Consider the following 72,089-nt stretch of genomic DNA (forward strand, 5'->3'; position numbering starts at 1 on the left):
ACTCCTCGTAATTCTCAATCCTGGCTTTGCTTTAGAGCAACTAGGGGCATTTGAAAAGGCAAGGCTCAGGTGCCTTCCCAGGGTCTTGGTGTTGAACCCACCTATTAGTATTTTTTATGGCTTCCCTGGTGATTCTAATGGGCAGCCGTGGTTCAGAAGCACTAAAGTTTATGTCATCAGGAATGAGGGAGGGAAATTGATGCAGGAGAGGGAGATGCTAATCTCAGAAGTAAAACCCTGAGAAAGTGCAAGGGGCAGGAAGAACCCAGAGCCCCAGTGGCTTCTCATGGGTGCAACAAGCATGACCAGAGAAGGTTCAAGCAACAAAAAATTCCAACTTGAACAGACGTTAGCAATACACTTGGCTACTGTAACTGAAGTATCCAGAGGTAGGGTGTGTGACAGACACAATGAGTTACTCATCCAATATCCATTCTCTCTTCCTTATAAAACCCAAATTTGTTTCAGGGCAGGAAGGTAGGCAGCCTGGATACTGACCTGTATTTGCTGGGGCTAAGCCAGCTGTGACTATTTTATTCTCTGCCTTCTCAGCCTGGAGGTTGCACAGTATGGCTGCTCTGGAATTGACTAAGACTTCAGTCTTTCCAACTCTTTGGTCTGCCTTCCGCACTTTGGCTTCATCCCCAGGCTCCACATAGTGCTGCTGTTAAGGAGGCACTTCCAGAGCTCACACCCTCATAGCACACCAACCAGGAGAAGAGAGGGTTTTTGGGGAAGAGGGCTGATGCTTCTCTTCCTCAAATCTCTGCAAATATCTTCTCACCTTCTCTTATTTCATTGCTCTAAATGGCTTACACTAGGATCCCTGAGCCAACCAATAGGGGCAGGAGGAAGGAACATACTGGATGACCTAGGCCAATCAAGGTATATCCCTGGAACTGGGGTTGGGATCCCCCACTCACACTACAGGGCTGAGAATGGGAACAGGTGGTTTCCTAAGGGAAAAGTGAGGGGCTGGTATCAGGAGGAAGGGAAATAAAGGCCAGGCAACACAGCACACTCACGCAGGGACACACCATTCTGGAGGGGCTGGGCCAGTGCGTGCAGCTGCAGAAAGGTGTGTTGTCTGGGTAGAGGATGAGATAGGAGCTCGTTCCTGTTATTTCACTTTGTCACTGAGACATGGACAAAGTCTTCAGCTGAGAGAGGTCTGCAAACTTTTCTGTGTTAGGTCCCGTGCTGGGTGCTGAGGTATAGGGGATACATAGGACAAGTCCTTGTTCTCCAGCAGCTCCTGATTTGATGGGAAAACCCCAGGGCTCAAGAGAGCATAAAGGACAGTGTGTGGACAGCAGCACCTGGGCCCCTTATTCTGTGATGACACCTTCATTTTCCTGTAGAGAAAAATCCCTGCCTGTTCTCAGCCCACCTGGATACAGTGGAGCTTGGGCTCCAGGGGTGGGCAGGTGACCCAGACTTGGGCAGAGTTTGGGAATTGATTCAGGGAGGACTAAGTAGCCTTGTCCAGGCCAGTAAGAATCAGCCCTGGGATTTTTTTTTTTATGTTTAAATTGTTTGTTTTAAGGCAGTTTCATTTCCTAGGAGTTGGTAAGATGATAGAATTTAAGTAAGTCTTGAAGACGCTGCTGGCCATTTCTGTAGTCATTTTGGGAGAGCCCACCTGGGAAGGAAGACAACAGTGGAAAGCACAGCTGAGTGACCTACGGAGACCTTGTGTGGGCACCTGCATACAGGCATGCCTGTAGTGAGATGTAATTTTCCTGGCCTTTCTGGTTACAGGAACCAAAAGTTTCCTTTAAGAGAAAACTGAACTCTTTCAACTAGAAAAACCGTGATTAGTGCAGAGGTCCATCTCAGACATGGGAGTGGGCGTATGTCAGAGCAAGCTTCCTTCTGGTAAGAAGCTTCACATTGAGTTTTGTAGGATGAACGAGATTTAGTCAGATGCTCAGTAAATCCCACCTGCCACCACACTTGTGTATTTGATTCCTAAACTGAGAGCATCAGATGCCTTTGTCTCTTCTGTCCCATACATCTTCCACTTCTTGGACTCATCCAACTGAATGGGTCTCTTAGACAATCATTCTTGTCATGTATCCATTCTCCAGTATATCCTATGAGTCTACTCCGGGTGAGACACTAAACTGGGTGTTATACGGGAGGGGATGGGTGTGTGACAAGATTAGAAAACAGATATGGTGAGCTTTTGGACCCTTCCCATTTCATGGCAGACATTGTAATTTTCTTTTTGAGTCTAGAAGCAACCTCAGAATCTTTGTCATCACAGCATTTCAGACGGGCACCAATTGGTTGGAGTTGGCATTTAAGATGAAACCTACTGTCGTTCTCAAGGTAAGGTATGGCCCAGGGCCATGTAGATCCAGAATGGAAGAGAAAGAGGACTGAACTAACTAGAGGCTGGAGAGACTGGGTTAACTAGGATTCTCATTTGTAAGTAGCAGACACCTGTGAGAGAGAACTTGCATTAAAAGGAGAATTTATTTTAAGGACAAAAGGCTGGGGAGAGATCAGGGCCTCAGGCACAGCCTAGAGGCAGATACCGGAGCTTTGTAAGAACTCAGGAAATTTTCTCCATCTTTCTTCTCCGCACGTTTGTATTGTCTCATTTTTCTCTCTTCCCCTTGACCAGTTCTGCTCCCCAGTCCACAGGGCAGAAATGGCTGCCACACAGTTCATGTTTACATATTCCCTGTCAGGGAGTAGATAGACAGGTTTAGAGTGTCTTGGTTCATATTCCAAGTTCCCAAGCAAAGGATCCTCATTGACCCAGTGTGGGACAGGGATCCACCCCTGGTCCAGTTACCGGTTCAGGAGGAAGGAGTCACACAGGATGCCAGGCTGGCCATGTCCACCATAGCCATGTTGGTGACGCTGGTGAGCTGTGAGGGTAGTGCAGATAAAAATGACATTATTTGTTACTCCTCTCACTGCAGAGTGGGGTCTAATTCTCCTCCCTTGCATCTATGCTGGCCTAAGTGATTTGCTTGATCAACAGAACATCAGAAGGGACATCTGGGGACTTCTGAAGCTAGAATATCATAAGAAGCTCTCAGCTTCTGTCAGATCCTTTTGGATGGACACTCCGGCACCCTGAGCCTCTGTATTAAGAAGTCTGCTTACCCTGGCTCATGTCAACTCGCCTTTGTAAACTGTGGAGCGGTGCCATTCACTCAGCATTTCCCTGTTCAGATTTCCAAGAGAGAGCGTCCAAGTGACCCAACTCATCTTTTTTGCACCAGAACACATCATTGGTCATGCAGCAACCAATGGCTTGGCTGGGCTTGAGTCAGGTGGCAACCCCTGACCCAATTAGCTGGGGTTGGATGAGGGCCGGGCTGTGCCCCACAGAATGTCTCCCTAAAGGGCTGCTTTCCTGCAGGGGCTGTGGAGGAAGAATTTTTCGTTTGGGAGTGGCCTGGGTGTAGGCTTGGCAGGCACCAGGATTGACGTGTCTGCTACAAAGGCAATGACAGAGAATCTGGAGAAAATATTTCCTTCCCTCGGGTTCCACGTACCAACCCTCACTAACGTTTGAGGAGGCTGACACTGTCACTGCTGGCGTGTAGGAGGTGAAACTGGAGGTTGAGAGTAGAGTGAAGGAGACCTGGCAAGGTCAGCCTCACTGGACACACCTCATCAGCCTCCAAGACCTCCTGTCCTCCTGGTGGCTAAGGCACCTCACCACTTTTTCCGCAACACCCTGAATCCTCCCACCAGCCTGTCCTGTATCACACATCCTGGTTGAGCTCCGTTCCCCTTCCTGGCTGTGGTGGGCCTGCTGAGCCTCACTACAGCAGATAACAACCATGCACCATAGGGTCTCTGCAAATGCAATGACTCTCACCCCCAGGTGAGGGTGAATTGTTGGTTCCTCTAAGCTGTCTGGTGATTCCTTGACACATTTTCCAAACAGACAAATCCAAGACATCCAACATCACAGTCAGCTTTGGCTAGTGTAGGGTCTGCCCTGGTGGGAAGGAAGTGACCCTTGAACCCGGCAAAGGCTAACTGGCCCCAGCTCCGCTTGTAGGTTCCAGGCCCACTCCCTTTCCTGAGCACCCATCTCCCTTCCCTGAGCCCTGTGATGAATCCACATGTCCATGTTCTATTTGGTTTCTTAGTCCCTTATTTTGCTGCATACCTGGTCCTTGAGGTCTGAGAATGCCTAAAACCAGAGAGAGGCTCTTTGCTTACAGTCTTCACACTTAGGGATTCTGGGCCCTGGGAGCCTGGAGACCTAGAGGACCCGGGATTCCATAGAGACCCCTTTCTTCCTAAGCTCTCTTTCCAACCCACACTCACCAAGGTTGTCCCGAATCCCCCCTGATTCCCACCGCACTCTTCTTGCTATTAACAGACGCATAGCCATCCTCCTCCCTGCCAAGAATGGGAGCACAGGAAGGGAAGATTCTTTGACAACTCTTTCTTCCCACTAAACACTGTGGACTTCACCTCTCCTATTCCTGTGAAGAAGAGGCTTGCCTACTGCTCTCTGAGGTTATCTCCATTTCCTGGGGTCCAATCCTGTCTTATTCCAATCCTTTTACAAGGGCTGGCCTCCTCCTGTGCCTGACTCTACCCCACCAGACACAGGCACCCAGGTCCCTCATTACCCACTCCAGTGTTTCCCTCTCTACTTGAGCAAAGAAAAAGAAGCACAGTACCAAGAAAAAAAGAGAATGTACACAAATAAAAGGAATCAGAAATGAAGAAGGAATAATCACAGTGGGTACCACAGAAATACAAAGACTTATTAGAGAATACTATGAAAAATCATATGCCAATAAATTGGACAATTTAGAAGAAATGGAAAACTTACTAGAAAAATACAACCTTCCAAGATCGATCCAGGAAGAAACAGGGACTCTGAACAGACTAACTGCCAGCAATGAAATCAAATTGTTAATCAAAAAACTCCCCCAAAACAAAATTCTAGGTCTAGATGGTTTCACAGTCGAATTCTACCAGTTAGAGAAGAGCTAATACTCATACTTCTTGAAGTATTCCAAAAAATTAAAGAGGAGGGAATACTTCCAAACTCATTCTATGAGGCCAGCATCATTCTAATACCAAAACCAGACAAAGACACCACACAAAAAAAGAAAATTACAGACCAATATCACTGGTGAAATAGATGCAAAAATCCTCAACAAAATATTAGTGAACCAAATTCGAAAATACATAGAAAATATCCACGTCCACTCTCCCCACTGTTATTTAACATAGTACTGGAGGTCCTAGCCACGGCAATCAGACAAAACAAAAAAATACAAGGAGTCCAGATTGGTAAAGAAGTTAAACTGTCACTATTTGCAGATGACATGATACTGTACATAAAAAACCCTAAAGACTCCACCCCAAAACTACTAGAACTGATATCGGAATACAGCAAAGTTGCAGGATACAAAATTAACACACAGAAATCTGTGGCTTTCCTATATACTAACAATGAACCAACAGAAAGAGAAATCAGGAAAACAACTCCATTCACAATTGCATCAAAAAAAAATACCTAGGAATAAACCTAACCAAAGAAGTGAAAGACTTATACTCTGAAAACTACAAGTCACTCTTAAGAGAAATTAAAGGGGACACTAACAGATGGAAACTCATCCCATGCTTGTGGCTAGGAAGAATTAATATCGTCAAAATGGCCATCCTGCCCAAAGCAATATACAGATTTGATGCAATCCCTATGAAACTACCAGCAACATTCTTCAATGAACTGGAACAAATAATTCAAAAATTCATATGGAAACACCAAAGACCCCGAATAGCCAAAGCAATCCTGAGAAAGAAGAATAAAGTAGAGGGGATCTCACTCCCCAACTTCAAGCTCTACTATAAAGCCATAGTAATCAAGACAATTTGGTACTGGCACAAGAGCAGAGCCACAGACCAATGGAACAGACTAGAGAATCCAGACATTAACCCAGACATATATGGTCAATTAATATTTGATAAAGGAGCCATGGACATACAATGGCTAAATGACAGTCTCTTCAACAGATGGTGCTGGCAAAACTGGACAGCTACATGTAGGAGAATGAAACTGGACCATTGTCTAACCCCATATACAAAAGTAAACTCAAAATGGATCAAAGACCTGAATGTAAGTCATGAAACCATTAAACTCTTGGAAAAAAACATAGGCAAAAATCTCTTAGACATAAACATGAGTGACCTCTTCTTGAACATATCTCCCCGGGCAAGGAAAACAACAGCAAAAATGAACAAGTGGGACTATATTAAGCTGAAAAGCTTCTGTACAGCAAAAGACACCATCAATAGAACAAAAAGGATCCCTACAGTATGGGAGAATATATTTGAAAATGACAGGTCCGATAAAGGCTTGACGTCCAGAATATATAAAGAGCTCACATGCCTCAACAAACAAAAAACAAATAACCCAATTAAAAAATGGGCAGAGGAACTGAACAGACAGTTCTCCAAAAAAGAAATACAGATGGCCAACAGACACATGAAAAGATGCTCCACATCACTAATTATCAGAGAAATGCAAATTAAAACTACAATGAGGTATCACCTCACACCAGTAAGGATGGCTGCTGCCATCCAAAAGACAAACAACAACAAATGTTGGCGAGGCTGTGGAGAAAGGGGAACCCTCCTACACTGCTGGTGGGAATGTAAATTAGTTCAACCATTGTGGAAAGCAGTATGGAGGTACATCAAAATGCTCAAAACAGACTTACCATTTGACCCAGGAATTCCACTCCTAGGAATTTACCCTAAGAACGCAGCAATCAAGTTTGAGAAAGACAGATGCACCCCTATGTTTATCGCAGCACTATTTACAATAGCCAAGAATTGGAAGCAACCTAAATGTCCATCGATAGATGAATGGATAAAGAAGATGTGGTACATATACACAATGGAATACTACTCAGCCATAAGAAAAGGGCAAATCCTACCATTTGCAGCAACATGGATGGAGCTGGAGGGTATTATGCTCAGTGAAATAAGCCAAGCAGAGAGAAATACCAAATGATTTCACTCATCTGTGGAGTATAACAAGGGAAAAACTGAAGGAACAAAACAGCAGCAGAATCACAGAACTCAAGAATGGACTAACAGTTACCAAAGGGAAAGGGACTGGGGAGGATGGGTGGGTAGGGAGGGATAAGGGGGGGGAAGAAGAAGGGGGGTATTATGATTAGCATACATGGGGGGGTGGGAGAAAGGGGAGGGCTGTACAACACAGAGAAGACAAGTAGTGATTCTACAACATTTTGCTATGCTGATGGACAGTGACTGTAAAGGGGTTTATAGGGGGGACCTGGTATAGGGGAGAGCCTAGTAAACATAATATTCGTCATGTAAGTGTAGATTAATGATAACCAAAAAAAAAGCAGTTTCTGTGTGGTGACCTCCAATGAGTTCTACACAAGGGTATAAAGGGCATATAAAAGTGTAGGCAAAGGGTCTGTTTGTGTTTATACAGAGGATCAAAGCCTAATTTGGCTACCTCGAAAATGAACTAAGATACGATATGAAAAAGAACTTCCAACATCAGCACTCTCGGGAAGACTCATGCCAGAAGATGATCATCAAAAAAACCCAACAAAGATCCACGCACTGCCACAGGTGTAGATGCACTCATCCCACCAGCTCCTGGACTTGCCATGGGAATGAAGAAGGAGATATCTAAGCTGGCCTGTGCATACAGTAAAACAACAAATTTGACTGGATCTATACTGTTGGAACTTAACCAAGAATTAGGAGAAGTGCAAATTGTAGCGCTCCAAAATATTACAACTACAGACTATCTACTGTTAAAAGAACATATGGGATGTGAACAGTCCCCAGGAATGGGTTGTTTTAATTTGTCTGAATTCTCTCAGACTGTTCAAGTTCAGTTGGACAATATCCACCATATTATAGATAAGTTTTCACAAATGCCTAAGGTGCCTAACTGGTTTTCTTGGTTTCACTGGAGATGGCTGGTAATTACAGGTATGCTTTGGTTATGTAACTATACTCCTATTATGTTAATGTGTGTGCGCAATTTGATTAGTAGCTTAAAACCTATACATGCTGAAGTTACTCTACAAGAAGATATGTCAAAGAAATAATCAATCTTCCCAGGTTTTCTTCCGCTTGCTACTTCTAGAGCTTTTCTTCTTCCTTCCTAATTACAACCCTTAAATAGAATTCGTGCCTCATATCGAATTTACCGAGTATCATAACTCCTCCAAGTGGTAAAGACACCTCAAGACAAATGCTGGGCATAGAAGCCACAGGGCATAAATATGCAAAGAAGTAAAAAGCTAACCTTTTCAAACAAGAAGGCTTCTCTCTCACTCACCAACTTAACATTTCCCTGTATGGCCCTGGAAGATGACTGGTTAGCCAGAGACGGGTAAGATTCCTCAAGGGACGAACAACCTAAGACAGGCACAGTCACAGGGGGGCCATCAGGTGAGAAAATGGGGATCAACAGAGGTGAGGCTTAGAACCTCACCCCCCCTGTTTTGAGAGAAATCTTCTGCATCCGTGGATGTTTTATTGCCCTTGTCTAGCTTGGATTAACACATAGTCTACAGGCACACACCTGATCATCTACATTTGCTCTCTTACAACATTAAACTATGTTTTCTACCTTTATCTTGCATCTACCTACCACTTCAGCATTTTATTAAAAATAATAATAATAAAGAGAGAAACGTGGTATCCACCTATAAATCAAGTATAAAAATCAAATGAATATTCATATTTTAACCGATTGTTTATAGTGCATAATGCATGAGCAAAACCGAAAGTTTCTGTGATGACTGCCCTTGTACTGTTCACCATGTAACTTATTCACTATGTAAGAATTTGTTCTCCATGTGAGAACTTGTTCGTTATGCTTCAGAAGATTGGAGACTGACGAAAATTAGGCTTGGGGTGGATTAATGATTGTGCATTGAGCATTGACTCCCCTATACAGAATTTTATTGTCATTAACAACCATTTGATCAATAAATATGAGAGATGCCCTCTCAAAAAAAAAAATGTCATCCACCATGGCCAGGTGAGATACATTCCAGGGATGCAAGGATGGTACAATATTCATCAATCAATCAATATCATACACCACATTAACAAAAAGAAGGATAAAAACCACATGATCATCTCATTAGATGCTGAAAAAGCATTTGACAAAATTCAACATCCACTCATGATAAAACTCAACAAAATGGGTATAGACGGTATGTACCTCAACATGACAAAGGCCACATATGACAAACCCACAGTCAACATCATACTTAACTGAAAAGCTGAAAAGCTGAAAGCTTTTCTTCTAAGGTTGGGAACAAGGCAAGGATGCTATTGTCTCACCACTTTTATTCAACGTAATACTGGAAGTCCTAGCCATGGCAATCAGACAACACAAAGAGATAAAAGACATCCAAATTGGTAACAAAGAAGTTAAACTGTCTCTATCTACAAATGACATAATATTATACATAGAAAACCCTAAATAATCCAGCAAAGAACTACTAGAACTAATGACTGAATTCAGCAAAGTTGCAGGATACAAAATTAATACACAGAATTCTATTGCATTCCTATATACTAATAATGAACTAGCAGAAAGAAATCAGGAAAACAACTCCATTTACAATTGGATAAAAAGAATAAAATACCTAGGAATAAACCTAACCAAGGAGGTGAAAGACCTATACCCTGAAACTATAAGACACTCATGAGAGAAATTAAAGAAGTCACCAATAAATGGAAATCTATCCAATGCTCATGGATAGGAAGAATTAATATTGTCAAAATGGCCATCCTGCCTAAAGCAATCTACAGATTCATTGCAATCCCTATCAAAATATCAACATGATTCTTCAATGAACTAGAGCAAATAGTTCTAAAAGAGGAACCACAAAAGACCCTGAATAGCCAAAGCAATCCTGAGAAGGAAGAACAAAACTGGGGGGATTAGGCTCCCTAACTTCAAGCTCTACTATAAAGCTACAGTAATCAAAACAATTTGGTACTGGCACAAGAACACACTCATTGATCAATGGAACAGAATAGAGAGCTCAGATATAAACCCATGCATATATGGTTAATTAGTATATGATAAAGGAGCCATGAATATACAATGGAGAAAAGACAGACTCTTCAACAACTGGTGCTGGGAAAACTGGACAACTACATGTAAGAAAATGAAACTGGATTATTGTCTAACTCCATACACTCAAAATGGATCAAAGACCTGAACGTAAGTCTTGAAACCATAAAACTCTTAGAAGATAACATAGGCAAAAATATATTGAATATAAATATGAGCAACTTTTTCCTGAACACATCTCAGGTAATGGAAAGAAAATAAAAAATGAACAAGTGGGACTATGTCAAACTAAAAAGCTTCTGTACAACAAAGGACACCATCAGCAGAACAAAAAGGCATCCTACAGTATGGAGAATATATTCATAAATGACTCATCTGACAAGGGGTTAACATCCAAAATATACAAAGAACTCACACTCCTCAACACCCAAAAAACAAATAACCTGATTAAAAAATGGGTGGAGGATCTGAACAGACACTTCTCCAAAGAAGAAATAAGGATGGTCAACAGGCAGATGGAAAGATGCTCCACGTTACCAATCATCAGGAAAATGCAAATTAAAACCACAATGAGATATTACCTCACACCAGTTAGAATGGCCAGTATCCAAAATACAAGAAACAAATTCTAGTGAGGATGCAGAAAAATAGGAACCCTCCTACACTGTTGGTGAGACTGTAAATTGGTGCAACCGTGGTGGAAAACAGTATGGCATTCCTCAACAAACTAAAACTAGAAATACCATTTGACCCAGTAATTCCACTCCTAAGAATTTACCCCTCAAAAAATCCCTGATTCAAAAAGACATTTGCACCCCTATTTTTATCATTGCACTATTTGCAATAACCAAGATACGGAAGACCATAAGTGTCCATCAATAGACGAGTGGCTAAAAGAAGAGGTGGTACATACACACAATGGAATATTATTCAGCCATGAAAAGAAAAGAAATCCTGCCATTTGCAACAGCATGGATGGAGCTAGAGGGTATTATGCTCAGTGAAATAAGCCAGGCGGAGAAAGATAAATACCATTATTTCACTTATTTGTGGAATATAAAAACAAAGGGAAACAGAAGGAACAAAACAACAGTAAACTCATAGACACTGAGAAGGGACTAAGGGGGTCAGGTTGGGCCGGTCTAGTGGGTGGAAGGGGGATAAAGGGGCACAAAATTTCGCAATCGCGATGTAGGTCAATCACAGGGACTGTTGAACCACTGTGATGTACATTTGAAACCAACATAAGATTGTATATTAATGATAGTTCAATTAGAAAAAAAATTGCCTGCAAAAGGTAAAAAAGAAAAGAAACACAGCACCTCTACCTACCCTGCCTCCTTTCTGCTTCTTGAAGGAACATCTTGAACAGCTGTGTCATCACACTGTGTCCTCTGGCCTAACCCCAGAGGCACCGGGTCCTGGAAGGACCAGCTCTGATTTGAGATTATCCATCATTGTCCAGTCCAGCCACCTCAGTGCATATGGCCATTGCTCTGTGCTAGGGCACCAGGGCCTAGGGCATCTCCCAAGATGGGGACCAGGTGGGGGAGTCTATTCCCCAAGGTCCAGGAAGCACTCCATTACTTGGGGGTGGTTTTGAGGGCGAAGTGCTCAGTACCCACCCCTACTCTTCCCATTTCAGGGCCTTCTGAAGCTGGCATGGAGCCTTCAGCTGTAGGCCATCAAAGCCGCTATGCAATCCCTCAGGCCTTGTTTCAGCAGGGCCCCTGCATGCCCTGGAAAAGTGTGACGAGAGCTCTGGGCGTCCAGCTACCTTGGGATAAAGGTTAAGCCCTGGGGGAGGTGACTGCAGGGGCTAAGGCGGAGGACCTGTCAACAGCACGCATGAGAGGCCCACGTGTTCCCAGATCAGACAGCCTGCTGGTGGCAGTGACCAGGAAGTTCTGAGGGAGGCACGTGGCTGGGGCATTGGTGCTCAGGACTGAGAGAAGCCTTGAAGAGATATTGTGCTGGCTGGACCAGCCAGTGACAAAGAGAAAGAAGGTGAGGCAAGGCCATAAATTGTTGGTTATGGATATTTATTTGCTTGGCTTGGTGGTTTGGATGATGAGGCAGAGTAGAAGGAGAGCCCTTTGTTGAACCTACAGTCAGGAGCACATTTTAATCAAATGGACCAACATTTTGTTGCAGCAACAAGATTATGAGAGTTCTGTGGTATATAATTGATGTTAATTTCATTTTGCATTAAAAAATGGTGTGTGGTAATAACCTATGTTCCTGATTTTGTAACCAATTCACAAAATGCATGTTTATTCAACTGTAATAAGTATTGAGTAAAACTTAAAACTTTTCCTATGGCTGTGGAATTAAAACTATGGTCCACAGCTGAAACTATTAAGTACTAAGTACACCACATTATAAAGAGGGAAGAAAATAAATGGTTCAACTAATCCCACCTACATCTCTACCCCTGAGGGCTTTCTGGGGAGTTTGTGTTCCTGGCTCTGTGGTATATATACTCCCACTTTCCAGGCCACCCAAGAGGACTGGTGGGGGATGGAGAGAGTAGGAGTTGGTGGGAGACAGCATCTGGGCTGAGGGCTGCCCTTCCATGCAACAAATACCAAGTGGCAGCTCTCTGGAAGAATTGTTTATGGAGACAGGAGGTGGGAGATAGGCATCTTATTGCTGGCTACGTGGAGCCGGGCTGCAGATCACAGAAAGGAGTCACAGGGCAGGGGCCTGGGAGGAAGGCAGTGGCAACCCCCTGGTCTAGCTCCCCGTGGCCTGAGAGGGTGAGGAAGGGACAGTTCCAGCAGTTCTTCATGGAGAAGGACAGAGATCAAGGAGGAGCTAAAGCTGGGGCCTGCCTGGGCTTCCCAGGCAGCCACAGGACCCACAGGGGCTGAGGGACCCAGAGAAGGCCATGGGTATGCCAACCATTGTTGGGCTAAAGAAAGACACGGCTGCTGCATTCTGAGGGGTCTTCAGTGCTGAAGAAGGGTCAAGGGAAGCTGATCCCCAGCTCCCACGGATCCACACCCAGGATGGCTCCAAACCTTGTGGGGGCCTGAAACTTATCCCAGTTTGAAGGCTCTCTTCAAGAAAAGAACACAAAGTTGGGTAAGGGGGCTTGGAAGGGGCTTGTACAGGTGAGGAACTGTGAAGTCTCAACTTTAGTTCTGTAGTGAACCGACCTCTGCACAGGCCTAGGTGGGCAGGGACCTCACCTCCAGCCCCCAGAGCAGCTGCTGAGCCATATTGAGGCTGGAGGAGCTTCCCTGACAGGCGGTTTGGCTTCCACTGTATTCTTCACTTAAAAAGCCAGGAGTCAGGAGTCCCAGGATCAAATTATGCCCCATATCTCTACTCTCCAGAGCCAGAGTTGGGCGAGGAGGTGATGCCGGGGTTCTTGTTCAGGGGGTCAAAGAATAAACTTCGCAAACACTCAAAGCAGGAGAGCAAGTGAAAGGTTTTTATTTTAGAGATAAATTAAGAGGAAAGAGCTCCTGGCTCACGCCGGGAGGAGACAGGAGAGTCCAGGGTGGTGCATTGTCTAGGGGATTTATAGGCGGTTGAGAGACAAAGGGCTAGGGATGCAGACCTGCCAGATGGTTCCAAAATGTTTATTTTTGAAGAGATACTAAGTTTCTTATCAGTGGGTTACTCTTCATAGCTAGCTGAACACAAGAAATTTAGTGCTCTGATTTTTTTCCCTAGGATAACTGCTTTTTGATCTGGGAGCATATCAATTAAGACTACCTGCCTTATTTCCAAGATGAGCTGAGTTATTGTTTGTTTGATTAAAATGCAATCTTAGCTCTAAAATAGAATTTTTCCTTAATAAGCTGGGCCTTTAAGCAGGCTAACGTAAGTCTTACAATGGTATGTTCTGGATGTGGGGAGGGGCCATGTGGACAAGACTGACATTTTTGCTATTGGCTCCCTGATGGACGATTACTTGGGGCTCGTGAGCTGAGCATGGGGCCTCCTACCTTGTTTGGTCCTTCTAGGAGATGTGACCGTCACGCTTCCCATGTTATCCAGAGGCACAGTCTGGCTGCTGTGGTGGAGGCAAGGAACGTTCCTGTACCCAGAAGACATCAGGCTCTTGTGGCTTCGGAGCCACTCCCAAATTTTTACTGTGTGTCCTAACTATAAAACGTCCTTGGTTCTCAAAAAAAAAACACACACAGAAAAACAGTGAAACATAGGCTATGCTGAGATGCTTTGTGTGTCTGGGGAGTATTCAAACTTCTAGGCCAAGTTGCTCCTGGCTTTTTAGTTTTAACTATCTCACTGAAGAATGTTTATATTCCTAGCTTGATATTTTACTTTAGAGAATTAATGTGACTGGCTTTGCTAAACTGTTTCACATGGAGTTTTGGTAGGGGTCTTTGTCCAGAGCCCTCACCCTACTCTGTCTAAGTCCATGGTCCTGTCTCAGAGGGATGAAGCAGACATGCACTCACCACCTCACCCCACCCCACCCAGGTCCCTGACAGGTGTAGTGAGAAAACATGTAGAGCACATAGGAGATTAGAGTTTATAACCAGACTGGACTTTTGAAGGCACTGATGGGAGAAATGCAAAGTGTGTTTATGTTCATATCCCACTAAGGCAAAACTCTTTAAATATCTGATTTAATAATCTGATTAAACTCCATTGATTTGGAGTTTAAATTGTGCTCTTACAGAAAAGAATCAAGAGGGCATCAGTCAAGTTTGCATATCTGCCTGTAAGATAAACATCTGTAGCCAGAGCACCCTTGAGGCATCCCCAGGCTCAGAGTCTGAACGCCTGTGTTTGCTTCCTGGTCCCAAGTTTTGCAGGATATGTCTCCTTTGAAAAGTCATTTCACCCTTGGGAGCCTCTGTTGTTATGGGTATAAAGGATTAGGGACAGTGAATGGGGATGTGCTTTTCAAATGGCAGGATCAATGTGAGCAGAATGGCTAAATGCTTGGACAGTATCCCTTTCTCTGGTCTGGGGCCAAAGACCCAGGCTCAGGTGTGGTGGTGAGGTGAAATGTCCCTGGTGGAGGTGACAAAATGGCTTTAGTTTGGATGGGTGAGTCTCTAGACTGTAACAAACAAGACCTGCCCTGCTAGAACCTCAGCTTCCCAGGCACCACCGTGGTCCTGCTCCATTTCTCCACTCCCCTCCTGGAGAGGGAGTTGGGAGAGCCATCTGCCCCACCTCAACCTTCCTGTCGCGTCTAGTCACTCAGCTCATAAAGATGTGGGCACCTTGCTGTGCTGACTGGGGAGAGCACACCAAAGCACCACTTCCCGTTTGCATGGCCCCCCTGAGGCAGGACCCACAGGTCCACCACCCTCTAAATGCTGAGTCAGCACACCGTCCCTCTAGGCTATTTCTGGCCCCAGGCTCTAATCTTTCCCTTGCTTAGGGCCCCTTAAACGGAAATTGCCGGAACAGTCACAGTGCCTGGGAAAGGCCCAGGCTTACTCCGAGTGAAGTCAGGACTTGGAGAAAGTTTCCTTTGGGCCACTCATCCTTCGCTGTTCTCCTTCCTCCCAAGTCAGCAGTTTCGTCCTTCCTTTCCTGTTAAACCAGTCTAACCCCCACTGCATTCCATAATCATTTGGAGGAGTGTGTCAGGACACTTTTGACTACAAACAATGGAAAACCCAGTTCAATCTGGCTCAAGCAAAGAAAACATCTTGGTAGCCCATGGTACTCGAACAGCTGGGTCTGGCTTTAGGCCCAGCGTGGTGTGGAGGCTCAAACAGCAGCAACAAGACTTGGTCTCTGTCCATCTGTCAGTTCTGCTCCTTGTCTTTGTAGTGACGAGACAGCTCAGCATCCTCTCAGCAACTTCTCCATTTGGGCTCCAGCAATGTCTGGGCACCGAACCTCTTTTGCCCGGCCCAGGAAAGGCAGAACTGATGTCCACTATGAGTCATCATGTCAGAAACATTGGGCATGGGGCAAGCAGAGCTAGGCTTAAAGGAAATGGATGACCAAAGGGCTTGTCACCCATCAGTGGCTTTGGGATGATCTGTCCTGTTCTAACGTCCAGTGCCAGACTCGAGGGCTTGGAGGTAAAGTGTGTATTGTTGATAAGATCCTGCCTGGAGACCAATGAACCACAGCTTCTCCATTTGGGAGCCTTGTTCCATCAGTCTTGGACTCTGGCTTCCATGGGTCATGGGTCATGGCCATAGACAAGCTATGCCCTTCTATTTCTTCCTCTATCCTGCCAAGAGATGGGGCCACATCACCTGTTTCCAGAGCCTCAGAGACCCTGGTCTTTTTGAGAAGCCTGAAAGGCCTGAGATTTCCTGGCTGGGTTCCCTCAGAGTAGACCCCTTGAGCAGGGGAGTTCCATGGTGGGGGGAGAGGGAGCTTGTTGGCACCAGTTCACCTCCCCCTGCCTAGGTCACCTCTAAGTTCACTGCTCTCTGAAGCCCTCCCCATCAATGCCAGGCTTGAAGATTCCAGGGATGGGGTGTTTGGACCTCCCAGGCCGGAAGGACCACGTGCCATGAAATGGAGGAAAGCATGTCTTTGTTGCAGCCCCGCCCTCCCAGGACCCAACACCACGCGTGGCCCTGTGTACGCAGTGCACAGTCCAGAAGATCCCAGTGAACACAGCTCCACAATGCAGCATCACAGGTCCCCCAGAGGAAGGTGCCTGGGGTCCACTGCAGGAGGGATGGAGAGCAGGGCTCAGACCGGAAGGAACAGCAAAGAGAAAAGGTGCCAGCTGGGCACCAGGTGAGCCCAGGTACAGGATGCCCAGCAGCAGCTGTGGGATGTCTGTACTTAGGTCATCACTAGGCCCAGCCACAGAGCTACCCTGAAGGCCGGGACAGTCCCAAATGTGGGTTTCTGGAAGAGGCCAGCTGACAGAGGTAGCATGAACACCTCTGAAGGTGGGGCGTGCCTAATGACCAAGCCAGGTGCTCTCTGAGCTGGGAGTTGCCTGAGTCCCAGGAACAACAGGGGTGAGTAAGTGGAGAGGACTTGAGTCAGAGGGCAGCAGGGCTCTAGGATATTGACTGGCCCAGGAAAACAGGTTTCCCAGAAATGGGGGGACTGCCGAGAAACCAGGGAGAAACTTCTGGGCAGAGAGCAGACATTGGGGACAGAGGGAGGAGACAAGGACATAGAGGGGTGAGGGTGTGAGGCAGAGAGGAGACTGAGGCCTCTTCTCCCACCTGCTCTGTGAGCTCTGGGGTGAGGGTCCTAGCTGGAGGAAGGACAGGACTTTATCTTTACCAGGCTCCTCTGAGATTGAGGCCTGGGAACAGGTGAGGTAAAGGTGGGAGGGAACCTGCTCAGCCCTGCCAGCTCTGCCTCTAACTCAAACTGGGTTTGGGCCCCAGCTGCTCCACGTCTCCTTTGGGAGGTGCCCTGCCCAAGCCTGCCCCCACATAATCCTTTTGCACTTAACCTCAGGTTGACCCTTCCCTGAGGCTGAATCACAGCTGATTAACTACCCCAGGCCCCTCTCAGGCAGAGAGGGGAGGAGTGGGAGGGTCAGGGTCGGGGGAGAGAAGAGGCACATCCACAATGTCAGGCCAGAACCAGCAATGTGGAGTCTGCCCTCAGTCCCTGGGGCCTAAGTACAAAGAAAATCTGAAGAGAGATGTTGAAGAATGTATATAATTTTAAAAATAGTGTGTGTGTGTGTGTGTGTGTGTGTGTGTGTGTGTGTGTGTGTGTGTGTGTGTGTGTGTGTGTGTGTGTGTGTGTGTGTGTGTGTGTGTGTGTGTGTGTGTGTGTGTGTGTGTGTGTGTGTGTGTGTGCGCGCGCGCGTGCGCCTTAGGGTTTTTAAAAATCTTTAATTCATCACCTCCTAACTCGATTTAAAATCACACTAAATACCTATACCAGTACCATCTTAAGTGACTAGAACCTATAGGTGCTGAATTTTAGATTTCTTACATTTTCTTTCTTCACCTTTTGGAAGGCAGGGAACAGCGCTAAACCTGCAGATTTCCTGAGTCATACAGGGAACTCCAGGAGCACCTGTAACCCTAATACCAGCTACTCCAGGCGTCCTGAGTGCAAACGCCTGCAGGCACCAAACAGGTACAAAAGGGATGTTGTAAAGTCTTGGTGTCTTGGAGTCTGCAGGGTGTGGTGGGGGCCTTGGGAACTGAAGAGGAAGCCTGGGAAAGAACTCCAGCACAAATTCAGCAGTTGTGCCTGTGTGGAGCTTTTGATTCAGAGAAGAGGGAAATCTGGTATATGTCTTTAAAAGGTGGTATCTCTTGATTTTTAAGTGTTAGCTCAAAACAAAAACAAAACCACCCCACAGGTCAAAACAAACCAAGTCTCAGTTTCTAGCCTGGTTTTTAATGAAATCTTAGAGATTCTGAACCTCTAGGGACCCTAGGATCATTTAGTTCCACAATTAGGAAACTTTAACGTGCACATAAGTACTCTGAGGGAACTTGTTAAAATTCAGGTCTTGATTCAGCAGGCCTGGGCCTGAGGTTCTAAATTTCAGACATGCTCCCAGGCGATATCACTGCTACTGGCTCACCGACCACCCTTTGTGTAGTGAAGACTTAGTATATCCTCTGATTGTTATATCCTTGGTCAATGATGTCTCCAGTTCTGCTTGCATACCTCCAGGGACTGGACACCCACTACCAATAGTGGCAGCCTGGGTGGCTGCAGCAGCTGCCAGTTCCTGCCAGGTCTACAGCAATGGTGAAGGAGACTGGGAGTCAAACATGCCAAGGCGCAGGCTCTGGGACGTCAGAGCTCCACAGAGGAAACTTCAGCTGGGGACTTACCAAGATGGGGTGGGGGTGGGGGTGGGGGTGGGGGTGGGCGGCTGACACTCGTTGCAAAGATCTAAGCAGAGATAATTTTCTGTTCAGTTGTCTGCTCAGCAGCACCCAGTTACACAGATAATATTACTAATCTTTGGGTGTTCTGGTTAGTAAAGGTTTGGTACAGTTTATAACGTTCCTTTCTCCAAACCTCGCAGCAAGTTTTTCTCTGTCCGTAGACAATTAGGTGATTATGCGCACAGGAGAAGGAGCCAGTTTCTGATTAGTGGGGGATGAGGAAGGGAAGGACGCTTAAAGCCAAACGGAAGCCCCTGCATCCTCAGGCCACAGGACAATCCCTGCTCTGGTGGAGCAGGTCTCCTCCTCCTCTGGGCTTGGGCATTCAATCGCAGATCCTCCTTCCTGGGGCTTTGAGAGGCTCTGGGAAGTGGAGAAGCCCCCACCCCAACATCCCCTGATAGGCTCAGGGCACATGCCCACATCATTTTGAAGCCCAGCTGTCAGAGCTGGGGGGACAGGGTGCGTGTGGAAACCACCTAGGCCACTTCTTATTTCACCATGGAGGGGAACCCAAGCACATGAGACTTTCTGAAGGTCGCAGGGCTGGTTTGAAACTGCTCTTGTAAAGGCCCAGAATCCTTTGTAGAAGAGCTGGACAGAAGTCACTGGTATTAGCCAGACTTTAGATCACCTGTAGCAGCAACTTCCAGGAAAAGAAACTTCTGGAATAATCCTGAGGGAAAAAGGAGTGTTTCAGGGGGAAATTGTGGAAAGGGATACTGGGGGCTCATCTAGGAAGGGGAGGGTCATGGATGAGAGTTCCTTTTTCTTGAAGGTGGATGAGGGCAGGGCATCTGCTCCAACAGGACTAGAGGGGCAGCAGTCAACTGGGCCTCTGGTGAGTGTTGCTCCCTAGGGTTCTGTCTCTTGTGTAGCACACAGTTTTGGGGTCTGAGGCACTGGCAGGAAAGTTCTGGTTAATGCAGTGGGGGGTAGGTCAGAGAAAAGGTCTTGTTTACAAAGAGACCAAGAGTCAATGTAGGACCACTCCAGACCTACAGAACCAGAATCCCTGCAGCTGGCTCTTCCCTCCCAGGAGAAATCTCTGGCTTTAGGAACTAGCCTGGACTCACTAAGTCAGAGAGGGACCAGGACACCTGGCTTGGGTGGAAAGTTCTGCAGGCAGGGATAGTCCTCAGGCTGGGAAAGAGGCTCTGGTCCTCCAGGAAGTATCTCCCAAAGACCTGTAGCCCCTGGCGACTGAGGGGGAGATTGACTGCTGAGTGTGGGAGCTGAGGGGGCAGCACCTGTCCCAGGAGGGCTTCACTTCCCTGAGAAGTGGCTCAGCCTTGCCTTCTCCAGCTTCTGGCGCCTCTCGGGTGGGATCTCCTGCAGGCTGATGCCATGACTGCTGCTCCTGCAGAGAGTGGGAATGGGACGTGGGAGGGCAGGGTCAGGAACAGGGAGAAGGGGTGAAGAGGCCACCAGTCTGTGCCAGACCCACCCTCCTAACTCGTCCACCCTTGGAAGCCAGCTCCTCACCCCTGTTGCAGGTCAAGTGGTTTGGGGATGGGCTTGTTGAAGCCTTGTCTGCCCACCAGCCAGTATGTGTTCTCAGAGCCCTTGCCCTGGGGAGACACGGCGGGAGGAGGGCTTAGGCGACCCGGGTCTAGGACTAAGTGAAACTGAGATAGCTGGGGTCGGTGGTGAGGAACTGTCTGCCTGGGGTGGGAGGCAGTGTGGGTTGCAGGGACGACCCTCACCTTCAGCTCTGTAAGGCCTCGCACCTCAGTCTGGAAGCCCTGGTCTAGGGCGCAGAGAATCCGCACAGTACTCATGTTCACGTGGATGCGGTACGCTGCAATGACAGTGAGCTCCGACTCCCGCGTGCCCCTCCCAGGCCATGCCCCGCGACTTTGCTGGATCTCCCCAGCCCCTCGCCCCAGTCACACTCACGCAGCCCAGTGGACTCCATGCGCGAGGCGGTGTTGACCGTGTCCCCAAAGAGGCAGTACCGTGGCATGGTGAGGCCCACCACGCCCGCCACGCACGGGCCTGCAGAGATACGTAGGGCCTGGGCTGAAGATGGCGATGCTGGCAGCTGGGTGGCACCTAGGGCCTTGGGGGACTTTAGCAACCCATAATCTCCACCTGCTCCCTGAGGAAACACTCTAAAGGGTACCTTCTCTCAGTTACAATAGAGCGCCTGGCATGCAGAGGTGGCTTCCGCCAAATCTTCCCACCCATCCACTCCACGAGTTCACCTCCTGTCTAGGAAATCTGGAGCTGGGCCCTAAAGAGGAAGACAGGCTCGGGAGCCCAGGGGGTGGGCCGGGGGTTACCTGAGTGCAGGCCGATGCGGATGCGCACGGGCACCTCGGGCATGTGGCGCATGCGGAAGGAGCCCACGGCACTGAGGATGTCCAGCGACATGTTGGCGATCTCTGCTGCATGCCGCTGTCCATTCCGCTGGGGCAGCCCCGAGGCCACCATATAGGCGTCCCCAATTGTCTCCACCTAAGAGAAGGGGTTGTTCAAATTCAGTACCCCTCTCCCCCACAGGCATTGTCCCTTGTCAGGAGGCCTAAACTGGACTTAGTACAGAGCTCCTGGGAAACCTTCCAGCTGGGGGACTGAGCCAGGGACTCCAGAAGAGATAAGGGACAGGAGGATGGGGAAAGAGCATTGGGCCGGTGGCCTGGGGCAGGTGTGCTGGGGCTGAGCAGGAAGCGCTGGGCTGGAGGCTGGTGAAACTGAAGGAGGGCTTGCCCCCTACACACCTCACCTTGTAGACATCATGGGCCCCGATGATGGCATCAAAGAGTGTGTAGAGGTCATTAAGCAGGTCCACCACTTCAATGGGCTCACTCATGGCTGAGATGGTGGTGAAGCCCACAATGTCGCTGAAGTACAGTGTCACCTCCTCAAAATACTCAGGCTCCACAGTTGTCCCCATCTTCAGAGCTTCAGCCACAGACCTAGGGATGGGAGGTGGTGAGGTTGCCTGGAGGCCACCTCATCCGGCTGGATTCCAGCCTACCCCCCTGCCTCCGCTCCCCATTGGCACCCACGGAGGCAGCATCTGCGTGAGCAGATGGTCTGTCTTCTGCTTTTCCAGCTCCAGCTCTTCCGTGCGCTCCCGGATCAGGTCCTCCAGGTTACTGGAGTACTGCTCCAGCATCCGCAGCATTGAGTCAATGATGTTTGTCTTCCGGCCCTTGTTGATGTTCTTAAACTAGTATGAGGAGGAAACTGGTGGGGCTACCAAGAACCTGGGCTGCCATGACCCTCTCATGGGGCTGTATCATGCCTGATTCTCTGCCCTCCATTCATCTTCTGCTCATCAAGCTGTCCTCCCAACCCCTGCCCTGGGTGCTGCATGCTGTGTTTTCACACATTAGTAAGAGGCATATAGGAAATGGGAGTTCCAAGAGCTTAGCAGTTCTCAGCTGGTAATTGGCAGGGTGCTGGAACAGCCCATCTTGGGACTCCCAGGCCAGGGGTTTTTCTGCCACACTAGGTCAAGCACATACTTGGAGCTCAATAAATGTTATTTGAATTAACTTAAATGTTTCTCCCATTCAGAGCTCTGTCTCTGGATCCAAAGGCCTCCACAACCTGTTCTAACTCTGACCCCACCAAACCCTCAGTCCACAAGCTACGCCTTAGGAAGTAGCCTGAAAGGTCACAGATCCTGCCAGCCTGCCTCCTGCAGTCTCTCCAGGTTGCTGACAGTGGCCAGCCCAGCCCTTGCCCAATCCCAGCCCCTGACCAGCTCAAAGGTGCGATCCAAGGAGGGCCGAAGGTCCGGCTGCTCTGCCCAGCACTGTTTCATCAGCTGGATGCACTCCAAGGGTGCTTGGTCCATGGACACTGAGGGCCGACACAGCGGCGGGGGGCTCTGCACCCTCTGCACCACTTCTGGAGGTGTGAGGGGACCATGAGAAGGGATGTGCCAGAACAGAAGCCACCTCTAACTCTGGCCTGATTGTTGAAGCCCAAGATGGAGGGAATGGAAGCGGGTCACTTAAATCAGAGCTTCAGTAGATGGGGAAGTGCAGTGTGGGAGGGGGTTACTGGGAGCAACAAGAGGAAACTAAACCCTGGAGGGCAGTAAGAGGTGACAAAGAGACTGACATTTATTGCACATAAGAAAAGTGAGGCTTAGGGTGGTGATCCAGTTGCTAGCTAAGTCTCCTAGATGACAAGTAGCTAGAAGCAGGTCAGACTCCTTCTTCCCCATTTTCCCCAAAGCTGCTGCCTTGGTGGGGCCATTGTGGTCTGGGTTGGGAAGAGTTGACGCCTCCCATCCTGATGCTCTGTGCTGCACTGCCCTGACCCTTTAAACCCCAGCTTTAAGGGAAGCTGTGTAATTAAATCTCAGTACCGGGGCTCTGCCTAATAGCAGGGTGCCTTTCTAGCCCAAACACCACGCAAGGGGCGGCTGTACCCTCGGGAGTCAGCTCCAGCATGGCGTAGGGGGGGCTGCGGCACACGACCTCCTGCATGATGATGCCCAGGCTGAAGACGTCGCCGGGCAGCGTTCCCCGGCGCTCCAGCGCTGGGTCGCGAAGCAGCTCCGGGGCTGTCCATAGCTGTTCTGGGGTCGGGGAAGGGAGCACGGGCATGCGGAAAGCCCTGAGGGCGCTGGGACCGAGCCCCACCCTCACCAGAAAGACCCGGCTCCCATTTGCTCAGCCCCAGCTTGAGTCTGGCTCTGAGGCCGACACCTCACTCCAGGACAAACCACCAGAAACCCAAAGCGGATCTCAGCGAAAGTAGGTCCTGCCTCTTAAACCAAGCCCCTTCCAGAGAGGACTCCGCCCTTGAAGCACAAGCCCCGCCCTTTATCAAAGCCCCGCCCCCAACCCAGAGCCGCGCCCGCGGCTGGCGCAGCAGCTCCGCCTCTCAGGCCCTAGCTCCCACGGCTAAAGGGCCACACCTTCCCAGCCTCAGCGCCCACCTGAGGTCACAAGACCTTTTCAGTAGCACTAGTCTCGTCCAGTGGATGTGGGATGGAGAGTGCGAGGGCGGAAGGAGGGAAGGAGGGGCTCTTGAAATAATGGGGATCCCAGGGGATGCTCGTTGGAGCGGGAGGCAGCCCGGGAATCCTACCCTCCGCTCTGGGAGGCTCCGGTAGCACCTTCTGGGCTTCCAGCAGTCGCCCGTGGCCGTGGTCGGTGACTTTAAGCACGAACCTCCCGTCCACCACGCAGTTCCGTGACTTAAGTCGCCCGTGGGCGACACCTCGGTGGTGCAGATACCTCATTCCCTGGAAGGGGTGGGGTAAGAGGCCGATCAACCCGCGCAGCTCTCCAACCCCTCCTTCCTGCACATCCCCACCCTGTACCCTAAACACACACCTTGATGAGGTCCAGTAGGAGGGAGGACTTGAACATCCAGTCCAGCTTTATGTCTCTCTGGTAGAGGAGGTCGTGGAGGGAGCCCCGGGCACAGTGCTCTGAGACCACAGCCAGCATGCCTTTCCCAGCGGGCGCGGCACCGTCTGGTCCCCCAGCCAGGAAGAGCCCTAGGTAGAGGGCCACGTTCTCATGCCGGAGCTCCTGGAGCTGAGAGTGAGAAAGTTAACAGGCATTTTCTGCCCTGGAGGCAACGTGGGGAGAAGGCTATTATTCAGGTCTGTGTCTGACTATCCAAACTTGGAAGATGGGATAAAAATGGTGAGTGGAAAGATCTATAGGGCATGTGGGGGGCTTTCTTCTGCATATAACTTCTCAATCTGGAAAAAACAACATAATCAAAGGCCACTGTTGGGATAGAGTGTGGTTTAGTTTACAGTAACAAATGAAAAGACAACGTGGCACTGGTAATCAGAGCCCCTGCAGATTCTGATTTAGTAACTCTAAGACTTTGAATTGCCTCATGAAGGAGAAGTTCTGGCACCACCACAATCTCCTTCTGATGTGACAGCCTTTGTGGGAAGAACCAGGGAGAAGCTGGTGTTCAAAAAACAACAGAAACGGGTGTGCCCCAAACTCGGCCCACAGACACTTTGCTTGTGTCAGATATGTCTGAGGCTGCCACCCTCCCCAAGTTAGGGAAGAAGGGACTGAGCAGTCAAGCTGTGGTCCCAGAGGAGCCATTGACAAGGACACACCCACTCAGCAGGCCAGCCACCCTCACAGTCAGGACATACTGGGAAAATGGGGGCTAGCAGTTGACGGTAACCTTTCAACTTTCTTTGGTCCAACAAGGAGCTTCTTTTCATCTTAAATGCCTGCTGTTAAATGGAGATTTAGCCCATTGACCCATCAGGTAGTCCACTTAAGAGATTCTGCTGCTGTGACCAAGAGCTTCTGTGAAGGCATCAGGGGAGGAGGGCAGGCCAAGACTGCATGGTGTCAGGGGTAAGAGGGGCATTAATGTTGGAAGGACCAGAATAAGCCAGTCTGTAGCCTCCTGGCAACTTCCCACTTCACTCAATATGCATCAACTGGGCCATTCTACACAGAGGCCAGACAGAACTGGAAACCCATTTTTTATTTTCTGTCATTCATTCAACAAACATTCATCAGGGTCTCTCAAATGTTCCAGACACTGTGCCAGATGCTGGAAATACAGCACAGGGGGTAGGGGGAAGCCCTCACTCAGTTTACAGTTCAGTGATGGAGGCAGATAAGAAGTGAGCAAGCACACAGGTGAAGGAACACATTATGATAAGCACATCAAAGGAAAGAACAACGTTATGAAAGAACATAATGGAAAGCCTGCTTTCCAGAGGAGGGGACACTGCGCTGAGACCTTTGGTCTCCCTCACACTGGGGCCTAGCTCTGTACCCAGCTGCAAAGAGAACAAGGAAGGAGGAAGTGATGGCCATGCCACCCCATCACGGACCCAACTCTAACCTTGGAGAAGGCTGTCTTGGTTGCTGGACGAATAGCTATGTGCTGATCCCCCGGGAATTTCTTCAGCCAAACCCAGTCTCCCTGGAACAGAGATGAGAGTAGTGAGCTCAGTTTCTTAAAACCCTATAACACGAGGAGCCCCAGAGCCCCATGTTTCCATTGGCCCACTTCCCCAGAACATACCTTCCCTGTGACACAGAGCATCAGTAGCAAGGGGTTTGGTGTCTGTGAGTCTACTTCACAGCTAGCTGGGTAAGAGTCCACCCCTGAGCAGGAGGGACGCAGAAGTCCCGTATGGTGGTCCTCATCACCCCAGATGTACTCACCAACAGCCCCGTTAAGCGAGCCATTACCACTACAAATGTCACGGAAGTCACAGCCCTCATCACTACCTGTTGCCATGAGAGAGCCCTGTGCTGAGAGTCCAGAGTTTGAGTAGATTAGACTTCATTCTAGACCAACTGCGGAGTATAGGCAGCTCCCCTCTAGGCTCAGGGCCTCACTGTCCTCAGCTGTTGGCAGGGGCCAGTTCATGGGCCTGCCACCTGTGCAGTCACACATGCTCGAAGGGCCTGAGCTTGGCTCAGTGATCTGCTGTTGTCATCCCAAATGAACAAGCAGCTCTTCATTTTTATTTTGCCCCAGACCTTGCAATTTATAGAGCTTGACTTGTCTGTTTTAAGGGATTTGGACTAGAAGGGAATTCTAGGGGTTTGGTACTGACACCTAAAGAGCATTTGGAAATAAATGTGGAGGCGTTTTTAATTGTTACAAAAATTGGGGGCTGTTAAGTGAACGGACACTTAGCATTCTTCAAGGCACAGGGTATTCCCATGTGATGAATACCTGTCCAAAATGACAACAGTGCTCCTCTGAGAACTGTCCCTGATGGCTTCTAGGTGACACACTGGGAGTCCCTGCATGGTCTCTGTGGCCGGATACATAAGAGCTCTAAATCCTCACTACCCTCTGGATTAGCTGAGTCCTCTCTCAGCTCTCTCTGAATCTGTTCTCATTATCTCCCCCTCCTGACCGCACCACATTTGCCAACCTTATAGTTAATGTCCTAAAGTCCTTTTTGTACCTTTATTTTTCCTTCTGAAGTTTGCTGTTACTGAGTCTGATCTGCGTCATATGGAAATACGAGTTTGTTTGGGATGCCCCATCTGGCAACTCCCCGTCCTGAACAATACATGTCCTGAAAAATGCCCTTTTTGTGACCATGAGACCACATCCCAGAAGCCCCTCTGCCCCTTTCCAGGGAAGCCTGTGCCCTCAGTAACCTGAAGTTTTGGATCACTAAGGAGGCAGAGTCAGGGGCTCCCAACAGAGCAGGGGATGGCCGCAGTGACTGCACCTGGCTTCATGCTGGTCCCAGCACATTCTCTGCCAGTCAGGCCTCCAGCCTCTGCACCACTGTGATTGGCCTTTGAGAAACCCTTCCCTGGATAATGGCTAAGGGAAAATCCTGGGGCAGGAATGATTCCCAGATACTGCCCTCTGAGGAATCCATGACCTCTCCCTAGTTTCTGTTCTGGGCTCCTGTCCCTGTTCCCTGGAGCCTGCAGGACATGACATGGAATAGAGCTTGTCCTGGCTGGAGATCAAGCTCACCTCATAGAGGCCAATGTTGGAGCTACCCTGGGGCTGGCTGGGGATGCTGCAAATGTCTGACACGCTGTGGGTAGCCAAACTCGGTCGACTCCCCTGGACCACCTGGAGGGTAGAGGTCAATGCAAGGGGTCAAAATACACTGTGGGGTCAGGATCTCGGATTGAGGTCAGGCTGAGTTCTAGGGATTAAAGAGGAGAGGATAACACATTTAATTAAGGAAGGTGTTAATGACATTACTTCCTAAGTGCACCGCACTTTATAGTTCATAAAACGAACATATTCATTTTCTTGTTGGAGCTTCACACCGCTCCAGGAAAGCAGTCAGGATGGGGCTGTTACATTCATTCCATACATGAGGGCGCTGATCCCCCACAATCAGGCTGTTACATTCATTCCATACATAAGAGCACTGGTCCCCCACAATCAGACTTGGGACAGAGCTAGGGCAGAAACCAGGCCTTTCTAGGCAGGGGTTGAGGTGAGGACTGGCCCAGGCAGGCAAGGACAGCTGGATCCTGGCTCCCTGACTCCCCAACCTTTCGAGAGCTGCCTCCTTGTGGGTGGAGAAAGGTGATATCGTCCAGAGTCAGGATGATCTTATTGGGGCCGGAAACCATTCGGATGTGAAGTAGCCGGTGCCTGGTAGGGGAAGGAGGTCATCTCCTCAAAGGGGACAAATGGCCATGACAAAAGGCCAGCAGTGGATAATTTTGGTTAAGAGGAGGGCAGTCATCCCCAAACCAGATATCCGCTGGGATTCTGCCAGCCCTCCAGGGCCTCTTTCCCCTCCAAAAAAAGTCCTCTCTGTCCCCGGGAGTGAGCCCAGACTATCTTTGGTGGCATTTCTGGCAGGTGAAGAGCCAAGCTCTTGTACTTACCTCACTCTCCCACTCACCTCACGTAATGGGCCAGGAGGGCCCCTGTCAACCCCATCCCAACCACCAGGAGGAAGCCGATAAAGACGATGCCAGGCTCCACTCCTGGAGGGGCAGAGAGGGGAGGGACGCTGGGGACTGTGGCATCTGAGGGGAGGCACCTCCTCTGGGAAGGTGTGCAGAGATGCCAAATCCTGAAGGCTCCAGGAAAGGAGATGAGATCCATGAATGGGATCTAGGGAAAGCTCACGGGTTCTGCAAAGGGGAGTGGCTGGGAATGCTAAAAAGCTTCCAGGAGGACTTTGGGGGCTCAGCAAAAGAGGGGTCCTGCACAAGCCAGGGATCTGAGGAAGACCTGGAAGGGCCTTGAAGAGGAGTTACAGGACGAGAGTTCACTCTCTTTCACCACTTTGTGGAGGGTCCATGGTGCCGGTCCCATTGGAGGCTGTGGTGCTTGCCCTCACCTCCATTGCAGATGATGTCTGGGTCGAACCAGCACGAAGGGTCGGGCCCTGGCCCCCGTCCCCCTCTAGGGAAATGCACCGGGGTCCCAGCGGAGTGGAGAGAGCCCCGGGTGGGGTCCAGCACATAAGTGGCGAACAGCTGGTCTCCTGCCTCATCTGTGTCCAGGAGTACAAACGAGGGCTCCTCAGCTTCCCCTAGGACCCCGCAGAAGCCAGAGACCTGGGCATCCCGGATGTGATGGGCCACAGCAGCTCCAGATACCCAGCCACCCCCTGCGGCCTCCCATGCTCGGCCCACGCCTCCCGCCAACAAGAAGACCGCGTCATAGATGGTGCCGAAGAGTGGGGACACCTGGAAGAGAGTAGGGAGTTCAGGGTTAAGGGTCATGGCCCATAAACAAAAGAGGACTGACCAACCGGCCCTGCCTATCCTTTCACTGGGCTTTTCAAGCCCTTCAAACAGTACAGTGTATTGACTGTTCACACCTCCTAGTTAGCTTTTCACCATATCCTTCCCTAGCAGCTCTCTCTTCCTGTCTCCCCAGGAGCTCTCTCTTCCCCTCTCCCCACGGGTTCCCTCTTCCTCTCTTCCCACTGGCCATCCCCCCCATTTCCTCTCTGACCTTCCCTCTCTTCAGGGTTCTTAGGCGCTTCCCACCACTGGTTAATTCTAACCCCTCATCACCTACAGCTCCTCTCTTTCTTTTCCTATTCCATATATTTTTAATTCATCTTCTATCATTCACCTAAATGCCTTCTTTCCCATCTTTTGGTTGTCTTCTATTTTCTATTTTAGCTTCTTTTCTTTCTCCAAGGTTATCGCCTGATCTCATTGAGCCTTTCAATTATTGCCAGTTACCATCTTTCACAGTGCCAGGCATTGTGTAAAGCCCAAGGGACAGATATATCAGTGGACAAGATAGAGTCCCCATCTGTCTGGAGGAGTGTCTCATCTAGTGGGGAAGACACACAGGGATATTAAGGCAGTGCAGTGAGTGAGGACAGGGGTAGCAGGGAGCTGTGGAGACAGGAAAGAGGGCTCCATCCCAGGCTGGGGAGGGAGGAGGAGGCTTCCAGAGGAAGGGGCCATCCCTCAGGGGAAGAGTCAGAATTATCTGGTAGGGGAGGGACAGAAGAGAAGGAACAGTACACCCAGCACAGAGACAAATAAAAGAATGACACCTTTACGGAGCCCAAAGTAGCTCAGTCTGAATGAAGTTCAAGGAAGAGAGAGGAAGATAGGAGAGACACCGTAAGCCATCTGAAGAGGCTTCTGAAGCCACTGGGAGGCTTTGAACAGAGGTGTGATTTGTCAGATTTGTCAGGCTTCTGAAATTCAATTAGACGAGTAGGTGGAGAAAGGCCTGGGGCAGACAAGTGTTAAAGCCAAGACCATCTGGGTGGCTTTGTTTTGGGATTTGGGCCCAGAGGTGCTGAACTAGACCTGAACTAGGACAGTGAGAGTGAGAACAGAGAATGGGAATGGATTCAAATGACCTTTAGGGAATAAAAGTGACAGTGATGTTGAGATGTGGAGGGAAAGGTTTGGAGGAATCAACAGTGACTCCAGGGGTCTCACTTGGGAGCTAGGTGGAAGGCTGTGCTACTTACTGGGAACCAAAGAGTATTCTTCACTGCTCTCTCCACCTGCCTCCATCCAGCTCACCACTATTCCTGACTCTATTCTCCTCTTCTTATTGACTATTTCCATCCTTTCTCCCCATTGGATACCTCATATCCTCTTGTAGGAGACCCAGGGGCATTAGTGGGGAAGATTTCAAGCCCCTTTGACTCACAACCCTTTCTCAAGCGCAGCCCTTTGAGTAGAGCCTTTGTGGTGGTTAGTCTACTGCCCACTGACATGCAAATTTCCTTCTAATGGTTTCTAGTCTCTCTTTCATGAATGGAGTGGAGCTACATGGTCAGAAGTGGGATTTTGGGTTCTCAGGGAATCCTGGGTATTAGCTGGTTGTTGGAATAAACTGCAGATCTAAATGACTATGGCAGCCCTTGGCTCCATCTAAGGACCTCTGCTTCTCACAAGATGTCAAAGATCTCAAAGACCAGGCAAAGCCTGGGAGGAAACAACTCTGAAGTGGGCACCCTCCCTCCTTCCTGCTCTCTTAAGAGCACCAGCTGTTTGTTACAGACGGTATGTTGTGGGGGTGCTGGATGTGGGTTTACTTGGAAGTAGATGCAAAAGATGTTGCAGTGTAGAGCTCATTAGAGTTACTCTTTGGAGCTGGGCTTGAGAGGTTTCAGGAAGCAATTCCAATACACTAAGATGCCCCAGGCAAGACCAGAGCCTCTGCATTCCCGGGGAGTGGGAAACTCCTGAACAGGTAGAGCTGCAGTAGTTCTCTCCCCATTGGCCCCAGCCTCTTCTCATTCCATTGATTCTACCCACTTCTCTTCCCACTGCCTCCAGCTTCCTCTCCGCCCTTTGACTCTCCTCCCCTCTTTTCTCTTCCCCTGGCCCTTTACCTGCTGCACATTGAGGTCAGGGGGCAGCTCCCGGTGCTCTTGGGCCCTGCGCAGGCTGTCCAGCACGCTGCCTCCCCGGGGACAGTGGCGCGTGAGGGTGAGCACGGCATCGTGGGCCCTGCGAAGCTGTGAGCTGTTGGCGAGCGCCGCCAAGGCCTCAGGGCCGGGGGACAAGGCGTAGTGGAGCGTGTCGAAGGGCAGGAAGACCAGGGAGCCATCAGCTAGGCCCAGCTCCTCTGCAGCCTCCAGTAAGCAGCGCTGCTCCTCGCCGCCCAGCAGCACCGAGTGCATCACCATGATCACTGCTGTGGACACCGACACTCCACTCACAGCTCTGCCCGCTGCCGAACGGCTGCTGACCCTTTGTACCCTGCAGGTGCCTACCTCTGACTCTGGGTCCTTCGTGGACCCTCCTCAGTGCCTCCCGGGCTCCGGACAGGTCCGACGGCTGCATGGAGGTCACCAGGGCAACGGGCAGACCCCGGTCCCTGAGCGCCGTGGACAGTGCTAGTCCGGCCTCCACCCACAGGTCCTGGGGGGCAGTGACCAGGGCGACCCGCGCCCAGCGGAACGAGCGAAGGAGGGCATAGAGGGCATCCGCCGCTGGCGTCACTGCGGGGGCCGTCGTGCCCGCCGCCCGCGTCCCTGGGCAGCCCCAGGGCACCAGCGCGACCCCTGCCTCCTGGGCTAGTAGTTCGGCCGGCCGGCAGGCTGCAGGATTCACCGGACCCACAAGACCAGAGACGCGGGCCAGCGCGGAGGACACTGCCCCCAGCGAGCCTGGCGTCCGGCACGGCTCGGACAGCAGCGCGACCTCGAAGCGGGGGCCGCCTTCCAGGACAGGGTCGTGGTTCAGGCGGGCGGCGGCCAGGCGGGCGGCCAAGTCCGGGCGGGCGCGGGCGAAGATGGGGTCGCAGGTCCAGGGGCCCAGCAGCCCCACTGTGAATACAGCGGGGAGGGCCGACGGCGGCAGGAGGAGCAGCAGGAGCAGCTGGAGCAGAGGCCGGGGCCGGGGCGGGTCCCCGGGGAGGCCCGGCGGGGATGGGGCCCAGCGCACGAGGGCGCGGGGCGGGAGGTCGAGAATCCCGCCCGCGGGGCCGCCGACGCTCATTGCCGGCTTCTGTGAGCACAAGCAGAGCAGGATGCGCAGATGACACCCCCGAACGCTCTTAGGACTCTCTCCGTAACCCCCAGTTGCTCAAAGTCTAATTAACAAGTGGCATGTCTTCACTTCCACACCCCTTCCTCAGGCCTGGAAAACTGTATGGGGGTGAAGGGTATGGCCTGGAAGCCCCCTGCCTCCCACCCTAAACCCTGCCCGCTTCTCCTGTTTCCCGTTTACCCCTTATCTGCCCCTCCCACCTCAAAAGGCCCTTCGGGGTCAGTGGGGACAAGCCCATGCCCCTTGACCCGTTCTTTCGGGACAGAAGGGACCCGAATCCTTGTGAAGGGGCCTTTGCCACTCACCGGAAAGTGCGGGGCGGGGGCTCAGGGCCGGGGTGAGGGGTCACAGGGTCGATCCCCTTTCTGACGCCCTCCCACAGGTCTCCTTTTCGAGCCGGGCCCCAGGTGTGTGTGGGGTGGGGGTGGGGGGTGTGCATGTGGAACAGCTGACAGAGCCCTTAATCTCCCCAAGCTGATTAGGGTCCCTTAATCAGACGGGGGGTGGGGCTGGTGGGAGATGAAACTCCTTGAGGTGGAATCTGTGCTGCCTTCCCACAGCCAGACAGATTCTTTTCCCTCCATGCCTCCCAACCGCGCACACCAACCCCCAGCATATAAAGGCAGTTGCAGGTCCCCCTTTCAGGCTGCTGCCACTCTACACTGCTTAGCCTGGAAAGCCACAAGACGGGCCCATGGACACCCACAGCCCATGGACCCCTGTGGGTGAACAGTCGTAGAGTGGGAGTTTTCTCAGTCCCATTCCCTCCAATCTGTTTCCGGTTTTCCAGCCAAGTCCAAGCCCCATCCCTTGGGTGACAAAGTCTATATACTCCAGAGACAAAAACCAAACCAGTCTGATACCTGCTTCTTTTCTCTCACCCACCCATACTTGATTCTCTAACTTCCACTTCTCCATGCCTAGAAAACCATCCCTTTGGCCTTGGGAAGTCAAAACTCCTGGAAATAATGTAAAGAGCTCTGGCCTTGGATTCAGATTCCTGGGTTTGGATTCAAAGACCTGGGTTTAAATTCCTCCTTCCCAGTTTTGTGACCTTGGGAAAGACGCTTAATCTCTCTGAAGGTTGTTTTGAAAATTACTTGTGACAACAAATATAACAGCCTGAATGACAAAAATGAATAAGACTATTTTAAAGGAGAATAGGATGGGATACTTGCCCTACCATGTATCGAAAATTATTACAAAGCTATTATAATTAAGACACCATAGTATTGGTAAAGGAGTAAACAAATAGACCAATGGGACAGAATACAGGGCACTGCAACAACCCAGAAAAAATGGAAATTTGATATATAAAAAGTGGACATTCTCCCCAGGGGGGAAAGAATGAGCTACTCCATAAATGAAACTGATTAGCTAGCCATAGGGGAGGGGGAGAAAGGAGACAGGATTAGATTCCTATCTCACGTTATGCAAAATCAATTCCAGGTAAAAGACATACATAAAAACAAAACTTAAAAACTTTGAAGTAAATCATTTTTTCAAACATCATAGCAAAGATTGGATCAGGCAAGAATCATCAGGGGATGCTAAAGCTAGGGGGAAATTTTGATGAGAAACAGGACATTTGAATGTTATAAAATATATCTCCCTACAGACTCCTTATAAGTTGCAGGGGAGCAAAAAACAAAAAGCAGTAGTTATACAATGGAGAAATTGAGCGACACTTTGACCGGGTGATCAAAATTAATCAGTGAGTGGCAGGTAGACGTCATGGGCCTCTAGATATGTTACCCTGAGAAAGTACAATACTGCATCTATGCTGTGCTCCAGCTGAGAGTGCATTTCATCTATCTGATCATGAGGAAACATCAGATAAAAACAAAATGAGGAACTTCCTACTAAAAAAGGAAAGGGGACTGTATTCTTCAAAAATGTCACTATCACAAAAAACAAATAAAGATTGAAGAATTGTTCCAGATTAAAGGAAGCTAAAAAGACATGGCAATTCCATGCAATACCTGCCTCTAGTCTGGATCCTGTGCTAGAGGTTATATGGTTTATAGGGTTTATGATATTGCTGTGAGGAGCATCAACATCAAATTTGTCAACTGACAAAACTGGGATAAGAATTGGAGATTTGATAAAAGTATTTTATTAATTGTGTGTGCGCAACTTAATTGTAGTTTAAAACCTATACATGCTTAAGTTACTCTACAAGAAGATATGTCAAAGAAATAACCAATCTTCCCATGTTTTCTTCCATCTGCTACTTCTATAGCTTTTTTTCTTCCTTCCTAATTACAACCCTTAAATAGAATTCGTGCCTCATATCGAATTTACCGAGTATCATAACTCCTCCAAGTGGTAAAGATACCTCAAGACAAATGCTGGGCATAAAACCCACAGGGCATAAATCTGCAAAGAAGTAAAAAGCTAACCTTTTCAAACAATAAGGCTTCTCTCTCACTCACCAACTTTACAATTCCCTGTATGGCCCTGGAAGATGACTGGTTAGCCAGAGACGGGTAAGATTCCTCAAGGGACGAACAACCTAAGACAGGCACAGTCGCAGGGGGGCCATCAGGTGAGAAATTGGGGATCAACAGAGGTGAGGCTTAGAACCTCACACCCCTGTTTTGAGAGAAATCTTCTGCATCCGTGGATGTTTTGTTGCCCTTGTGTAGCTTGGATTAATACTTAGCTTATAGGCACACACCTGATCATCTACATTGGCTTTCTTACAGCACTAAACTATGTTTTCTACCTTTATCTTGCATCTACCTACCACTTCAGCATTTTATTAAAAAAAATAATAATAATAATGATAAGGGAGAAATGTGGGATTCACATATAAATCAAGTATAAAAATCAAATGAATATTCATATTTGACCTGATTGTTTATAGTTCATAATGCATGATCAAAACCGAAAGTTTCTGTGACGACTGCCCTTGTACTGTTCACCATGTAAGAACTTATTCATTATGTAAGAATTTGTACACCATGTAAGAACTTGTTCGTTGTGCTTCAGAAGATCGGAGACTGATGAGAACTAGACTTGGGGTGGATTAATGATTGTGCATTGAGTCCCCTGTACAGAATTTTATTGTTGTTAACTGTTAACAACCATTTGATCAATAAATATGAGAGATGCCCTCTCAAAAAAAAAAAAAAGTATTTTATTATTGCATATTTGTGAAGATGATAACTGTACTATAGTTATGTTAGAGACTGGGTAAAGGGCATATGAGTGTTCTCCTACTATTTTCACTTTTGCAACATTTTGTAAGCTTGAAGTTATTTCCAAATAAAAAGTGAATAAGAAAAGTTTTAGAGAAAAAGAAAGAATGTCTGTATCAATTCAGTATAGGAAAAGATCTCTTAAATAGGACACATAAATTACAAACCATAAAGGAAAAGACTGATACATTTGAAAACATTAAAAGTAAAATTTCTGGTCAAAAAAGCATATCACAAAAAGAAAATATAAGCCAAATATAAGAAGACATTTTCCAAACATTAACAAAAGATTAGTATTTAAAATATGATAGGAAAAAATAACCCAGTAGAAATATGGGCAAAGGATATGAACAGGTAAGCCTGAAGAAAAGCCTAAGGAAAAATGTCCAACCTCACTAATAATCAAGGAAATGCAAAATAAAACAATATACCGTCTCAAAATTTAGTAGGTGTGAATGTTTGATTATATAGTCCTGGGCATCTTACTTTCCAGAAGGGTTATTTTCCCCAAATCTCTCCTGACACAACATCTGTACTTGGAATCATGGATTCTCCACTTAACCCTTCCATTTCACACATGAGACTGAGGCCCAGAGACGGATTTGACTTCGTGCATAATCTTCTGATTTTCTTCTAGAGTCCCTGAAATGACAGGTAATGCAAATAGGGATGAGGCAGAATTTTTAATCTTTGTTTTATTGTGGAAAAATATGCATAATATAAAATTTACCATTTTAGCCACTTTTAAGTGTACAATCCAATGGCATTAAATGTGTTCACATTGTTGTGCGACTATTACCACCAAACATCTCTAAAATTTTATCGTCATCCCAAACTGAAACTCTATACCTAGTAAACAATAACTCCCCATTTCTCCCTCCCCCAGCCGCTGACAACCACCATTCTATTCTCTGTCTCTTTGAATTTGACTATACTAGGGACCTCATATAAGAGGATTTACATAGTATCTGTCCTTTTATGTCTTGCTTATTTCACTTAGCATAATGCCCTCAAACTTCACCCATGTTGTAGCTTGAACAAATTAAAATACACAAAAAGTGTAAGTAAAAAAATAAAAGCCCTGGAATGATTACCATTGTTAATGGCTTTTCAAAATGCATATATTAAATAAATCATGTTATGTAATGCTTTACAAGTGCTTCCCTCCTCAAAAATATTTTATTTCATATTGTTTCATAAAAAGGTAATACGTTTATAAGATTTAAAAATAAAATAAATTGTAAGAATACAGTGAAAAGTCTCCCTCTCACCTCATTATCTGCTATTGCAACTCTGTCGAAGAGGCAACCACTGCTAGATTCTTATGTGTCTTCTAGAGATCCTTCTGAGTACCCAAACAAATAAGAATATATTTTCTTATAGTTCCCTTTTTTTAAACATATAAGCTAATGCTGTTCTGTACCTTGCTATTTTCTTTTAACAATAGATCTTGGAAGTCTTTCCATTTCTTGCTCATAAAGAGCTAGTTATGGCTGCACAGTATTCCATTGAATAGAAGTATGTGACCTGATTGACCAGTTCATTTTTTGCTATTACTAGCACTGCTCCAATAAATAACCCTGTAAAGACCTCATTCTGCATGAACACCTGTAGAGTAAATTGTCAGGTCAAAGGGTGCACACACTGTAAATTGATTAGATGTTGCCAATTGTCTGCTTAGGGATCATACTAATGAATACTCCCACCAGCAATGATGAGAGTATCTCTTTGCCCATAGTCTACATACAGAATGGGTTTTTTAAAATTTCAATCTGATATTTGAAAAAAAAAAGGCATAAAAACATATCTTGGTATAGTTTAAGTTGTATTTCTCTTATGAGTGGGGCTGAATATATTCATATTTTATAAGCCATTTGTATGTCATTCTTTGAGAATTGTCAGCATATATTTCCTTTGCTCATTTATATATTGGGTTATCGGTATTTTTCTTACAATATTTTAGAGCTTTTAAAGTGTTAGGAGAATTACACATTTGTGATGTGATTTGGAAAAAAATATTTTTTCCTAGTTTATGTGTTTATTGGTTGCTTGTAACATGGGTGTGTTTTTCCTAAGGATATTTTTAATGTGTCTTAAAAAAATTTTTTTTAATGTGTTTTGGATTTTAAGTTATTATTTTAAAAGCCTTCACCATGCCAAGATTATAAACAAATTCTTCAGTGTTTTCTTCAAGGACTTATAGTTTCACTTTGGATGTTTAAATCTTTGACCCAATTGGAATTTATCCTGATGTGAGTCGCCAGTTATAGATCCAACTTAATTTTCTTCTGGCTGACTTGCATTGTCCTATTACTTACTATCCACTGAATAATGCAGCTCTCCCCCATCTTTATCAGAAAGAACATTCTTGAATGTATCTCCATCTATTTCTGGGCTTTCTCATCTCTTCCATTGGTCACTCTGTCTAGTATGAACCAGTCCCATACTGTTTTAATTAGTAAAATATTAAGAAATATTTAAAAATCTGTTCTACCCCCATCTCGTTGCTCTTTTCTAGAACTTTCCTGGCTATTCTTATGGATTAATTTTTTATATAGCCTTCACAAACAATTGGTGTAGGTTTTTTTCTCTCAAAGCATTAGCACTTTTCATTGTTATTATATTGGTTTTAAAATTAATTTATGGAAAATTCATATTTTATTATGTTGAATCTCTCTATGCAAGAATATGGCATACCTGCTGATCTGTTCAAGTGTATTCTTGTGTCCCGTAGTGTTTTAAACTGTTCTTTAGATAGGTTTAATGTGTTTCTTGTTATGTTTATTAGAAGGTACTTGGTCTTTTAATTGCTCTTTAGGGTCTTCTGCTCTATCTTCCAACTTGTGGTTGCTTTTTAATTTCTATTTTTCTCTTTATAATATACATTGGGTGTTTTCCCATGTTCTCAGAGATCTACCTCATGTTCCCATGTTCATGAATATAGACTTACCTCATCTCCTTAACGTTCCCATGTTTGAATGTAAATAAAGGACCTTGAAATGAGGAAATTATTCTGGATTATCTGGCGGTCCCTAAGTGCTGATACAAGTGTGTTTAGGAGAGGGAGGTGAGGGAGGTTTGATTATGGAAAAAGGCAAGGTGAGGACTGAAGCAAGATTGGATGCTGTTGACTTTGAAGATGGAGGGAGGGGCCATGAGCCAGGGAATACAAGGAATGCAGCTCTAGTAGCTGGAAAAGTCCAGAAAAATGGATTCTCCAGAGTCTGCAAGGAGAGCACAGTCCTGCCAAAACCTCAATTTTGGCCCAATGAAAACTGCTTTTGGACGTCTGACCTCCAGAACTGTAAGAGAACAAATGTGTTAAGCCCCACACTTGTGATATCTTGTTGCAGCAGACATAGGAAACTAATATGTAGGCCTTTCTTTGCTTTTATATATGCTCAACGGCACACCTGAAAATTCGGACTTGGGTCTAATGTGAGAAAGCTGGACTTGGAGGCTGTAAGAAGGGTTCCTTTCCCAAAGAGCATAAGTATATTACCAAATACATTTGATATTAAGTCCCCCCACAATACATTACATTTTAGACTCCATCTCCAATGACACGTTTGTAGAATCTTGTGTATTCTGTCCCTTTCGTTAACAACTGAATGCACAGTCCACCAGTTCCTCCAGCTAAAATCCAATGAATATCCTCTTGCAGGTAAAGATTTTCATCTTTTTCTCAACTGTATGACATTGATGAAAATTATGCTCTCAGCATTCCCATTAGATATAAGATAATATTCCAAAAAGGGTAAAAATGAGGATGTAGCCAAAATGGAAAACAAGGTTGGCTGGTAGGGCCACTGTGATCCCTCCAAATGTTTATTTAGCAGTTGATATTTAAAAATCTGAATTCAACATGTAATATAGCTGTGAGGTTAGAAAGTTGAACGTCCTAAAGTTAAGGACCTGTAGGAGGTTCTCACAATTGGGGATGATGTCCAAATAGTGGAACCAGTTCTCTTGGTGGCAGCTGCAGAGAAAAAAGCTAATTCACAAACGTGCATTGGCAGACTCTGGGTCTTTCTTATTCTTACAGGTTTTCTATAGCGTAATACATGGAGAAGGTGTTCTGGGAGTGCTGGAGAATGTTACGAAGCTAGCCTCCAAGGGAGCCCTTGCCCACCTCAGAGGGCTGGGGTGACCTCATTTTTAATTCAGGACAGGTACCCTGAGAGCTGCAGAAAATGGGTGACTGGCCCCTATGAGCCTCATCTGCATCTGGACCTGATTTGGATGATAAAATCCTAGACCTTGAGTTGATGTCACAGTGAGATAAAAATTGGGGGACTTGAGGGAGAGAAGGGGTATATTTTCATGTGGGAAGAATGTGAATTGTGGCCAGATTTTTTAAAGATGGCCACAACTCTGTCTCTCAGGTCACACAATGTGACTTTGATGCTCCTCCCACTAAGAAGTAATATCCATGTTCCTTTGAATCTAGGTGGGCTTGTGATTATGGCAGAAGTGATACCATGTGCCTTCTCAGGCTAGGTCATAAAAGATACCTTGCAAGCTGTCTGATTGCCCTGAGGCCACCATGCTGTGAGGAAGCCCAAACTAGCCAGCTCTAAGGGGACACCCCAGAGAGAGACTGGAGTCTAGATAAACAGGGGAGAGGTGGGAGGTAGGGGGAGAACTTTGTGCTTTTTCTTTTTAAACCAGAATTATGAGGTATAATTCAGAAATAATAAACACACCCATATTAAATGTAAAGTCTGATGGATTTATGACATATATACACCCTTGTAGCCACCACTCCAATCAAAATATAAAAGGTGAACAGACTAGAGAGCCCTGATATAAACCCAACCATATATGGTCAATTAATATATGATAAAGGAGCCATGGACATACAATGGGGAAATGACAGCCTCTTCAACAGCTGGTGTTGGTAAAACTGGACAGCGACATGCAAGAGAATGAAACTGGATTATTGTTTAACCCCATACACAAAAGTAAACTTGAAATGGATTAAAGACTTGAATGTAAGTCATGAAACCATAAAACTCTTAGAAGACAACATAGGCAAACATCTCCTGAATTAAGCATGAGCAACTTCTTCCTGAACCCATCTCCTCGAGAAAGGGAAACAAAAGCAAAAATGAACTCATGGGACTACATCAAACTAAAAAGTTTTTGTACAGCAAAGGACATCATCAACAATACAAAAAGGCATCCTACAGTATGGGAGGATATATTTGTAAATGACATATCCGACAAGGGGTTAACACCCAAAATATATAAAGAACTTACAAGCCTCAACACCCAAAAAGCAAATAACCCGATTAAAAAATGGGCAGAAGATATGAAGAGACAGTTCTCCAAAGAAGAAATTCAGATGACCAACAGACACATGAAAAGATGCTCCACATCACTAATCATCAGGGAAATGCAAATTAAAACCACAGTGAGATATCACCTCACACCAGTAAGGATGGCCAGCATTGAAAAGACTAAGAACAAATGCTGGCGAGGATGCGGAGAAAGGGGAACCCTCCTACACTGCTGGTGGGAATGTAAGTTAGTTCAGCCATTGTGGAAAGCAATATGGAGGTTCCTCAAAAAACTAAAAATAGAAATACCATTTGACCCAGAATCCCACTCCTTGGAATATACCCAAAGAATACAACTTCTCAGATTTAAAAAGACATATGTACCCCTATGTTTATTGCAGCACTTTTTACAATAGCCAAGATATGGAAGCAACCTAAGTGTCCATCTGTAGATGAATGGATAAAGAAGATGTGGTACATATATACAATGGAATACTATTCAGCCATAAGAAAGAAACAAATCTTACCATTTGCAACAACATGGATGGAGCTGGAGGATATTATGCTCAGTGAAATAAGCCAGGCAGAGAAAGACAAATGCGAAATGAGTTCGCTCATTTGTGGAGTATAACAATGAAGCAAAACTGAAGGAACAAAATGGCAGCAAACTCAGAGACTCCAAGAATGAACTGGTGGTTACCAAAGGGGAGGGGTGTGGGAGGGCAGGTGGGAGGGAGGGAGAAGGGGGCTGAGGGGTATTATGTTTAGTACACATGGTGTGGGGGATCACAGGGAGAACAGTGTATCACAGAGAAGGGACATAGTGGATCTCTGGCAACTTGCTGCACTGATGGACAGTGACTGCATTGGGGTATGGGTGGAGACTTGAAAATATGGGTAAATGTAGTAGCCACATTGTTTTTGTTTTTTCATGTGAAACCTTCATAAGAGTGTATATCAATCATACCTTAATAAAAAATTTAAAAATAGAATAAAATAAAAGGTTCCTCTTAGCTCGAAATGGTCCCTCGGCAGCTATTGGCAGTCAGTCCTCCCCCAGCCTCCGGCCCCGGGCAACCACTTGTTTCACTATAGATTAGTTTGGTTTGTCTTCCTGTTGTTTTTAACTGAGATATAATGGACAGATGACATTGCATTTGTTTTTGGTGTATAACATAGTGATGTGGTATATGTACACACTGTGAAATGATTGTCAGTTTAGTTGATATTCATCACCACAGTTACAAATTTTTTTCTTGAGGTGAGAATTTTTAAGATCTACTCTCTTCATTACTTTCAGATGTACAATACGGGGTGTTAACTAAAGCCGCCACACTGTACATTACAGCATTAGGCCTTAACTTATTTTATAACTGAAAGTTTGTACCTTTTGACCCCCTAACCCATTTGGTCTACCACCCACTTCACACCTACTCTGTCCCACTCACAGGAGCCAGGGTGGGGCAGGGCTGCTCTCACCCCAGCCTCCCCCTCTGGCCTCGGGTGCACCGTAGCATTGCCTGTGTGCAGCCATGCAGCTACCGCAGAAGTGGCGGGATTGGGGCAGCGGCTAGAATTTGCTGGGGTGCTGTGCCCATTGCCTCTCTGGCTTCCCCACCCACTTCTATACCACTGCAGGCTAAGTGAGGGAGGAGGGACAGCGGGATGGGCCACTGGGCACCAGCACAGCTCAAAAATCCTCTTGCCTGGGCCCATAGGCCCTAGCTGGGGCTGTGGCTCAGAGCCGGGAGTTTGCTGTGCCCTGTGGGGAGACGTTTCCACCTTCTTCGGGAGCTCTCCTTTGTGGGGAGTGCTCAGTTCAGGGCTATTTGACATTTCCTCAAATCTCTCAAATATTCAGTTCTCTTGACGGCATTTGTCCCCAGTTCTTTGGCTGATGGAACAGATCTTTTTTATTTTCTTGTTGTACTTGTTGTATTTCTCTTTTTGAGCTTTTCCACAGGATATGGAAAGAAAAGAGAGGTGTTGGACAGTCCTTGAAACCAGAAGCCAATGAAGTTATTATACTTGACAAGATTCAAAAATTCTACCACATTACTTTTTCTGTTTTTCTCCTCCTGTCTTCCTTCTTATTTTTTTCTCTTTTGGTAATTATAAAAATTGATTCCTAATGGTTTAGCATTCTGAAGTCACTGCATGATTTGGGGACATGTTTTGTTTATGACTGTAGTTCTGATCTGAAAAGTATTATGGGAAAGGGCTGTGATAAGGATTATAAAGAGCAGAAATTATTCATTTTTTGAAGTAGGAAAGATGTTCTGAGTTAACCTAAATGTATATACTATTGGGACACATGGTGGATTGAAATTAACCAGTTATCAAGACTCTGAAAAACTGTTTTCCACCAGGGGGAGCTGTAGGCTAATGTCTCAAGATTTTATTTTATTTTTTTAGAAAAATGTTTCTTTGTGCCACTTTTAAATATAATTCTCCTGCTAGATTCAGGGACAGCCATGAGACCAAACAGGATAAAGCAGAAAGCCTCAGTGGGTTCTTGTAACTGAAAACTTGAGTCCTGAATCTGGCTGGATTCAGGGGTAGACAACTGTGTTTCCATTAGGCTTTGCTGTCCTCCGTGATTGGCTTTATTGTACCAAAGCCCTCCTTGCATAGCGGCAGAGTGCCTGCAGCTGTTCTGGCCCCCATACTTCCAGGCTTAAGTTCAACAGGCTAAGACCCCAACACCTACTGACTTCAACAGAAGTTTGAGAATTGAGTCTCTTGACTCTGATTGGCCTGACTTTAATAAGGTGTCCACAGTCACCATCTCAGCTAGCATGGTAGACTGGCAAGGCCTGTGTCCCATGGGGCTGAGGGTGAGCCAGGCCAACCCAGATGACTGCTTACTTCCGAGGTGGGGCAGTCCAGGGAGATGACACAGCTGGAGTTTGGTTCTGTGAGGGGGCGGCTGAAGGAGGTGTCTTCCATGTGACACAAGGAGGTCAGGAAACTAAGAGGCCAGAGTGATGGGTGGATCGATCATGCAGACTCTGAGGTCACCAGAATGAGATGTATTGTTGATGACAAAGAGGGCATGCTCACTGGTTAGTGGATGGCAGCATTCACTGGGGATGCGTGGGGGACAAATGGTGTGCTCCTCAAAAAGCACTGGGGAGTGGCAGGATATTGACCCCAAGCCTCCCAACTCTGGGGTATACAGAGGCTGTGAGGACCCTCTGAGCAGAGGAGTTGAGTAAAAAAAGATGTAGAAGGAAAATTCTGTGCATATGGGAAGAAGGCAGCAGAAACTTGGAATTAACTGCCAATTAAACATCTATTTATCTCCACTCCCTCCCAAAACCCCACCAAAATTACAATAAAGGAACACGAAAGGCAGGAACCCACAAGGACAAGAAGAAGCAGGGAGGGAATCAAAGAAGCAGAATCCTAAAACCTCAGAAACTGGAAATACCCAGTGTTCTGTCCAGTGACTGCTAGGTAATAAATACCTCAACATTTAGTGGCTTGTTTGTTTAGTACATTTGGAATTTCATGATTCTGTGGACTGGATGGGGTCATGTGGACATTTCTTCTGCTTCACCTGATGCTGGTGGGGCACCCTGGATGGCTCGCTGGTGTGGCTGGCTGCTGGTGCTGCTGGTATCTGGAAGGTCGGCTGGGCTGGCAGTTGAGGATCTTTGTCCTTCTCTATGAGGTGTCTCCATGTGGCTAGGCTTCTTCTAGCATGGGAGCATAGAAGTTAGCTGATGGTTAGTCAAATCCACTTATTCCCCAAGCCATTTTCCCAAAACCTTTGAGTCTCAGTTTCAGTATTATAAGACCTGTTTACATAAGGCAGTTGAACCTTATCAATGAGGTCAGTGTTACACCACAACACAGCACAGTAGTAGATATACCCTGAGAAATAAGAGTCAAAAGATACTGGCACATTACTGAAGTCCTAATGAGTCATTATCAATTAGTCCAGCTCATCATCACGTTGTATAACCACAGTGTCTCACACGGCAATGCCACTGTCGGGTTCCAAAAGTATGACTGGTCTTGGAAACATACGCTTCACTCCTTCAGGAATCCTACGTGATTGAGCTAAGAGACAATGTAACCTATTGCTCTGAGCCTCTCTTGGGGCATTAATATAATACAGACTTTTTCTCACTGCATAGTCCATTTACTCATTTCTACACGCTCAGCCACCTTTCTGCTTCTCTCCACTTATATTCAAATTTTTCCGCCTTTGGAAGGTATGTTAGATCTGGCCACTGTGCTGATCCAGAAAAGCCCTAAGCAATACTATCCTAGGAAATGTCTCCCCTTTAGCCCACTCCCATTCCTATGAAGTAGGGTTACACAGGTACAGAACCAGTGGGCTGCCTCGACCAGAAGGCAATATGGCTGTATTCACTGGTAACTCCAATTTTGCCAGATGAGGTGAAGAGAGCCCACCCATCAGACCCTTACGAATTCTGACATGAAAGTGTAAAGGTGTGGTTACACTGTCTTACTTTGGAATCACCCCTGCTTCTGCCACTCACCGTTGCAGCCCTGGTCCTGGGACCACTGCATCAGGTAGGAAAAAAGAAAGTAAAGTAAGGTGATGTGGGGAAGAACTGTATAATGATCTCAGCATCCTCCCTGCCCCGTCTTCCCCAGATCCCCCCGAAAAGTGGAGGAATTTTTCTATCTTGCAGTGACCCTCCCTCGGCCCCCCTCACACTGAATGTGAACACACATCAGTGAAGATGTGTGAGCCCGCTCTTCACGCCTTTGTCTCTCTCTGTTTTAGGCATCAGAAGTTTCCATTGTTTGTTCCAATTCCTATCAAAACCATTTCATCTGAAGGTGAAAATGTCTTCCTCGGTGTGAAGAAATGTGACTCTTCACTACAAATTGGTGCAATACTTTCTGTTCCAATCCTTTTGTAATATTTTGAGTATTTGCATCTATCACTAAGTATGCAAAGCCCCGCCCAGAGTGTCTATTCCTTTCAGGACCCATTTGGAGCCATCTGCAGTCCCTGTCTCTCTTGTTGGCAGATAGAACAGTTCTTGTGGGCATCTTGTGACTCAGAGGGTGCAAGAGGAATATGCCTAAACCGAGCACGTCTCTGCTTTGCTGCAGTGCACGCATGTCCATTCATTTTATGGACCCAGGTGACCACCTCCCACGGGCACACAGGATAGGCACTTGCAGATTTTCATCACTTTCCAATTCTGGAAGGGAATTGTTCTGGCGGGCATTCATGTGTCCTATTTTAATGCACCCTTAAATTCTCATAGTGATTTCCATGGAGCCAGTGCTTATGTGAACATCCATTTAATAGTTTGGCTTTCCATGGCCCTTCTGCATGACTCTATGGCCAGGCCGTTATCCATCACCCATGAGTTGATAAAAACTCAAACAGGGTCAAACAGCATGCAATGCAGCTAACTGAGCTGAAATTTTACCTTCTCCAATCTCAGAGTGGTGGTCTTCCAAACAGTATGCTGTCTGTTCATCTTGGAAATGCCGTCCTTGAATCAAGAAACTCTTTGTTGGTCAATAGAACTGTTTGTAGGGCACTATGCAAGTGGCCCTCATGGCTATAGGATCTAGCAGCTCTTCAGGTGGTTCCAAAGTTGATCCCAGGGATAAAAAGATTACCTGCTCATGAGAAGCAACTTGCATTCCCCTGGTAACATGTTCCAGAATAAACCATTTCCGTTTTGTCATGGACCTCTTCTGAACACTGCCCTTCCCATTAGAGTGGTTCTCCAACATTGCCCAAGGCATTATGGGTATTTCAGGTTTAAGGTTATTTTACATCTTTCCATCATAAGGGAAGTTTTGATTAATGTCCAATAGCAAGCCAGTAATTGTCTCTCAAACGGAAGTTTTCTGGTCCAAAATCCTAATGTTCATTGTTGAGTAGCCTTTTTGCCATAACCAGGTCTGCATGCACCCAGGGCATTGTGCAGATAATCTGTTCACACCGGCACTCTAGCTTCTAACAGGGCATTAAATTAAATTACAGTTAAAATGGTAATCTTTTTGTCTTTTTGACCACCAGTATGGCAATTCCATACTTTTTCAAGTTAACAACCTGTGTGGGCTTAGGCAATTTTATTGGTTCCCACTTAGCATGACCAATTAATATTGGCAGAAGGGCAAATTTACATGCCTTCTGTTTTACAATAACGTTAGAGAGGGCAAGTGTTCTCCAGTCAGATACAGCATCCATCCCTATAATACATTCAGGTAAAGGAGACAAAACCACTTCACCTAGAGTCTGTTCAAACATTATAAATTTCACTCAAATTTTCACTTTAATCCCATCAACAGTTGTATTCCCATATCCTCCCAATCTAACTGTATCTCCCATTAAGACTGACCAAGTTTTGAAACCACAGTGTATGGGACTTCAATGTTGAGGAATCCCAAAATCATCTCTTCTGTCTTCTCTGACCATTTTACCCACTCATGTTCATATGGCCTTTAGTCCCCAGCCAGGGTGGGACCAACAGACTCAGGCCCTTTCAGAAGTCTTTATTTGATTATATTATGGGACCCTGATCTTAAACAATATGAAGTAACATTTCTTATTGTCATCTGTCTTCTGACTTTTTAAATTCCCCCAAACAACAGTGAATAAAGCAGATTTGTTTAGGGTCCTTCAATGTTGGTGGGCCAGCAGGAGCTCCCACTGGCCTGCCCATTGTCCAAGAGTGATGCATTGAGACCTTTGTTTTGACCTGACCAGGGTCTGCTTTAGTCATCCCATTTATTAATTACCATTTAAAGATTTCCACCTTGCTGGAATGAATCCTTTAGTTCTCTTTCTCTTTCCCCATTATCTTACAAATCAGTTTAACTTTCTTAGTTACCTGTTGTTTCAGTATAATTTTTACCATTGATACTGTCTCTGAGACTACAGCTATAATTCAGACGAGCTGAAATTCAAGCTTGGTCCAGTAAGATCCACTCCAATGTACCCCCTTACTCTTATTTTAGCTATTACAAAAAACAATAATCAAGAGATGGTTTCTTGTTACTTTGCATTTTGTGATGCATCCCGTGAGCCGACTGCTTGGGAGTTAGATCCATCATTTCTAAATTCCATTGGTAACTTTTACCTCTAGTAAGTGATCACATTGCAGCTGCAGTTTAATGCCATGGGTGACTAGGTAGTCATCCAGGAATCAAAAGTTCCTCAACCCCTACTCTTTCAACCTTCTTCTCTCCAAACCACATGTTTCAGTGAGTCAGGGTCATTCTAGAGAATCCCACTTCTGATACCAACTGCAAGAGTTTAGGTCAACTGGATAGCAGAGGGAGTGGTCTCCACACAGGACTGACACCAACTGCAAATTTGGGGGATTCCCCAAAGCATCCTCAGTTTCAGTAATTCACTATAAGGGCTCACAGAACTCAAAAGCAGCTCTACTCATGGTTACATTTTATTTCAGGGAAAGGGTACAGTTTAAAATCTGCCAAAGGAAGAGATGCAAAGAACAGAGTCCAAGAGGGATCCAAATGGGGAGCTTTCATCGTTCTCACCCTGTAGAGCTCTGTGCAGTGTTAGCTCCTTGCAAACATGACATATGACAATCACATAGAGCACTGCCAACCAGAGAAGTTCACCCAACTTCTGGTGCCCTGAGTTTTTATTGGTTCTCAAGCACATTTTGCCCACGTGGCTGACCTTACATCTTCAGGCCTTCTGGAGATAAGGCTCATAACTTTAGTCTCCAGTCCTTCTGCATGCAGAGCCAATATCACTACCTCTACCAAAAGTCCCTATCATAAGTCATATTAGACTGTGCATTTACTACACAGATAGACAAAATTTTCTCAAATGGGACAACAAAAAGCATTAGTCATAAAAACAACTGGTAAAGTGTACTTATCAAAATAAAAAATGTGTCCTCTTCAAAAGACACCATTAAGAAAATGAAAAGACAAGCCAAAGACAGGGAGAAAATCTTTTGGATATAAATATCTGACAGAAGATATGTATCAGAATATGTAAAGAACTCTTATAACTCAATAAGACAAACAGTCTAAATAATTTGAATAGAGTCTTCACAAAAGAAGATATGAATGGCCAACAAACACAAGAAGAATATGTTCAACATTGTTGTTATCTGGGTTATGCAAGTTAAAAACACCCTGATGTACCGCTACACACATTAGAATGGCTAAAATTTAAGAGTCTGACAAAATTAAGTGTTGAAGAGGGTGTGGAGAAACTGGAACTCTTATACACTGTTTATAGGAAAATAAAATGGTCCAACCACTTTGGAAAACAGTTTGGCAGTTTCTTGAAAAGTTAAAAACACACCTGCCATAAACCCAGCCATTTTATTCTTAGGTATTTACACAAGAGAAGAGAAAACATACGTCCATACAAAGACTAGCTTTATTTGTACAAAGAATGTTCATAGTAAAAAAGTACATTGCAGTTTTAATTGTAATTGCCAAAATTGGAAACAATCTGATATATATCAATATATGAATGGATAAATAAACAGTGATATATCCATACAACTGAGTACAACTCATCAATAAAAAGTAATGAACTATTGATAGATATAACAACATTGATGAATCTCAGAATAATTATGCTGTGAGGATGACAGTTCCATGTATATGTATATATATCAAAGTATCAAATGGTACACTTTAATTATATGAAGCTTATTGCATGTCAGTTGTACTTCAACTAAGCTGTTTAAAAAAAATGAACTATGGGTACACAAACAACTGTATGATGTTTTGGATGAATCTCAAAAACATGCTGAGTAAAAGAAGCCAGACACATACAGTTTGATTTCATTTACATAAAATTCTAAGAAAGACTAGTCTATAGTAACAAAAGCCAGAAAGGTTGCCTATAGCTGGGGATGGGCATGAAGATTGGGATGGAACACATGGGGGGATTTTTTGAAATGATGGAAAAGTTCTACCTTTTTAAAAAAAATTAAAGTATCATTAATATACAGTCAACAGTCCCTGTGATCAACTTGTATTGTGATTGCGAATTATTATGCCCCTTTATGCCCCTCCCCCCTCCCCCACCTCAACCCCTCCCCCTTGGTAACCACTAGTTACTTCTCAGTGTCTATGAGTCTACTGCTGTTTCATTCCTTTGGTTGTGCTTTGTTTTTATATTCCACAAATAAGTGAAATCATATGGTATTTGTGTTTCTCCTCCTGGCTAGTTTCACGGAGCATAATACCCTCTAGATTCGTCCATGTTGTTGCAAATGACAGGATTTCTTTTCTTTTTATGACCAAATATTCCATTTTGTATATGTACCGCCTCTTCTTTATCTATTCATCTATTGAAGGACACTCAGGTTACTTCCGTATCTTGGCGATTGCAAATAGTGTGGTGATAAACATAGGGAAGCATATATCTTTTTGAATCAGGGATTTTGTTTTCTTCAGGTAAATTCCTAGGAGTGGAATTACTGGGTCAAATGGTATTTCTATTTTTGGTTTTTTGAGCAACCTCCGTACTGCTTTCCACAGCAGTTGCACCAATTTACATTCCCATCAACAGTGTAGGAGGCTTCCCATTTCTCCACATCTTCGCCAGCATTTGCTTCTCATCCTTTGAATAGTGGTCATTCTAACTAGTGTGAGGTGATATTTCATTGTGGTTTTAGTTTGCATTTCCCTGATGATTAGCGATGTGAAGTATTTTTTATGTGCTTGTTAGCTATTTGTATTTCTTCTTTGGATAAGTGTCTGTTCAGATTGTCCACCCATTTTTTAATAGGGTTATTTTTTGGAGGGTGGGTGTTGGGGCATATGAATTCTTTATATACTTTGGCTGTTAACTCCTTATCAGATTAGTCATTTACAAATATATTCTCCCATACTATTAGCATGCCTTTCTGTTCTGCTGATGGTGTCCTTTGCTGTACAGAAGCTTTTTTAGTTTGATGTAGTCCCACTTGTTCATTTTTTATTTTGTTTCCCTTTCCTGATGAGATGTGTCCAGGAAACAATTGCTCATCCTCATATTTAAGAGATTTTTGCCTATGTTTTCTTCTAAGTTTCATGGTTTCATGACTCCATTTCAAGTTTACTTTTGTGTATGGAGTTAGACAATAATCCAGTTTAATGCTCTTACATGTAATTGTCCATTTTTGCCAACACCAGTTGTTGAGAGGCTGTCTTTTCCCTATTGTATATTCATGGCTCCTTTATCATATATTAATTGACCATATATGCATGGGTATGACATAATGAATCATAAGAAATACATATTTGGTCATTCATAGGACCAAATACATATTTCCCAGAAATAACTGGTCTTCATCCACAGTTTCTGAAAACACTGCAGTCTTAAAGGTGAAATGGGTGTTTTGTCACGTTAATGAGAGACTTTTGGACCTTGGCTGGAGGTTGAATCAGCCAATGGCCAATAATTTAGTCACTCATGACTATGCAATGAAACCCCCACAAAAGCCCTGGAGAAGAGTTTATCTTGCTCTGCTGTGCCCCACTGGATCCTTCTTATTGGCTGGAGAGAGCTTCTATGCTTGGGGAACCAGAATGCCTCCACGTGCCACCAAACCAGGCCCCAAGCTCCACGAGGATAGAAGCTCCTTTTCTTGGGACCTTGCCCTGTGTATCTCTTCATCTAGCTGTTAACTTTTATCTTTATGGTATCTTTTATTAAACTGGTAAACATTAAGTGTTTTCCTGAGTTCTGTGAGCCACTCTAGCAAATTAATCAAACCTAAGGGGGAGGTCGTGGGAACCTCCACTCTGTAGCTGGTGGGTCAGAAGCACAGGGAACTGCCTGGGACTTGCAACTGACATCTGGAGTGGGAGGTGGAGGGCGGTCTTGCAGGATGGAACCCTTTTCCTGGAGAATCTGATGTTGTCTCTGGGCAGATAGCATCAGAATTGAGTTCCTGGACTCCATGCTGGTATTTGAGAATTGCTTGGTTTTAGTATATGTGGGAAGACCCCCTCCCACATACGTACACACATTGGAATCGGATCTGGGAACCCGAATGAAGTTTTACTACTCTTACTTCTGTATACATATTGCTATTGTTGTTCATATTTGTAAAACAAGACACCATAACATTTGGTACCAGAAGAGTGGGAAAAACAGTGGGTTTATATCTGGGCTTTCTATTCTGTTCCATTGATCTATGTGTGGGTCTGTTCTTGTGTGAATACCAAATTGGTTTGATTACTGTAGCTTTGTAGTAGAGCTTGAAGTCAGGGGATGTAATCCTCCCAGCTCTGTTCTTTCTCAGGATTACTTTGGCTATTCAAGGTCTTTTGTGGTTCCATATAAATTTTAGAACTATTTGTTCTAGTTCATTGAAGAATGCTGTTGGCATTTGATAGGGATTGCATTGAATCTGTAAATTGCTTTGGACAAGATGAAAAGTTTCATATCTTCATTGTGGCTGTGGTTATACAGGGGTACGAATTTATCAAAACCCATCAAAACATACACTTAAAATGGATGCATTTTATAATGGGTAAATTATATTTCAATAAAACTAATTTAAAAAAATTGTCTCCAAATACTCTTTCCCATGTAGCAAGTAGAGGATTTGCTCTACCAAAACAAGAAATTAAACCAAGAAAGAGCAAGATGTGAATTTGAGAAGTAGGTGATTCATTCCAAAGAGAAGCTAAGAGGATTTCTGCAATGGTGTTGAAAGTAAGTCCTAAAATAATATATGCACAGTAGGCCTAGAAAATAGTCTCCTGGGACCACCCCGTGTTACAATCCAGGGTAATTTATGTAAAATGAGGGCCCTGAGTCATTGAGAAAGTTAAATTACGTTCAGTGGGCTCTGCTTTTTTTTTTATTAAGGTATCATTGATATACAATCCTATGAAGGTTTCACATGAGCAATATTGTGGTTACAACATTCACCCATATTATCAAGTCCCCCCCATACACCCCATTGCAATCACTGTCCATCAGCGTAGTAAGATGCTATCGAGTCACTACTTGTTTTCTCCATGCTATACTTGGGCTCTGCTTTTTAAGCAAAGGGTTTTAGAACTATTTACATTAAAAAGTAGTTTACATTATTTAAAACGTGTAATCCACTCCAACCCAATCCATCCCATTGCCTGGCAAGTCCACTTATTTTCTCTCCTTCCCTGAGGAGAGTTCTTAACCTCTTTCTTCTGTGGGTGGTTGAACTCTTCCCTCTGGAGGAACCAATCTCATGTCTGTTGCCCTGTCTGGGTGTACAGCCTTCAACAATAGCCGCCCTCTGGCCCTGCCAGTCCTAAGTGGTGCTGGAGCTAAAGCTCATGCAGAAACTGTAACCCAGGCAGCTTCGGGGTGAACAGGTGCCTGGAGAATACGGGGCTTCTGGAAGGCTATGATCACAAAAAGTGACCCATTTTCCTCCCCCAGTCTGTGCTGCATCTTCTTCAGTGAAAGGACTTAACCGCAGAACAGTTACTTTCCTCAGAAATGGAGTGATCTAGGCCTCCACAGCTTCTTGTCACATTACTCATCATGAGTCCTTAGGCAGTTTTTCACAATGGACCTTCGTCTCCCTCACCTGTGTAAAAAATAAAACGACAGAGCTAGATGATTCTTAAAGTCGTGTCCTTCCTAACACGGCCAAGCTCTGATTCCAATCACGGATCCCTGAGCTCCTGCGTGTGTCTGCCATCCATCCAGACCATTCTTGGGTTTTGAGGATTTTTTTTGAATGAGTAATATATTTACAGAATTAGAAACCACAGCTATAGAAAAAGGCATCCCTGAGCCTTGCTTCCACCCTTGCCTGCTCCACCATTCCCCTCCCTCCACTCCCTAGAGATGCCCTTGTTACAAATACATGTTCTGATCCCCCTTTCTTTCCTAAGAGATGGTGTACACTTTATACTGAATATTGCTTTTTCACTTAGCAATAAACCAGGGACTCTATATCAGTACATAGAGCTCTTCCTTCTTTCCTATTATGACCATAATTTATTCAACCAGTTGTCCTTACTAGACACTTTGTTTCCAGTTCTTTTTATGATAGTGTCTCAATGAATAGCCTGTGATTACGTATTTCATTTTTATGCATCGTTCTGTACCTCAGGCACATACCTTATATATGTATGCAAGAAGTGACATTGCTGGATCAAAGAGCAAATGCCATTCTGGTTCCCTAAAGCCTCACCAAGAGAGGGCGTTGTCCACCTTTTGGATGCGGGTATTGTTGCCAATGTGTTAGGCGGAGTGGTGTCTCAATACAGTTTCGGTTTGAATTTCTCTTATGTGGAAGTTTGACTTCTCCTGTTTTTAAAGACTTATTATGTCCCTTTTTTGTGAACTATTGCTTCATGTCCTTTGCTTTTTTTTTTTTTCAACTGGATTTGTGGTCTTTTTCTTCTCAAAACAATTTTGAACATTACTAGAATTAGCTCTTGGTCTGTGATATGAGTTGCAAATATTTACAGCAGCTTGTTGTATGTCTTTTGGCTGTGTTCATAATTTTTCATTACACTTTTTATCCTGAGGTAAATGTAGATTCAAATACAGTAGTAAAAAAATAATACAAAGCCATCTCGTGTACTTTCCCCAGCTTTCCCCAATGATAACATCTTGAAAACCTGTAGTGCAACATGTTTACGATTTTTTTTTTAGGACAAAAATTTGGCACTTGTTTGTATTCGTTTTTGTTTTCATTTTTAAGGCCATAGAATTTATCAAAGTTATTTATAGCTTCTGGATTTTGACTCTTGACACAAAGCCTCTCTTGCAGTATTTGTAGAAAGAGCAGTTACTTACCTGAAGCATACTTGGTTAGGCCGGCAGAAGGGATTCCCAGAGAGATGGTCGTTTCCTCAGGAGCTATCTCCATTCTCACCGCAGGACTTTTTATCCCACCCCAACCTCGCCCCTGCCCCACCCGGAGCCCAGTTCTTCCAACCCCTCCCCCTGACATTGGCTTGGGTAGCGCAGTTCTGGCTACATGCAACTGTGCTCAGATATGCTGGTGCCAGAGGCTCCTAATCTGGCCTGATGGCCTCACCCCATAAGTCCCTCTGTCCCATGAGACTCCACAGCCAGGTCAGTAACTGGGTAGTCAGGCGTGGGTGGCAATGCCATTTCCCGTGCCCCGTCTGTCCAGTGTCCCCCTGGTCAGGGCAAACTTCTCATTGGTTGGTTCTTCAAACCTGGAAGTCTCTTCCTCAGTCCAGTTCTCCTGCATTTTCTTCCCACTAGAGATTCAAGGGCTTTGAAGTCAAACTCATCCCCAGGCTGCGATCGATCACCTGTCATTTCTGCTGCTTAAGCCACAATTACTGGGCTTCCTACACTTGACCTGTAATTGAATTTCCTGGGGAACTCAATGACAAGATTGATTCAGCCTAATTGAGTCAAAGATCGACTCTCCATGCCATTCATGTAGTCCCCGTCTCTGCCTGGGGCCCTCAGAGCTGAAACTATAAGACTTTCACAGTTTTATTTAAAAACTGACATCTTTTTAAGTACCATTTCTTCAAATGAGCCTATAGAACATTGCCTTTCTTTGTCTTCCCTAGTCTGGGCCAGCTGAAAGCAGAGGAAACTTCTGTATTTAAACTTGTTTGTCTCCTCTTCACATGAGTGCTAACAAGCAATTCTAAGAAAAAAAGCCTGGTCTGATTCAAAAGCAAGTTTGGAAATGAGTTAAGAAGTCAGATTCTGGGTGATTCAGGAAGTTAGTAATTTGTTCTTTTAAATTTTTTGTGATATGACTGAATAATAAAAAGGACAAATAACCCAATTTAAAAGTGGGTAAAGGATCTTATCGACACTTCTCTGAAGAAGATATAAAAATGGCCATCAAGCACATGAAAAGAGGCTTGACATCGCTAGCCATCAGGGAAATACAAGTCAAAACCACAATGAGATATCACTTCAGATCTACTAGGATGGCTATAGTAAAAAGATAGAGAACAGGTGTCTGTGAGGTTGTTGAGAAATTGGAACCCTCATATACTGCTGGTGGGAACGCAAAGTGATGCAGCAGCTTAGGGAAGTCTGGCAGTTCCTCAACATGTTAAACATAGAGTTGCTATGTGACCCAGAAGTTTCAATCCTAGATATATTCCCAAGAGAAATGAAAACTCATGTCCACACACAAACTTATACACAAATATCAACAGCAGTATATTCATAACGGCCAGAAAATGGAACCAACCCAAGAGCTCATTACTGATGAGTGGATAAACAAAATGTGGTCATCTACACAATGGAATGTTATTCAGCCATGAAAAGAAATAAATTACTGATACACGCTACAATGTGAATGAACCTTGGAAGCATTATGTTAGTAAAAGAAGCCAGTCACAAAAGACCACATATTGTATAACTCCATTTATATGAAGTGTCCAGAATAGGCAATTATATACAAACAGAAAGTAGATTCATGGTTTTTTTTAGAGCAGAGAGGGATGGAGAGGTTGATGGGTGATGGCTAAAGGGTACAGGGTTCTTTTGGGGGTGATAAAAATGTCCTAAAACTGATTGTGGTGGTGGTAGCACAACTCTGTGAATAGAGTAAAAACCATTGCTTTGTATACTGTAAATGGGTAAATTGTACAGCATATAAATTACACCTCAATGAGGCTGTTAGAAAAAGAAGTTAGTGCCAGGAGGAGACCTCCCCCAGAGCTTTAACAAAAAGATGTGAATAAAAATGTGTCATCCTTATTTGGAAACAAAAAAATCTAGCTGGGAGGAAAGAGAGGCAGGAAATTTGTTTTCCAACTTTTTCTAACTTGAACTTTCATGAAAAAGAAAGCAGAGAGGGGAACAAATGAATAGAGCATTTTAGAAGTGAAATCTAGGACTACTCAAGCATTTTCCTAATGCCTTCTGATTGGTAAGATGCAAATAGGTAAAAGTTTTCTGGAGAAGCAAAAAATACTAATAATGGCACTGTTATTACCAAACTGTTCTGAAGTAATTTCCTAACTTGATAAGGAGTATCCACCAGAAATCAGAAGGGAACATCATAATTCAAAAATTAACATCATACCATTAGAAATAGTTCCATTAAAGTCAGGAATGCCAATTCTAACCACTTTAATTTCTTATTATCTTGAAGATTCTAGCCATCAAAATAAGACAAGAAAAATAGATAAAATTATAACATTGAGGAGAAAAAAAATGATAAAATTCTTCACCTAGAAAATCCAAGAGTACCAACTGAAAAAATCAGTTAGAAGAAAATATTAAAAAGGAGGTCAGGGCCAAGATAAATATACAAAAATCAACTGTTTTTCTGAGAAACTGGTGCAACCTATTAGAAAATGGGCTTTGCTGGGCACCAATCTACAAGGGACTAAAATCTCATGAGACTAAATGGAAATCATATATAACTGTTCAATGTAAATGATCTTGCTGCTGGTCACTACTCAGTGTGCTCTGCAGACCAGCAGGGCGGGCACCTCCTGGGAACTTGTTAGAAATGCAGAATCTCAGGTCCCTCCCAGAATCTGCTATGAACAAGACTCACAGACATTTGTATTCACCCTGAAGTTTGAGAAACACTGAACAAGACAACAGTCTAAGATGGAAGTGAAAAACTATCCTTCACTAGCCTGGTTCTGTCGCAAGCATTCTTGCAACTTGTACAAGTGCGGTAGATCCAAAGAAGGCTTCCCTCAGGCCCTTCCCTCCCTATATACACCTGCAGGCTGCACTTCCCATTAAGAGGTGGAACCAATTCTCTTCTCCTTTAACCAGGGCTGGCTTTAATGACTTGCTTGACCAATCAAGTGTGGCAGAAGCAAAGCTCTGGGACTTGTAAGATTAGGTCACAAGATACCTGGTAGCTTCTGGATGGGCCTCTTGGACTTAACTCTTGGCACACTTCATCTCAGAACCCAGCCACCATGTGAAGTACAAGTCTGCTGAGCTCCCAGCCAATTGCTGGCATCAATTGCCAGCCATGTTAAGTGCACCATCCTGGAAGTCCAGTATAGTTGAGGTTTTAGATTGACACCATTTGACAGCAAATTCTGGGCAAGAACATTTCAGGTAGTCAGTCCAGTCAACCCACAACACTCTGAGTGACACAAATACATTTTTGTTTAAGCCCCTAAGTTTTGGGGTGGTTTGTTACATAGCAATATGTAATCAGAACAATTACTACCTTTAGACTAGTCACCTGATAACTGCCTGAAATTGGAGGTCCTGGCTAGCAAAAATTCTATAACCAAATCATCATTGGTCTAGTGCTATACCAGGGATCCATGATTTGTTTTATTACCTAAATTTAAAAGTCCTTAATATTCCTCCCAGGCAGTTACATGGTTCTGCTGGAGGAGCATTGTGTATTTTCCCTGGTTCTTGTCCCCACTACAACAAAGAATTGAAGGGCAGAGACACAGTAGTGAAGCAGAGTAAAAATTTTATTTAAAGTTACTTAAAGAGAGAAAAAGTACATCAGGCAACCTCAGTTGGGGAGGCATCCTGAAAGGCTGGAGAGAGAGAGTTTAAGATTAAAAGTTTACACACTTAGCATGGGCAACCTCAGAGAGAGGAGTGCCCCGAAAGGTTGGGGGTCCCCCCTTTTAAGGATTCTTCAGGAATGTGACTAAGGCCTTGGGGTGCAGACTTGTTAAGTGGTCTTTGAATACTTAGAATTAACTTAACGCAAGGAACTTCCTGCTCTGATTTCTCCCTGGGATACCCGTTCTTTGTCTGGGAGCATATCAAGCAAGACTGCCTGCCCAGCCCCCAAGGTGGGCTGAGTTATTGTCTGTTTGCTAAAGACTAAGTTAAGAATCTTACTTCTTAACTTCCTGGGTATTAAAATACAATCTTTAAGATGGAATCCTACATGCTCTTTACTATATTGTTCACTGCTGGGCCTGCAAACTAAATTAGTTGCCTAGGTTACAAACTACTTGATTAGGGCCAGAAGGAGAAAAAACCAGCATAAGTAAAATTAAAAAAAAAGCTGGGCCTGCATGATTAACATAATAAAGACATGGGCTATGCTGAGGTACCCTCCTTTATCTCGGGAATATTCAAACATTCCAGGCCAAGTTGCTCCTGGCTTTTTGAGCTTTAATTGATTAACTCTGGGTCTTTTTAGTGGACTTTCCCGGCCTTTTCCCCTTCCCATCCTGCTGCTTATATCTATTTTCCTGCCTAAAAGTTCAAGATATCACAAAAGAAAATGAGGAGAGGAAAAGAACAATGGAAAAATGGGAACAGCAGAACAACAGGAAAGCCAGAAAAATAAACTTCTAAGCTTTCTTAGTCAAGATTTTATCACTATATTCATGTAATACACCTCTGTCATTAGCAACTGTGAATAAAGAACTGATGAAAACATTTAAAAATTGTGAAAATACCTGATGGTTGTGATAGTGTAAGTCCGGGGAGAGGAAATCCTGGGGCAAAATACCTCTAAAAACCGAAATCAGTCAAAGGGAGAAATAAAGTTTAAGACCCGTTTTTGCTTACAAATTGCAGTCCAGGGCCTTCTCTCTCTCCTGCTCCGGAAGAAACAAGCAAGCCAGCCCCTCCCCTTAAACTCTCAGGTTCAGACACGCCCTCGGTTGCCAGGTAGTTACCCACTGATATGGAGATGAACTCTCCACCCCTGAGGAATGATGCCAATGAACTAAAACCATATTTCTTACCACCTCTGAATGCCTATTGATATGCAGATACACTAAAGCCAGGTGAGATATTCTGGAAATATTACAATTTTACCCACAGATAGAAAAACAAATGGAAGACGATTCCAAGTAACTTCAAATGTCATGTTATAAGGCAAGTGTGTAATAAATGCCTTATTTAGATATATTTAAGAATAAGAAAGTAATGTACTGATGAAAAAACACTCCGTTCACAATAGCAATTAAAACTTTTAAATACCTTTGGTGGAAAGATTAGTAAGAAATATGCAGGACCTATAAGAATGTTAAAGCTTTACTAAAGCATAAAAAAATAGATAAATGGAACAAAATAACAAAGATGAGGGATGTACTATTGTAAAGATGAAAAATCTCATAAATGAATTTGTATTGTATCTTGTTTCTTTGATGCCTTCATTTATTTTCTTTAGTAATTTCGAAGTGATTTTCACATCATTTAAAAAACATGATATTTTTATTTCTTCCCTTTCTTTATGTATTTCTTTCTCTTCTTTGATAGCTTTGTCAGAGTTTTTAGGGCTTAGTTAAATAGTGCTGATAATGGGTCCTTGTCTTGTTCCTGTTTCAAAGAAGAATAATTCATGTTTCTCCATTAAGTGTAATTTTGCTTTTGATTTTCAATAGAGCCTTTTTGTCATGTTAAAGAGGCAGCCCTATGTTGCTTTTAGTTAGAATTTCAATGAATAATTCCCTTTTGACATTTATGGAATAATTATATGAATTTTTACATTTTTTCCCCCCCAATAATATCATTGGTTATGCTGATGACTTGAACTTTAGTGGAAAGAAAAAACAGGTATGGTTAAACTATATGTTCCTTTTAAAGTTATATTCTGATTGCTAAACTTCTATCTAAAATTTTTGTATATCTATTAATTCATGAGATTACCATATAAACTTTTTTTATATAATTCTTTTTAGATGTGGTGACCAAAAATCAGTTTCAGCAAAGGAAATGAAACAATACAAATCTTTTAAACTCCTACCTCACTAGGAAAAAAAAAGACATGCTGTAAGTCCAGGGAAAGGAAATCCTGGGCAAAATACCTCTAAAAAGCGAAATCAGTTGAAGGGAGAAATAAAGTTTAAAACCCGTTTATTGCTTACAAACTGTAGTCGGGGGGCCGTTTCTCTCTCCTGCTAAGGCAGAAGCAAAACGAGCACCACCCCTCACCTCTCAGGTACAGATAAGCCCTCCATGCCCAGGTCATTACCCATTGATATGGAGATGAACTTCTCTCCACCCCTGAGGAATGATGCAAATGCACTAAAGTCAAACTTCTTTCCACCTCTGAACGCCTATTGATATGTAGATGTACTAAAACCAGGCAAGATATTCTGGAAATATTACAATTTTACCCACACATGCTAAATAAAACCATAATGAGACACCAAAACAACAGATTGACAGTTTAAGAAATAATCCCAGTTCAGGAAAAAAGGGGGTACTTTTCATGCATGTTGGTGGGAGTATAAATCAGTATAGTCTTAAAATTGTATGTACATACCCCAAATCCAGTGAAGTAGGCAGGAAGGGAAGAAGATTATAGGGTATGATTTACAGTGTCTTCTTTCTTGTGCTTTCCAAATTTCTGTAATTTTATTTCATAATAAAAATGTGCATGTCCAAATTAAAACACAATGAGATACCACTACATCTCCACCAGAATGGCTGAACTGGAAAAAGGCTGACAGTAACAAATGATGGTAAGGATGGGGGATAACTGGCACTCTCATAGATTGTTAGTAAGGGTAGATTTGGTTCAGCCAATTGGCAGGTATCTATGAAAGCTAAACAGACCCACCAGCAATTCCACTCCTAGGTGTATACTCAACAGAAATAAGTGCAGACCTCCACCAAAAAATGTATGACAGGGTTCACCGCACCTTTATTTGTAACATCCTCAAATTGGAAATGACCCAAAATGTCTTTTAAAGGGGAATGAATAAATGTGGTATATTCAAAGAACAAAACATTATACTGCAGGAAAAAAATTACTATATGTGCAATCATATGGAAAATCTTACAGACATTATGTTGAGACAATATATTAGACATAAAAGAATACATACTGATGATTCTGTTTATATGAAGTTCAAAAACAGGCAAAACCATTCATTGGTGATGGTGATGGTGATGGTGGCTGTGGCTGGGGAGTGGGTGGGCATTGACTGGGAGGGGACGCTTTCTGGGTGATAGAAATGGAAATGTTCTGTTTTGGTCTGGATAGTGTCTACTTGGGTGTTTACAAATGTAAAATTTCATCAAGCTTAAGATCTAGACACTTTATGTAAGTTACACCTCAATAAAAAGAAAAGTAAAAAAGGTAAATACCCCTTATTCTACCTTAATTCTAATTCTAGGACATCACCCTGTGACTCTGGGGGGAAAATCCAGAGCAAATACCTCTAAAACTGAAATAAATTAAAGGGAGAAATAAAGTTAAGAAAGCCATTTATGTCTTGCAAGCAGTTGTCCCATCTCTCTCTTGACCAGGCTGCAGCAGAAGAGGGCTCTATCCAACCTCTCCGGTCCAGATAAGCCCTTGCACACCCTTGTAATTATGTATTGATATGTAAATGAACTACTCTCCACCCCTTGGAAACACGTATTGATATACAGATGCACTAAAGCCAAGCAGGAGATTCTGGAAATACTGCAATTTTACCCACAGCCCACCCCTCCAAAAATCTTGCCTCACAATCTACACATTTCCCATCTTCTGCAATGGCCCCTGTGTGAGAAAACTGGAGCATTGTGAAAAGGCTAATAACATAAAATAGCAATAGCAATAAAATTATGATAATCCACACACCAGAGGATTCAGCTAGGTTCAAAGTCCTAGGCAGATTAAGCCCATAGCTCACCCATTCCACAGGCAGTCAGTAACTGAACACGTAGGGAGTTCAGAGCAATCATCACGCAGCAGGTGCAGCCAGGTGGTACATCCAGGACACAGGGACCATAGAAGAAAATAACCTTAAGGGCTGTAAGGTACATATTATAATGACACCAGCATAGGCAAATCTTGTCCATCAGGTAGGATACATACAAGAGAGTGGTCCTATGATAGGACAGTGGCAGAATGGGATCTTGTCCTGGTCTAGTATACCAGACTTTCCCCCCACTCCCTGTGGGAGTTACAGATGGGTCAATGTATGGGGCTATGGGAGGTACATGCACTGGCCATAAAGATAAAACAAAACTTCCCTATAAGATGTTCTTACCTCCCGGATGTTTTGGGTATACAACCATGATCTTTGGGGGACACTCTGCTATTACTCCAGGAACACACAGGAGGGCAGCTTCCAGGCCTTTTCCCCAAGGTGCCAGAAGGGCAGCCATCGCTGGTCCATGTGTCAAAACGTCCAGCGCCATGTCCATTCAACAGTGTCTCCAGGGTTTAATGCAGTAGGGGCTGGCAGCCGAATGTTGCTTTGCTGACCATATCCTGGCTTCAATAACTCCTCTTTGGTTTGCACATACAGTTGTGTAGGAGAGGCAGCAAGGTGTGTGAGCATGTCCACAGGGCTCAAGGCTCCTTTTTGGGGCTACTCATTCAAACACCATAGCACTGTCCATAAGTGAACTGACCATCCTGTAGACTGTTGGTGTCCAACTTCTGACCATATTTCAACAAACCATTGTACCTCTCTATCATGCCTGCCCCAGTAGGGTTATATTGTACATGTAACTTCCACTTTATTCCTAACTGCTGCACCCATTCTTGTAACACATGTCTAGCAAAGTGGGTGCCTTGATAGCTCTCAATCACCGGCAGCCGGCCATAGGCTGCAAAGAGATGCTCTAGGCCCCTTTTGATGGTTTGCTGATCTGCATGATGTGCAGGAAGAGCAACCAATAGGCCAGTAGCTGTATCCACACAAGTCATGGCACACTGATATCCTTCTGATATGTATGGACACAGGCCCAATATAGTCTATCTGCCACCTGACAAGGGATATCAGCCCCTTGCCTACTGTCCAATGTTGCTGCAGGACTTGGGGTAAGTCCCTCTTAGAGCATAGGAGACACTCCCTCCAGGCTCTGCTGACTTCTTCAAAGGTCAATGGCAAGCCCCACTGAAGGGCTACAGCCCACATTGTCTTTTGCCCCACATGCAACAAATGCTGATGTAACCATTGGGCCACATCAGAGGCAGGTGTTCCTTCTAGCCAATGCACCTGGGCCAATGTGTCTGCTTCATCATTTCCTGGGGATGCCAAAGGCAAATGGCCAGTCACATGATATATGGTAACTGTCTTAGTCTGACCAGAAGCTATAGGTCTTGCCACAACTCTTGTCCCCAAAGAGGCCAGTGACCAACCATCCAGTTGGCATGGTACCATGTCAGTAGCCACAGGGTGGAGCCCCGATATACGGCCCAGCCGTCAGGGCAGACAACTATAGGGGAGGGCTCCTGAGTGATCATGAGCCATACTGCCTGCAACTCAGCTCATTGGCTGCTCTTCCCCTCTCCATTCTCCATTCATTTTGTCTCAGTCTTAAGATGGAAAGCCACAGCCCTCCACGTCAGGGGCTGTACATGACTCGAGCCATCTGTGTTCTAAGCATCTTCAGGGACTTTTTCCTCCTGATAAGAGCTCTTGGCTACCAATGGCTCAAAAGCAGGTTCTTCCTGCTTCCCACTGGTATACATCACTGGCCCCAGTAAGCACTGGAGTTCTCAACCTAAGGGGCTAGTAGAGGATGATATGCTGCTGTAAATATGCACCCCATTTGGCCAGTGTAGGTGTCTGTGCCACGTCACTCCATGGCCTTTGAATCCAGTCTCTCACCCACTCCGCAATGGGATAGGTGGTTATTACCTTCGTTGGAGCTATGGGCTCCATAGCCAGTGAGGTGAGGTACACAGCAGCCAGTTGCTTCTCCATCAGGGTGTATTGAACCTCTGCTCCTTTCCATAGCTGTGACCAGAATGCAATGGGTTGGCGTGTCCATTCAAGCCACTGCCAAAGACCCCATCCATAACCATCCTTGGTTACATGAACATCTAGCTCACAGGGCCTTGATGAACCCATTACACTCAAGGCCTGCACAGCCTTGATTGCTCGATTAGCAGCAGTAAAAGCAACTGTACATGTCTCATCCAGTCCCACCTGATGCCCTTTTGTACCAACCGGTACAAGGGCTTCACAATTTGTGCCAAGTGCGGGATAAACACTCTCCAGTAGCCCAAAATACCCAAAAACTTTTGTAATACTGTCACAGTGGTAGGGGTGGGGAAAGTCTGGACCATGTTTGTGACTGCTTCAGGAATAATTTTAGTTTTACCTGACCAGACAACCCCCAAGAATTTTACAGACAAACCAGGTCCCTGAACCTTGGTGCTGTTCACAGCCCATTCTTTCTCCTGTAGATGTTGCAACAGTCTAGGAGCTGCCCCTTCTAAATCTGCAAGATAATAAGATGTGAGCATAATATCATCCATGTAGTGATACAGCCACACCGTTTGTGGCTTCTTCCTTGTGGCCAAGTCCTGGGCTACAAGTCCGTGACAAATGGTGGGACTGTGGAGGTATCCCTGTGGAAGGACAGTGAATGTCCACTGCTGACCTTCTCATGTGAAGGCAAACTGTGCCTGACTTTTCTGTATGATGTCAATAGAGAAGAAAGCATTAGCAAGATCCACAACATAATGATACATCCCCAGTTCATGACTTAGTGTGTCCATAAGGGCTGTCATTGAGGGGACAGCAGCATGCAAAGGGGGTGTGGCTTTATTCAATTCCCTATAGCCCACAGTCATATGCCAGGAGCCATTGGGCTTTCTCACTGGCCACACTGGGCAATTAAAAGGACTGTGAGTGGGCTTTGTGATGCCCACCTTCTCCAACTCCTGTAGTTTCTTGTGCCCCCCCCAGGCAATTTATACTGTTTAGTATTTGCCACTCTACGAGGTGAGTTGCCACAGGCAGAGCTACAGGTGGGTGCTTAATATGTCCCCTCAATACTGCCTTTACCACACGTACCCTCAGTCTGAACTCACCTGCAGTGGTCTGTAACCACAGGCCTTGCAGGATATCCACCCCCAAATATATTCAAGGATGGAAAAATGTACACAGTATACTCCTCTGGGGATAAACGCCCTATTCCCAATGGGATTTGGGCTTTCTTCACTCTAATTGCCTTCCCCCCATAGCCATCTATCACAGTAGGGGTCCCGGGAAACCACTCAGGGTTGCCATGAATCATTGAACACTCAGCTCCTGTGTCCACCAGCGCCAGGACACACTGTACATTCACAGGGAACCAATAAGTTGCTAATTCTACATGTGCCCTCTGGTTCCCACCACATCCCCCAAGGTGGGGGTCTTGACCCTCCCCTCAAAGTGCGACACCCAATCGTCCCCCTGTGGGGTGAGGGCCCAGGTGGAGCTGGTGTACTGTCCCCCAGAAAGTCTTGCAGGGACACAGGCTGGACATGGGGCTTTGCATCCAGCTTCCGTGTCCTGGACCTCAGGGCTGGAACTGCTGCTCAGGCTTTAATTGGCGCCACAGTTGTAATAAGATCCTATTGGGCTGCCCATCAAGTTTTTCTTTCACTACCCTGGCTTTTATCAAATCACCCCACATCTGGATCATGAAGACCTTCATGCGGCCCTTTGCACCTCTCCTTTCATTCATAACCCGTACGTCCTTCTGTGCTCTTATTGTTTCAACCTCCCCCAGATCTGTTAAAGTACGAGTAGCCTCACTTATGGGTTGCCCTATGTGAGGAGCAAGAATAGTCACTAGGGACGCAAAGAGATATGGGGGAGCTTTAAGGAGCACCAGATTTCTCATTCCTACAGTGAACAACTCCTCATAGGGGCCTTGGGGGTCCATATTATAGATGATATTTTTCATGCCAAACTCTTGTAACACCTGCTGGAAGTCTGCATATATTTTCCAGCTAGTGGGTAAGTATGGTAAATCACCCTGATTAGGCCAAACTTCCCTAATGGCTGCTGTCAGACAATCCAGAAGCTCCCGATTCCCTGAGGTGTGACGGGCACTTTGCAACAGCTGCTGGAGGGAAGGGTGAGTCATCAGGGAAGCCAGTCTATTCATTTCAGAAACCCGACATAACAATGTTTCCACCCCCATATCCAGAGATGCAAAAGCCATGTAGGCAGAGGTTCCCGTGGCTTCCCGTGGCTTCTGCCTATACCGGATGCTCATGTCCACCAGCTCATCCTGGGTATAGAGGCTCCACAACCTGGGAAAGGGGAGGCTCCTCTCCCTCAAGAGCTCATAGTTGTTGTGTTTTTACTTTATTAATTACAACTGTTTGGGCCTTTAATATGGGAGAGGCTGGTGCCTTGGGTGGTGGCCTTGGCAGCAGATCGGCCCTCGGCCCCACTGCCTCGTCCTCTCCCGACATCCCCCCTACCATCTCCCCAGCTGAAGGCACTGCTCTTTCCTCCCCTCCTCCACGACCTTCTGCAATGCAGACTCTCCTGCTGCTTCATCCCTCGCCACTGCTAAAGAATTTTCCAGGAGCATGACCTGTCTTCTTAATAACTCTCTCTTTTCTTTAAGGGCATCCCATCGGTCATCGCCCAGCTTCTCCAAGCGATGCTGAAGTGTGCCTCTCTTCTGATGAAGTCTCTCTCTCTCTCCTCGATAACACTTTCCACTATCTCGATAAAAAGAGATCCTACAATACCAGCTGCTACACGGACACCCAGGGCCTCTAAGCAGCCTTCTATATGACGGAGGACTAATTCTGCAGCTTCCCGTGTCTCCACTCTTCCCCGATTCTGGGGAAGGCCCCACCCCTCTAGGAGGTGCTTTACCCTAGACCAATTCCCCACTAAGGGCTCCCCAGTTGGAAGCCCCTCATATAGGGGGTTCCCATATAAAGCTGCACTCCCTACCCCTGCAGTCACTGGGGCCTCCCCACCATCCCTAGAGGTAGCCCATCCAAGGGTCACACCCATGTAGATGGATTTCAGATTCAAAAGTCCACTATTTCCAGATGTAACTCTGTGGGTGGGGTGAGGGGGTCGTTGTGAATCCCGGAGCAAAATACCTTTAAAACCGAAATCAGTCAAAGGGAGAAATAAAGTTAAGAAAGCCGTTGATGTCTTACAAGAATTTGTCTGGTCTCTCTCTCAACCAGGCTGCAGCAGAAGAGAGCTCTACCTAGCCTCTAGGTCCAGATAAGCCCTTGCACGCCCGTGCAATTACCTATTGATATGTAAATGAGCTACTCTTCTCCACTCCTTGGAAACACCTACTGATATGCAGATACACTAAAGTCAGGCGAGAGATTCTGGAAAGATTGCAATTTTACCCACACTGACTTAAGACAGCTTGAAATGTTGGTTCATTTACTGATGTAGGAAAGCCCAAATCCAGGCTTAAAAAGGCAGTTTGGGGTATCAGGGTATAAATTACAAATGGTGGTCTACATGTAAGGTACACATTAAAAAGTAGAGGACAGCTTACAATGGGAACCGACCTTGAATCTAGCATGCTGCCATGCCCTGTGCCAGTGGTTTATAGGAGGTATTCTATGATCGGCTGGGCAAGAATGAAAAACATCTTTTGGTAGGTGTGGGTAAAATTGTAACATTTCCAGAGTATCTCACCTGGCTTTAGTGCATTTGCAAATCCTCAGGGGTGGAGAGAAGTTCATCTCCAAGTCAAAGGGTAATTACCTGGGCAACCAAGGGTGTGTCTGAGCCTGAGAGTTTAAAGGGGAGGGGCTGGCTTGCTTCTTCAGGAGCTGGCAGAGAGAGACGGCCCTGGGCTGTAGTTTGTAAGCAATAAACAGGTTTTAAACTTTATTTCTCCCTTTGACTGATTTCGGTTTTTAGAGGTATTTTGCCCCAGGATTTCCTCTCCCCGGATTTACACATCTCCCCGGACTTACAGTAGGAATCTATGTGATGGTTAATTTTATGTAATAACATGGTTAGGCCACAGTACCCAGATGTTTAGTCAAAAATTCCAAATGCTGCTGTCAGGGTTGTGTTAAAATGAGATTAACATTTAAATCCGTAGATTTTGAGTAAAGCAGATTATCCTCCATAAAGTGAGTGGGTTCATCCAATCAGCTGAAGGCCTGAATAAAAAGCCTGACCTCCCCAAGCGAGAAGGAATTCTGCCAGCAGATGGCCTTTGGACTCAAACTGCAGCTCTTTCCTGAGTCTCCAGTCTGCTGGCCTACCCTGCAGATTCTGGACTAGCCAAGCCTTCGCAATTGCATGAGTCAGTTCCTTAAAATAAGTCTCTCTAAATATTCATGTTCCACATTTATCCTCACCAAAGACCACGCAGTACAAAAGAAGCCTTAATACTATGCGGCACACGAACACTCAATTTGTGGCCATTGGTCGTTCTTCCCATCAGCCCAAGAGGTGATGATTTAACAACATTAGCAGCACTGACTTCCTGCACTGATGTGGCACAACTACAACTACGGGTGCTGAGGCTGAACCATGTGGTTAGAAATCCTGGCTTCAGAGCCCAGAGCCAGCCTTAAATCATTTCAGCACAGATACAATGAGATGTTTTGTTCACCAATACTTGACTATTAGGTATTATTATTACATTAGAATTTTAAAAGAAAATCCATGTATATGGTAAGCACGCAATTCAAACAGTAAAAATAGTACCAAATGAAAAATGAAAACTGTCCTATGATAGAGCAAAAGAAAGTGTGCCAAAGAGAATTACTGTGAGATAACAGAAAAGTATAAATTGGTCTCTGCCCCCAGTTCCTGACACAAAGGTCTAGATACTTTCATAATTTCCTGGGTGATAAGTGTCTTCTGTTCTAATGAGGTGACTCTGGTTGGGCTCCTGGATGCCTGCTGGATGAGGGATGCTCACCAGAAAGACCAAGCCATGAATGGAAGCTTGGAATTTTCAGCCCCACCCCCCATTCTCTTGAGAAGGGAGAAGAGCTGAAAATGGAGTTAATGATGGATCATACACAATAAAAATCCTAATAGTATGGGCTTTGGAGTGCTTCTAGGTGGGTGAACACCTCCATGTACCTGGAGGGTGATGCACCCCAGCGCCACAGGGGCAGAAGCTCCTGCACTTGGGACCCTCCCAGACCTCACCCTCTGTAGCTCTTCATCTGACTGTTCTTCTGTGTCCTTTATCATATCCTTTAATAAACTGGTAGATGTAAATATTTCCCTGAGTTTTGTTAACTTGAGGAGGGGGTCATGGGAATCTCCAATGTGTAGCTGAATCCAACAGCTGTGGGTAATTTGGGGACCTACTCCTTGTGATTGGCATCTGAAGTGGGGTTAGGAGAGCTGTGGGACTGAACCCTTACCCTCCAGGCAGACAGCATTAGAATTGAGTTAAATTGTAGGCCACCCAGCTGGGGTCACAGAGAGCTCCTTAGTGGTGGAACAAACCCCACACACCCGGTGACCAGAAGCCAGGCGTGCTGTGTGAGGAGTAGAGGGGACCCCCCTGGAAGAAACAGGAGGGAAGAAATGGGTCTTTCCCTTCCCTAAGAAGGAAAAAAAACTTGAGTTTTTCCTTTTTAATTACAAAAACTGCAGCACCTTTCAAACATTTGCATTTTAAATGTAATGCCTTTTTTTTTGTACCAAAATAAAAAACCGTACACTGTAAGATGGGGCTAATGAGATAATCTGAAGATTTATAGGGCATGCGAATTTCAGCATTACAGGTATTTCTCAAGGGCCAGGCGCCCTGATCTTTCTTTAATCCCAGCCTGCCCTCTCTTATTTTAATGTTGAAGGTTCTCTAGGCTCTATCACGGTATTTCTTGCCATTTCACACTAACAACTTTCCACTGAGGAGGCTAACTTTTCTCTTTATTGCTTTCCCTTGTCAGCAACTTAATACAATTTGCTACATGCTCAGTATAAATTTGTAAAAGTATACGGTGTAAGACATTTTGTTTTGTTAGTGGGCCTCTTTCTAGTCCTTTCTCTATGCATTTTATAAACATGTATGTACACACACAGTTTTACATATAGTTAATTTTTCAAATAAGTGCAATAATATGTGTATTTTTCTTCCTTACTTTGAAATATTTGATAGGAGAAAAAAATATGTGAAATACAAAGTATAAACAAACACCTTTGTAATCACCAGTCAGTTGAAGAAATGGATTATCACCAAGGCCCTGAAGCTCTTGTGTCCTGATCACATCACCTTCCCCCAGACCCCTGGGTTTAATACTGTCTGAATTTGGTGTATATTGTTTCCTTTTTCATTTTATCACACAAGGTAGTTTTTCCTAAGTAGTATACGATTTATTTTTGCCTCTGTTTTTTCCTCTATTGAAGTTTTGCTTGTCTTTCATTACATTCTCCCTAGGTATTTAATGCTACATACATGGCATTTAAAAATTTTATCCTGTTGGATTTGAACATACTGGTTTTTAAAATACAATTTCAAACTTTACAGAAAAGTAGCAAGTACTATACAAATAATATTTTTTCCCCCTGAACCATTTGAGAGCAAGTTGCCAACAGGAGACCTCATCGCCTCCAAATGCTTCAGTGTCTGATTTCCTGCAAAAAAGGAGGTTCTTCTATATTACCACAATACAAACATCAAAATCACGAAATTAGCAGTGGTCTATCACTACCATCTAATTCTCAGTTATTTTCAGGTTTCGTCAGCTGTCCCAATAAAGTTCTCTAGAGCAAAATGGCTCAGTTCAGGATCACATGCTGCTTTGAGTTTCATGTCTTGGTAGTTAACTTTGGTCTAGAATATTTCCTGTCCTTTCTTAACTTTCATGACCTTGACAATTTTGAAAATAATAGGCTAATAATTTTGTCAAGTGTTCCTCAGTTAGGGTTTATTTGAGGTTTCTTCATGGTTAAAGTTGGGATATGGATCTTTGGCAAGATCTCACAAACGCTGTGTTTTCCTTGCATCCTATCAGGTGGTACACGATTTAGATTTGACTCATTATTATGATGTCCACTTTGATCACTTGATCAAGGTGGTTCAGCCGGAAGTCTCTACTATAAAGTTACACTTTTCCCCACTGTAATTAGTATTTTGTGGGATGTACTTTAAAACTCTGTAAAAATCCTGTACCTCATCAAACTTACAATTTATTTATTTATATTTGTATGAACTCATGATTTTATTCAGTAGATTACAATCCCTTCATATAATTATTTTGATACTCAAATTGCAGAGGCAGTAGAACCAGCTTCTGTATTTTGCCATGTCCCCATTGTCCTATGAGCACATCTTCTGCCTCAAGATTTTCTAGGTTTGTCTTGTACTTTCCTTGAGCTAGACCTGGAATCTGCCATTTCTCCAAGGAGCCCCGGTTCCTTTCTAGTAAAGAATGGCATCTAGAAGGCAAGAGCTGAAAAAGCTAGGTGTATTCATTGTTAATGGGGTTATTATGGGTTGAAAGTGTTCCCTTAAAAGGTATGTTGAGATCCTAACTCCCAGTACCTCTGAATATGACCTTGTTTGGACACAGGGCCTTTGCAGATGTGATCAGTTAAGATGAAGTCAGCCTGGACTCGGGCAGACCCCCAATCCAATGACTGGTGTCCTAATAAGAAGGCCATGCAGAGACACAGGAGGAAAGACAGAGCAAACACCATGTAACAAAAGAGGTAGAGACTGGAGTGATGTGTCCACAAGCCAAGGAACATCAAGGATCACAGGTAACCAAGAAGCTAGAAGGGCAACGAAGTAGCCT

General features: G+C 45.1%; 1 protein-coding gene and 1 long non-coding RNA gene across 2 annotated transcripts; one reads left to right on the forward strand and one right to left on the reverse strand.

Moving 5' to 3' along the window:
- The first annotated feature begins 2,133 nt into the window (after positions 1-2,133).
- Positions 2,134-22,391, forward strand: LOC118917804 (uncharacterized). Its single transcript, XR_005026897.2, has 4 exons — positions 2,134-2,334; positions 17,994-18,115; positions 19,664-19,726; positions 21,947-22,391. It is a non-coding gene; the product is annotated as an uncharacterized LOC118917804 (long non-coding RNA).
- On the reverse strand, positions 18,172-32,299 carry GUCY2D (guanylate cyclase 2D, retinal). The gene is made up of 19 exons (XM_036896012.2): positions 31,517-32,299; positions 31,133-31,437; positions 28,649-29,000; positions 28,205-28,289; positions 27,846-27,948; positions 27,310-27,411; positions 25,690-25,776; positions 24,192-24,392; positions 23,944-24,100; positions 23,279-23,428; positions 22,601-22,749; positions 21,900-22,063; positions 21,614-21,806; positions 21,171-21,345; positions 20,785-20,883; positions 20,592-20,686; positions 20,371-20,456; positions 20,136-20,245; positions 18,172-19,561 (listed from the first exon to the last, which is right to left on the reverse strand). The coding sequence occupies exons 1-18, from the start codon at positions 32,241-32,243 to the stop codon at positions 20,152-20,154; spliced, it is 3,324 nt and encodes a 1,107-aa protein (XP_036751907.2). The 5' UTR covers positions 32,244-32,299; the 3' UTR covers positions 18,172-19,561; positions 20,136-20,151.
- Positions 32,300-72,089: the final 39,790 nt, after the last annotated feature.

This window comes from Manis pentadactyla, chromosome 4 (genome assembly GCF_030020395.1).
Source record: "Manis pentadactyla isolate mManPen7 chromosome 4, mManPen7.hap1, whole genome shotgun sequence".
In the NCBI taxonomy this organism is placed as follows: domain Eukaryota; kingdom Metazoa; phylum Chordata; class Mammalia; order Pholidota; family Manidae; genus Manis; species Manis pentadactyla.

Bases quoted from the DNA above. Each gene is read 5' to 3' on its own strand.
- GUCY2D (XM_036896012.2), bottom strand. From the start codon at position 32,243: ATGAGCGTCGGCGGCCCCGCGGGCGGGATTCTCGACCTCCCGCCCCGC. The intron at 27,412-27,845 runs GTTGGGGAGTCA...TCTACCCTCCAG, and splicing joins AAGGAGGCAGCTCTCGAAAG to GTGGTCCAGGGGAGTCGACC. The intron at 20,457-20,591 runs GTGAGGGTCGTC...GTGTCTCCCCAG, and splicing joins GAGGCCTTACAGAGCTGAAG to GGCAAGGGCTCTGAGAACAC.